The sequence below is a fragment of the Scyliorhinus torazame genome, chromosome 7 (genome assembly GCF_047496885.1).
Source record: "Scyliorhinus torazame isolate Kashiwa2021f chromosome 7, sScyTor2.1, whole genome shotgun sequence".
Taxonomy (NCBI): domain Eukaryota; kingdom Metazoa; phylum Chordata; class Chondrichthyes; order Carcharhiniformes; family Scyliorhinidae; genus Scyliorhinus; species Scyliorhinus torazame.
Window position 1 is genome coordinate 197,911,143 of NC_092713.1, and position 72,089 is coordinate 197,983,231.

A 72,089-nucleotide genomic window follows, 5' to 3' on the forward strand; every position below is an offset into this window, starting at 1 on the left:
CAACAATATGAAGCGGTGATGTTTCCTTGTTGTTTAATGGTTAGTATGATATGTGGAATGTTACGTAGTTAATTTTCAAATCTTTGTTACTGTTGACCTTTTAATAAACAAAAGATTCCCAAGTGGTGCTGCAGGGTGTGTCTGTTGATTGCTGCTGCTTGCAGCTGTAGATGCCTGCAGGCTGTATATTTGCTTGCTGCTGCCTCTTTTGCTTCTGTACCCTGGAGTAAGTAAAGGGAGGATGTATGATGACCTGCTGCCAGCACTGGAGAAGGGGAAGGGGTGCTCTTTCTTTCTTCTGGCGTGCTCTGCGGCGATGTGACTTTCCGTTTTGATTTCCCACTGTTGAGAGTCTACTGCTGGGAGGTGTGGGAGGGGTAGAGAGAAACAGATTGATTCAAATGAGCAAGTTGATTAAGGTGTTGAAGACATGCTCTTGCAGATTGCTGATGGCTTTACTGTACTGTTGACTGTTTAATGTTCAACTTGTGTTTGGTTTTCATTGTATAAATGAACTGTTGTAGCTTTGTGTTTGCACCAATATCCTGTGGTGAAAAGGTGCTTATGTGTATATGGCACTTGTGTGTATATGGCAAGTGCTTTTTCCTTGTCGGTTAACGGCTAATGTGATATATGGACCGTTAAGTAGTTTGTTTTTATCATTTTTGTACAAAGGTATTGTTGACCATTTAATAAACAAAAATATTCTCAAGTGGTGCTGTAGGGTGTGTTCAATGATTGCACCTGCTGGTGACTGCAGATGCCTGAAGGCTCTGTGCTTGTTTGCATCTGCCTCTTCTGCTTCTGTGACCTGGAGTAAGGGAAGGGAGGATGTAAGATGACCTACTATCAATGCTGGAGAAGGGGAATGGGTGCTCTTTCTTCTTCTGGCAGGCTTTATGTCGGTGTGACTTTCCAATGTGATTAATCCCACCTTTGAGGGTCTACTGCTAGGATCTGCAGGAGGGGGAAAGAGAGGTGGAGTGATCTGAATGCTGCTGCAGCTGCCTGGAGGATGTGTTCTTGTTCATTGTCACCTCTTAGACATAGACATAGAAGGAGGCCATTCGGCCCATCGAGTCTGCACCGGCTCTTGGAAAGAGCACCCTACCCAAGGTCCAAACCTCCACCCTATCCCCATAACCCGGTAACCCCACCTAATCCCCATAACCCAGTAACCCACCCTACATGAAGGGCAATGTTGGACACTATGGGCAATTTATCATGGCCAATCCACCTGACCCGCACATCTTTGGACTGTGGGAGGAAACCGGAGCACCCGGAGGAAACCCACGCACACACGGGGAGGACGTGCAGACTCCGCACAGACAGTGACCCAAGCCGGGAATCGAACCTGGGACCCTGGAGCTGTGAAGCAATTATGCTATCCACAATGCTACCGTGCTGCTCTTTTACTTCTGTAGCCTGGAGCAGGGGAAGGGAGGATGTCAGAAGATCTGCTACCAATGCTGGAGAAGGTGAATGGGTGTTCTTTCTTTCTTCTCATGTGCTCTGTGTTGGTCTGACTTTCTGGTGTGGGCACCTTTGAGGGTCTACTGCTAAGAGCTGCAGGAGGGGGAGAGAGAGGTGGACTGATCTGTATGAGTTGCTTAATGTTGGTGTTGATGGAGCACTTTTGTGGATTGCTGGTGACTTTATTGTATTGTTGACTGTTTAATGTTTGCTGCTACCAGCACTAGAGAGGGGAAAGGGTGTTCATTCTCTTTTCTGGTGTGCCCTGTGTCGGTGTAACTTTCCAGTGTGATTATTCACATCTTTGAGGGTCCATTGGTTGAAGCTGCAGGAGCGGGCGAGTGGTTTGACCATAAGACCATAAGACATAGGAGCAGAAGTAAGGCCATTCGGCCCATCGAGTCCACTCCGCCATTCAATCGTGCCTGATTTCAACTCCATTTACCCGCTCTCTCTCCATAGCCCTTAATTCCTCGAGAAATAAAGAATTTATCAACTTCTGTCTTAAAGACACTCAACATCCCGGCCTCCACCGCCTCTGTGGCAATGAATTCCACAGACCCACCACTCTCTGGCTGAAGAAATTTCTCCTCATCTCTGTTCTAAAGTGACTCCCTTTTATTCTAAGGCTGTGCCCCCGGGTCCTAGTCTCCCCTGCTAATGGAAACAACTTCCCTACATCCACCCTATCTAAGCCATTCATTATCTTGTAAGTTTCTATTAGATCTCCCCTCAACCTCCTAAACTCCAATGAATATAATCCCAGGATCCTCAGACGTTCATCGTATGTTAGGCCTACCATTCCTGGGATCATCCGTGTGAATCTCCGCTGGACCCGCTCCAGTGCCAGTATGTCCTTCCTGAGGTGTGGGGCCCAAAATTGCTCACAGTATTCTAAATGGGGCCTAACTAATGCTTTATAAAGCTTCAGAAGTGCATCCCTGCTTTTATATTCCAAGCCTCTTGAGATGAATGACAACATTGCATTTGCTTTCTTAATTACGGACTCAACCTGCAAGTTTACCTTTAGAGAATCCTGGACTAGGACTCCCAAGTCCCTTTGCACTTCAGCATTATGAATTTTGTCACCGTTTAGAAAATAGTCCATGCCTCTATTCTTTTTTCCAAAGTGCAAGACCTCGCACTTGCCCACGTTGAATTTCATCAGCCATTTCTTAGACCACTCTCCTAAACTGTCTAAATCTTTCTGCAGCCTCCCCACCTCCTCCATACTACCTGCCCCTCCACCTATCTTTGTATCATCGGCAAACTTAGCCAGAATACCCCCAGTCCCGTCATCTAGATCGTTAATATATAAAGAGAACAGCTGTGGCCCCAACACTGAACCCTGCGGAACACCACTCGTCACCGGTTGCCATTCCAAAAAGAACTGTTGGACTGCTCTGAACGGGCTGCTTGATGATGGTGTTGAATAAATGTTTTTGCAGATTGTTGGTGACTTTATTGTACTGTTGACTGTTTTCTGCTTCATACCTGGAGGCTGTGTGTTTTCTCCTGCAACTTTTGCATCTGTGGTCTGGAGCGAGGAAAGGAAAGATATAAGATGACCCCGCTACCAGTGCTGGAGAGGGGGAAGAGGTACTCTTTCTCTCTTCTGGTGTGCCTTGCGTCGGTGTGATTTTCCACTGCTGAGGAGCTGCATGAGGGGGACAGCGAGGTGGATAGCGGCGTTTGCTACTTGTTGCAGCTTGCAGCTGCAGCTTCCTGGAGTATGTGTGCTTGTTTGCCGCCGCCTCTTTGCTTTTGTGGTCTGGATTAAGGAAAAGGAGGATGGTAAATTGACCTGCTGCCTGGGCTGGAGAAGTGGTTTTAACCCTTTGTTCTTCCGTGTGAGGGAAGTGAATCTTTAAACTTATTCAAAATAATCGTTTATCTGAGAAGAGAGCTTCATATGTTTGATCTATTTTTAATGTGCTTACTCACCTATCAAATTCTATATTCGTCTGACCTGTTTTTTTCCTTCAATTTCTAAATGTTTGTTTGTAGGTTCCTGGCACCAGTTCATATGCACTTATAATTGTTTTTCTCACCTCATCATAATCCCTAGATACCTCCTCTGACAGTGATGCAAACAGTTCACTAGCTCTACCTACCAGCATTGTTTGAATCAATACTATCCACATGGTCTTTGGCCAGATCAGTTGTTTAGCCACTTTCTCAAATGAGATAAAAAAGGCTTCTAAATATTTCTTGTCAAACCTTGGCAGTGCCTGAATATATTCAAACATATCCCCACTTGACTTCCTCTAGACTTTCCTCAGTGTCTGCTTTTAACTCAAACATTTTAAGTTGATATTCTCTTTTGCTGTGTTGTGATGAATGTAGGAAATTTATATATATATTGCATTATGTGTCTGTTGCAGTCATGTTATTAAAGTAACTTTGCTTAAGGTGTCCAGATTATGGTCTGGATTCTCCATCCCGGGTCTCCTACATTCATCACAACACCTTCTTTCTAAACAAACCATGCCACATGGCTCCGTGGAGACATCCAGGGTCAGAGCATTGATGGCTGATCCGATCATTACCAGACTTGACACTCTAAACAAAATTATCAACACACACAAAGCTATCACAGTGCTCACTATGACACAGATAACACATTGGGTGCACTAGCGTGAGGTTGCAAGCCTAGGCATTTTTTCATTCAAAGCAGAAATACTGGGCTGGATTCTCCATTTCAGCGGCTAAGTGCCGACTGAAAAGGAGAATTCCCGGGCACCAAAATCAGAACCGAACCCTCAAGCCCTTACCGATTTCAGGACCGGTGAGGGGCTAGTGGGTAAAACTCCCGGCTCCCGCGCCAATAACGGCCGGAGAATGGCCAGGTCCATGGCCGTGCATGCGCACGGCAATGGCCTGCAGCAGTCGCGCCACACAACGTGGTGCCCGCAGTGTGGGGACTTGACCTGCCAAATACGACGCTTCAGGCCATCCCCTGGCCACCCCCCACCAGTCCTCCCAGCCCTCGCGGATGTCGCCCCGGCCAGTGGCACGTCTCCCGGCCGAGTGTGGCGGCGCTGGAAACAGGCCGCAGTCACAACGTCCGCTCAGACTACACGTCAACTGTATGCCCAGGAGAGAGGCCTTCCGATGAGGTGCCAATGCCGTGCAGCGCGCGACGCGATGACGCCATTTTGGAGGGGGCAGAGACTCGAAAACAGGTGTCAAACTGGCGCCGCCCAGGTTTGGGTGTCGGAAGGGATTCTCCACCCAATCGCCAATTACGATATCGGCATCGGGCAACGGAGAATCCAGCCCACCGTCTTTATATCAATGCCAGTATTTCCATGACTCAATTGAACAGGAGTTCGCCAGCTTTCTCACACAGAGTGCAGAAGGAAACTAGAACATGCTTCAAAACACCATCCACAATATCACACTCTCGACATATAGAAAGTAAGAGCAGGATAAACGCTAATGGCTCAAGGTTAACATCAATGTGATGGAATCTGTTATTGAAGGTAATAAATAAGTAGTCTGCACCTCAGTAATTGTGAGAGAGATCTATGTGAGAAAAATCTAAATGGACTAAGAGCTGCTTGAGGAAAGATCCAAACGATGTTCTAAATATCTAGCAACTCAAGACTGAGCAACCATGAGGCGCTATATGCCATCAACAGCGCAATTGTACTCAACCATTTTCAGTAAATCCCCCACTCTATCATTACCACCAAGCCTCGGAACCAACCCTGGTTCAATAAAGAGCCCAGGTGAACATGCCAGGAGCTATACCATGCGTACTTAAAAATTAAGGTGTCAACCTGGTGAAGCGACAAAACATGACTATTTTTGTGCCAAACAGAGTTAAACAATCCCACGAAAATGGATAAGATCTAACCTCTGCAGTCCTGCCACATCCAGCCATGAATGGTTGTGGACAATTAAACAAATCACTGGAGGAGTCTCCACAAATAGCCCTGTTCTCATTGATGGGAGAGCCCAGCACATCTGTGCAAAAGATAAGGCTACAATCTGCAGTCAGATGTGCTGTGAAAATAGACCTTGCGGTAGCTTCACCAAATTGACACCTCATTTTTATGTACGCCTGATACTGCCCTTAGCATTCTCTCCTGAACTCTTTATTGAATCCGGATTGGCCTTCTCCTAGAAGGCCAGAACTACAGATACTCTATTGGATGAGCAAATACAGGAAACACCCTTTCTTTGATAATCTGAGATTGACATACAGTTATTTTGAGCACGTTAATTCTAGTGTTAATAAAATTATTTATTTTCTTGCCTGTCTTGTCTTTCTGAAGGTCACTGATGCCTCCGGGTGCTCTGATTTCCTCCCATAGTTCAAAGATGTGCAGGTTAGATGGATTGGCTGAGTGAATGTGCCCCTTTGTGTGCAAAAAAAAAAGGTAAGGTGGGGTTACTGGGTTATGGGTATAGCGTGGGGCCATTGGCCTAGGTAGCGTGTGTTTTCAGAGGGTTGGTGCAGACACGATGGGCCAAATAGCCACTTACTGCACTGTAGTCATTCTATGATTCTATGATCACAGGTTGAAGATACTGGACCAACCAATTTGATGCACATCACGTTAAATCAAGAAACGGCTGAAGATACTGGATACTGCAAAGGCTAAGGGCCCTCACAATATTCCAGTAATAACACTGAAGTCTTGTGTCCAGAACTTGCCGTGCCCCTAGCCAAGCTATTCCAGTGCAGCTACAACACTGATATCTACCCAGCAATGTGGCAAATTGTTCAGGTATGTCCTGTATTCAAGAAACAGGACAAGTCCAATCTACTCCCGGCCATCAGTAAAGTGATGAACAAGACCTGGGCAATATCCAGACTTGGGCTGACAAGTGACAATCAACATTCATGCCACTCAAGTGGCAGGCAATGATCATCTCCAACAAGAGAGAACATAACCACCGTCCCTTGACATTTAATGACATTACCATTGCTGATTCCCCCACTATCAACATTCTGGGGGTTATCATTAACCAGAAACTTAACTGGACTAGTCATATAAATGCTGTGGCTGCAAGAGCAGGTTAGATTTTAGGTATCCTGCAGTGAGTGACTCACCTCCTCAGTCCCCAAAGCCTGTCCACAATCTAAAAGGCACAAATCATGAGTGTGAAGGAATACTCTCCACTTGCCTGGATGAGCACTCGCGGAACTCAATATCCAGGACAAAGCAGCCCGCTTTATTGACACCCCATCCACAAAAATGCACTACCTCCACCACAAATGCACAGTAGCAGCAGTGCTCACCATCTACAAGATGAACTGAAAGAACCTGGAAGTTCTCCTTCTAGCCTCTTACTATGCTAACTTGGGAATATATTGCCATTGCTTCACTGAAGCTGGATCAAAAACCTGGAACTCTCCCCCTAATAGTACAGTAGGTGTACCTACACCACATGGACTGCAGCGGTTCAAGAAGGCAGCTCACCGCCACATTCTCAAGAGCAATTATGAATACTGTCCCAGCCCACATCCCATAATTATTTTTTTAGAAAGCCTTCAGGTTATCTTCAGGGGATATCTACCTACATACCAGAACTGCCAGAAAGTTGTTCACCTTGCTTGTCTGAGATCAAAGACAAAAGTGTAAAACGTCCTCAGCAGGGATTTGTTAATGATGCAAACTCACATTCCATATTGAGGAATATCACTCTCATGGGTAGACTCTGTCACGGCTTTAAAATGTTTGGCTTAACCATTGTAAGGATCCGCTTACTTAAACCTGATTCCCTTTTATATTATCTTGGCTGTTCTAACTTTTGTATCTGGATGATTACAGAACCCCTCCAGCAGATATGCTGTTTGGTTTGGCCTCTGGAGACCCGTGGCACCAATGCTATATGATTTGGCCCAGTGATGATATGTTTGATGGACTTGGCTGGCAGTCAATCGGCTACTTTGATTTCCTCGGACTTGACTAGCTCTCGATGATGGTTGGTGATGATGTTCCGGAATGTTCTGCCTAAGTCAGACAGGCTCCATTTTATAGAGTGAAGCACACTTTTGATTATTATACATTAAGATGCTTTAAGAGCCACAGGTCTCATTTCTCTCTCTCTCTTGAGAACTTCTCTAAGGTCCTGAAGAAAAGGCCTTTCTCTCTCTCTCTCCATAGCCAGTTAAACCTAAAGGAAGATCCAGATCCAGCACTGGACAGGCTGGGTTATTTGAAAACCCCCTTTTAAAATCTGATAATTGAAGAACTCTAATATTATCTCCCATAAGGTTGTTATTTGTAAGTTCTTACTGAATGCACATACCAGAAGATCCAATCCAACTGGTGGTTTTCAACAGTTCACATCCTGAGAAAACAGCTGACTACAAAGACTTCAATATCAGCAATAAGAACACATCTCTCTGACTCCCATATTTTAATTCCTACCATTTGACCCCCTTCCCTTCCTCTGTGTGCCTGTCTTGTGCGTGTTTAGGATTGAGGGTGAAACGGTCAAAGGGGAATGTAACAGATTAGCAGGCTGTTATCTTAGTTTAATTAGTGCATGTTTTAACTCTTTTCTTGTTGTAAACAAACAGTTATTGTGTTTTTACTTACAAATCATGGGTTGGATTCTCCGATTTTGAGGCTATGTCCCCTATGGCTAAGGTTTATTACCATGGCTTGTGTCAAAATTTACAGTAAACCCAAAAGCATGTTAAGGTCAGGTTCAGGCAGATACATGCATATAAATTAAAATTCGGATTCGTTCAGGTTCAGTGCCCGTTATGGAAATAATTGCAATGTCGTGCTTGCTGCGGAGCCCAAACAATATTAACAACAGAATAAGCATGACTCATAATAATTTTCTTCAAGAGAGAAATGCTGTAAGTAACTGTTTGTTTTGGCACTCAATGACAGCTATTCTTCATTGATATCGAATGTGCAATGCACACATCCCATCACTTGGTCATTTTAGCAAGTGCTACAGTCAGTCACTCCATCAATCTGCCCTCACTTGTGTGTTAAACTAGCGGGGCCAACTGTGAACACTCAGTCTTTATCTTGTGTGTTTTCTTTTCAATTGATGGCATGTTAAATTCCTGTAAGACCCTCATTCAGCCATATCATACAATTGATGTATGCTCTGTACGCAATAGAAGGATCAGAAATACCATGCACAGAATTCTTCTTCCAGCCAGAGCATATCATCAACATTGCCATTTTGATTCAGATGATCAGGAAGCAGAATCAGTATGAGTGAAGATTAGAAATAACAAGGGTCAGCAAATGCTGTGGAAGTAATTTATAGGCCTAAGTCATATGAGGCAGCACGGTAGCATTGTGGATAGCACAATTGCTTCACAGCTCCAGGGTCCCAGGTTCGATTCCCGGCTTGGGTCACTGTCTGTGCGGAGTCTGCACGTCCTCCCCGTGTGTGCGTGGGTTTCCTCCGGGTGCTCCGGTTTCCTCCCACAGTCCAAAGATGTGCAGGTTAGGGGATTGGCCATGATAAATTGCCCTTAGTGTCCAAAATTGCCCTTCGTGTTGGATGGGGTTGCTGGATTATGGGGATAGGGTGGGGGTGTTGACCTTGGGTAGGGTGCTCTTTCCAAGAGCCAGTGCAGACTCGATGGGCCGAATTGCCTCCTTCTGCACTGTAAATTCTATGATAATCTATGAGGCCTCTTAACTGTAGCTTTATCATTAGACAGCAGAAAGCACAAAGCAATTGGAGCTTGTAACAAAGGCAATGTGGCAATCATGGCAACTTAATCTTCATAGAGCGGCAAAATCTTCCACCAACCTCCCACATCCCACGGCCTGTTTTCCAGTGGCGGAGGTGGACATTGCCCTTGGTGGTATCTTCCAGTCCCTTTGGTGTTTACAGAGCTTTGGTGGCTCGCCCATCTCGCCGTCAGGGAAACCGGTGCGGAGGGTCGTCTTCAGTGGGTCCAGAAGATACTGCCAGTGGGAAGGGCCAGAAAATCCTTTCCATAGGGTGGCACAGTGGTTAGCACTGCTCCTTCACAGCACCGGGGACCTGGGTTAGATTCGGCCTTGGGTGACTGTCTGTGTGGAGTTTAAACGTTCTCCTTGGATAGGTTCCTTCTGGGTGTGCCAGTTTCCTCCCACAGTCCAAAGATGGTGGATTGGACATGTTAAATTGCCTCTTAGTGTCCAGGGATGTGCAGGTTAGGCTACGGGGTTACGGGGATAGGGAGGGGGAGTGGACCTGGGTAGGGTGCTCTTTTGGTGGGTCAGTGCTGACTCGATGGACCGAATGGCCTCCTTCTGCCATGTAGGGATTCTATGATGGCCTGAACAAATCAAATGACCAAGAGTAGTCTGGAAGATGGATTTGGTGAATGTTTATGTAATAGTTTCCTGGAACAAACATTTCATAACCAACAACAAAAGTTATTTTAGATTGTGCAATGAAGCGGACTTAATTAGTAATCTCAAAGTAAAAGACGCTCTGGAATAAATTAATCATCATAGCTAAATCTATATTAAGTTTGATACTTCAGTCTCAAACAAGAATCTGAATTAAATTATATAGTTCTGTAGAGAAAGATTCATTGGTAAATAGATTGAAAGTAATGCCAGAAAATTAATGGTGGGTACATTTAAGATACAATTCAAAATGCAAGACAAAACTACATTCCATTGAGAAACAAAAACTAAGCAAGAAAATTCATTTGTGGTTTATTAGGGAAGATAAGGATAGTATGAGAGTGAAAGGAAAAGGTTAGAGTGCTGCAACAAATAATATTGAGTCTGAAAATGGGAGTGTTTAGAAACCAGCGATGTGCCAACCAAACAGTTGGTAAAGAGTGAAATAATGTGAGTGAACTAAACAGGAATACAAAAAAATTAATGGAATAGCTTTTACAAGTATATGAAAAGGGAATCCCCACAGGGGCCCCTGTAATAGGGGAGACTTGTAATATGGGGACCCCCCACAGGGGTATATGTAATAGAGAGACCCCTAGAATAATTTCTGTAATAGGGGGAGCCCCCACAAGGATGACCTGCCTAAAAGGAACACCCTCCACAGACCCTCCCCCACACACAGATCAGCCCAACACAGACCCCCCCCACCAGAAAGGGGATCCCTGTCTGGATGTTACACAGCAGTCCAGACAGGGGCAGTGGGAAGCATTGTAGCTTTAATACTTCTCTGGCAGTTCACGTGTCCATTCCTCGAAGGAGAGCAGCTGTGCCTCCCCCTGGTTTCCACAGATCCAGTTCCTGCAAGCCATTCACAGCTTTCAGGTAGTGATCTGTGATTGACAGCCTGTAAAAGCCATCTGCAGCTTTTATCCATTCCTATCCCTTCGCACTTCAGTGGCCTCAGTGGTGAAACTCCAATGTTTACAAACATTGACTACATCAAAGGGAGGTATGTGCAGTGAAATCACATGCTTGAGTGATTGGAATGCACTTGGTGCTTGTAATGCACTTACATGTCTTTGAGGTGGTCAATGTTTACAAACATTGGGGTTTCACCACCTAGACCACTGAAGCAGGGGTCCCCCTGTAACTGAGGGTCGGGGGGCACAGAGGCAATTCGGGGTGGGGGGCTGCTGTGCAATGTGGTGGGGGGCGGGGGAGGAATCGGGGCTGATTTGCGGTGTGGGGGTGGCCAGTCACAGGACTTAGCTATCGGATCGCCTGCACAAGGTGGCATAAATTTGCATGGCGTGGAACACTAAACTGCATTCTGCTTTAGGATCACAAGAGGATCATAAAACGAATGCAATTCTGCTCTGGCTGGAGAATATAGGGATGAGATTCTCTGTACAACGAAACCGCAATCGTGAAACGCGATTGGGCTGAGAATTGGATTTGAGTCGAAAGTCCAGGATGGAGCCAGGCACCTGACAGAATGCCATGCTGTAGTGCCTCAACAGTGGCATCAATGTGTTCTACTGCACATGCATAGAAAATGCCATTGGCAAATCATTAACGACCTGACCCTGTATTCTCCGGGGCACCCACGATGCTCCGCCTCTGTCAGGATTAATTACCGATGGTGAGCTTCACTGGAGTTTTAAAATAGTGAAACAGGCATTCTGGCTGCTGAGGGAGAGAGAGGAGGTAGGACATGTTCCCAAAGGCCTGACCGTGGGCTGCCAGTCCTGCCTCTGGCAGGGTGGTGAGTGACTTACAGGGGAACCTCCAGGTGGTGGGGCTCCCAGGTATCTGCTGCTCTTATCCTTCTAGATGGTAGTGGTTGTGAGTTTGGAAGGTGCTGTCTAAGGGATTTTGGTGAGTTGCTGCAGTACATCATCTAGATGGTACACACGCCTGCCACTGTTTGCCGGATGTGGAGGGTTTGAATGTTTGTGGATGGAAGAGCAATCAAGCGGCTGCTTTGTCCTGGATGGTGTCAATCTTCTTTAGTGTTTTTGGAGCGGCACTCATCCAGGAAAGTGGAGATTATTCCATTATACTCCTGACTTGTGCCTTGTAGATGGTGGTCAGGCTTTGAGGGGTCAGGAGGTGAGTTACCTGCCATAGGATTCCTAGCCTTTGACCTGCCCTGGTAGCCACAGTATTAATATTGCTAGTCCAGTTCAGGTTCTGATCAATGTTCACCCCCAGGGTATTGATTTTGGGGGATTCAGCAATAATAATGCCATTGAATATCAAAGGGTGATGGTTAGACCCTCTCTTGTAGGAGATGGTCATTACCTGACACTTGTGTGGCACAAATGTAACTTGTCACCTGTCAGCCCAAGCCTGGATATTGTTTAGGTCTTGCTGCATTTGGACATGGACTGCTTCATTTTCTGAGGAGTCATGAATGGTGCTGAACAGTTTGCAGTTATCTGCAAAAATCCCTACTTCTGACCTTATGATGGAAGGATTTGCTTTTCAAGTGCATTTACATCTACACCATCAATTCATTACTCCAACAGTGACTTGGAGCATTCAAAATGTAATCAGTTTGAACTTAGCAATAACTTCAAATAGCCCTGATGAGTTTGGGTTTCCTGCCTGTATGAAACACACCTCACCCTTTCTCACTGCCAGCAAATATGGGATCTGCCGAAAATGGGGGTGGCCCATTATTTCTCAACATCCCCAGAATCTTCCTGACTCCCCCCAAAAATCCAAGCTATAGATTGCAGACTGGGACTAGAGGGCAATCAAAGGGTTAATAAGAGTGAGGAACTTAAGGTAATTGCTACCACCAGAAGACTATATTGGGGAAACTTAACAAACTAAAAGTCAACAGTTCCCCAGGACCTAATGGCCTACATAATTGCATTCCAACAGAGGTAGTTGTGGATATAGTAGATGTGTTGGCTATGATTTCCCCAAATTCCCTAGATTCTAGACTTCCAGGATAGGAAGTTCGCAAATTTAACACTCTATTGGGGGAAGGAGGGAGAGCAAAATCAGGAACTATTGGCAAGTAGGTGTGACACCAGTCCTCAGGAAAATAATGCAATTCATTATGAAGGATATATTAACATTGCACTTCTTGAAAAATTTATTGGAAATTTTTAAGGATGCATTTAGTAAAATGGATAAAGGAGAACCAGTCAATGCAATATACTGAGATGTCCAAAGACAACAGTTAATATGCAAGATAATAACTCATGGAATGGGGGTAATACTTGAGCATAAATGGAGGATTGGCTGGTGGAGAAAAATAAGAAAATAGGAATAAATGGGACATTTTCAGTTTTTTAGGTTGTTAATAGTGGTGTTTTGCAGAGATCAACTATTTATAACCTATACTAATGACGTAGACGAGCGCCCAAAATAAGTTATCAAAGTTTGCTGATGATCAAAGTTTGCTGATGATTTAAAACAGAGGTGAGGAGGAATTTCTTCAGCCAGAGGGTGGTGAATCTGTGGAACTCTTTGCCGCAGAAGGCTGTGGAGGCCAATTCACTTTAAGACAGAGAAAGATAGGTTCTTGATTAATAACAGGATCAGGGATTCTGGGGAAAAGGCAGGAGAATGGGGATGAGAAAATATCAGCCATGATTGAATGGCGGAGCAGAATCGATGGGCCGAGTGGCCTAATTCTGCTCCTATGTCTTATGGCCTTATCGTCTTATGCCAAGCAAGGTGGGATAGTAAAGCTGTGAGGAAGACACATTGAGACTGGAAAGAAATATAGACAGATCAAGTGAAAGGCAGAGAGTGGATTATAATATGGGGAAGTGTAAGGTTACATACTTTAGTAATAAGAATAGAAAAGCAGAAGATTTTTTTAAAAGGTGCGAGACTTCAAAATGTTGATGTTCATGGAGACTTGGATGTACACACACACACACAGGGCCAGGGAGAGAAATCTTGAGCCCTTGTGCCTCTCTTGTTTCCGAGTCCCTTATTGCAACCTTCCCCTCTGCTGCCCTTCCCAACTTTAATCTTCCGCCTCAATCATGCATGATGTTTTGTTCCCTTTCAAGATTCACCAATTAATTCACCAAACTATCACAGAAAGATCCTAGGAAAATGATAAAACCCATTGTTGACACTCTGTTACAAATATTGTCTAATTTCTTTACAGCATGGATAATTGATATTAAGATCAGCAACAATATAATGCAGTGTTAATTTGTGAGTGATAGGTGATCCAACCCTGATAATTAAACAAAGCAGAGAGTACAAATTTTACTTGAACAAGGTCGGGCAAAACTGTTAATTTGACAAATAAATTTCCCATTAGCTACTTATAACACTGTGCAGGCAATAACACTGTGTACAGTCTGGGAGGGGGTGGGTGGTAATTTAAACGGCATTAATTCTTCCTCTCATGTCAACAGAAAGGTGTTTTGTTTTCTCTTTGTAAATGACGGCATATTTCCCTAACCCTCAGTTATGTGTGACCAATTTTCAAGTAATAACCCCACAAGAAACATGAGATAGGATGAACTCTGAGGGTTAGTTTATTTCCACACAAGTGTTAGTTTATTTACACACACTCCAAACATAGAAGGGTTTCGATGTCACCTACACACTGACAGTAAAGAGGGGGATAAAGAAAAGGATTTATAGTGCAGAGACAACAGAAGAAATTAATATTGGTTTGCAGGGGGTTTCAGAGTCCAGAATTATAAGTTCAATGAGGCATTCCTTCACAGAGGTTGGTGGGCTGACCAATGCTGTATAATTCATTATTCTGGTGGTGATACCTTCAGATGATGAGATAGGCATGCTGAGCTGTGTCAGTCTTGTAGGCGATGGTGTAGAGGTTTCAGAAAATGGAGTGCAGCAGGTGCCAGGTGTTCAACCTAGGCAGAGCTCCTTTTCTGTGAGGCTGTCAGTCAGATGATAAACAGCAGACTGAGACTTATAGTTCAGTCAGGCAATATTACTGGTTCCACAAGCCAGAGGCCCATGTCACCTACCTCCTACCACTCCAACTGTCTTTGAAAAAAGATGTGTGTCCTTCATCTGGGTACCAGAGTCTCAACTATCAAGAATTGAAAGGAGGGGCAGCATGGTGGTGCAGTGGTTAGCATTGCTGCCTCATGGCGCCGAGGTCCCAGGATCGATCCCGGCTCTGGGTCACTGTCCGTGTGGAGTTTGCACATTCTCCCCGTGTTTGCATGGGTTTCACTCCCACAACCCAAAGATGTGTAGGGTGGGTGGATTGGCCACGCTAAATTGCCTCTTAATTGGAAAAAATTAATTGGGTACATTAAATTTATGAAAGAAACAGAATTGAAAGGAGGATTATGGGGTATTTTGCCTCAGCACAGTCATTTTCAAACTCAGAGTCGCGACCCGTGGATTGGTCATGGGCAGGTGTCGGGAAGGTCATGGAGCAATCGGTCGCAGCGTTACCAATCATGGGGAGAAGTGGTCAATGGCTGCCGCTTATATTTAAATTGCCAGCCGCGCATGCATACCCCCTCAGCCGGGTGTAACAATGCAGACCACCTCCTCAGCACATCAACGCACTGTTCCAGGAGCGGAATGTTTTTTAAACCGATTAGTCCTCCCGCTAGAAGCTGTGGCAGAGATCAGGTCATGCGCCCAGTACACTGATGTCATGTACTCTGGGCTCAAAATTACTGAGGAGAGCTCCTTTCGTTTTGTAGCTGCCAGCAACCAAGCAAAAGGACTGCGTGAAGAACTGAAGAGGGGTCTTTTTGGACAAAATAAGAGAGGGCCAGAGACACAAACAGGCCAAGATCTCAGAACTGAATCTGCTGGAGAGAGCTTCACAGGAGAGTCCACGGCAGGACAAAGCAGTGCTGGTGTGAGCTCCAGGACCGCTGATGAATAACTCATATAGAAATGCAACATTGAATGACAAAGCAAGTGAGATCGAGAGGACCAAGCAGGCTCACCTGTCACACTAAAGGAAAGCGAATATGTTGGGTCGCGAAGTTCGGGCGGTGTGGGTTGCAAAGGTCAACCAGCGTAAGTCCCAAAGATCTGCCGGTTGGTAAAAATGAATCCCTCGGAAGAAAGTTTGCAAAACACTGCCTTGGTTGGCTATCCTAGGTTATTAAATGCAGATGGACTTCAATTTTTAAAAATAAATTTAGAGTACCCAATTTATTTTTTCCAGTTAACCAGCAATTTAGCGTGATCAATCCACCGACCCTGCACATCTTTTTTGGGGCGAAACCCACACGAACACGGAGAGAATGTACAAACTCCACGCGAATAGTGACCCAGAGCCGGGATCGAACCTGGGACCTTGGCACTGTGAGGCAGCAGTGCTAACCACTGTGCCACTGTGCTGCCTGTCGTGTTGGGTGTTCTGCTGCACAAATGATCCAACACGGCTGTAGATGGTACAAGGAAATTAGGAAAATGTGGAGGGGTGGCTCTGTTTGTGAATTGTGGTATTGTCACAATATCGAAAAAACAGTTGGGGCCTCGCACTATATGTAACATCCTGAACAGTCCTCCAATATAGCGCTGGGAGAGTCGCCCACATCAAGGTGGCCTGCTGTGTCCTCAACAACATCGCGCAGCAGAGAGACAACATGCTGTAGGAGAAGGGTGAACATCAGGCCTCGTCTGATGAGGAGGATGAAGACGGGCAGGACATGGGGCCCGGGTAGGCACAGGAGTCCTCACAAATTGAGCGCCAGGCCCAATGTACCACGGGATTCTCTGAACGCCTCCATGTTCATCGACTGGGGTAGGGGAGTGGCTGGCCCGGGGAACGGACACCCCAGCCTGCTCCCACACAGCGCCACTACCCCCCATCCGGCTACTCCCCTCTAGCCCTTATTGCTAAACTGTGCCCTGCACCCGTGCCACCTTAACTGGTGCCTGGCCTCATGGGCCCTAACACTAATTTAGGTGGATCCCCAGACGGTCCATCAGGAGTGGAGGCCGCCTGCTGCCATTCCCGCCCTGCGATCTGAGTCCCCTTTGGCTGGCGTCTTCTCAGGCAACTGGGCCTGGATGGACCCGACTGCTACTCGGGTGGCCCAGGTGGCGTGGTGCTGACCTATTCTGCCCACTGTCCACCAGATATGCCAAGGACAGGACAGGGGGGGTCCGAGGTGCTGTGGTGTTCCGGCACCTCCCCTGTGGGGCTCACAGGCACCGGCCCCATCACCTCTTCCTCCCTCAGGGTGCCCGATGGACCCCCAGGCTACTCCATGGGATGGAGGTGTGAGCGGAGCTATTGCCTGAGGCACCCCAGCCACCTGCTGCTGCCAGTCTTGGAGGCCCTCTGCAGTCTCGACCAGGGTCTACATGCTCACTGCCATGGAGCACAGGGCGTGGACCACGTCTGTCTGGGGCTGCACCACATCACGCTGCAACTGTGCCATCACCTTCTGGGTTTGTGTCACATCAGCCAGTGACTGCGCCATCTCCCTCTGGGATTGCACCACCTCCCTTTCTATCTGCAGCGTGCTCAGCAGCGCTGCTGCAATCTCCATGTGGCTTTGGCAAATGACTGCCTGTGATAGGCACCCCTGTCCTGGGCCTCGGCCACAGAGTGCTCTAGGCCTTGAACATGTTGATCCATAACCGAAACCCTCCCCCCCAGTGCCTCCACTGCGGACGGCACCCGTGCGGTGTTGGCCTCCTGCTCCTACAAGCGGTTGGACTCCTCCACCTGCGCCTGCAGTTGCTGGATGCTCACTGACAACCCCTCTGTGACTGCACCGAACGATTTATGAGACTGTCCGTTCCAGAAGCCTGAAGCCTAATTGGATGCCAGCTAGTTTCTGGGGTCAGCCTGCCCTCCGACAGTCTGCTCCCTTGGGTGTTTCTACCTCCACCTGATGTACTAGGGAATGACTGTGGTGCACACCAGAGAGTGCCCCAGGAGCCTCTTTACTAAAGTGCCCAACCGAAGTTGGTGTCTCCAGGATCTTGGAGGGTGTTGGAGACAGCTGTGATAGGAAATCAGTGTCATCCTCGGACTCGAGCTCCGGGGTGTCCTGGGTCTCGGATTGATGGCTCCCGTCCGTGTCAGTGTCATCGTCGCTGCTCGGCACTTGGGGTTCTGGCTATGCCTGGTGTCAGGGGTCACCAGAAGGTCCCGCCCCATCAACAGCAGCTCCTGCAAGACACAAGACAAGGCGCGTGATTAGACCGCGGGCTGGGGTGGAGTAGGGGTGGTTGGGGGGGGTGTTGGGGAGTGGGAAGTGGGGGGCGTGTTGGGAAGGGGTGTGTGTTTTGGAGACGGGGTAGGGTTGGTGATGGTGGTGAGGGGGGTTGTGGGGGTGGTGTGAGGGTGGGGGTGGTGTGAGGGTGGTGTGAATGTGGTGTGGGGGTGGTGGAATGGGGTGTGAGGGTGGTGTGGGTGTGGTGTGAGGTAGTGTGGGGGTGAAGATGATGTTGGGGGGGTGACACAAGTGCTATGGGGAACCGCAACTCAGTGGGGTCCCACTTCCTTGCCCGACGCCGACCTCCACTCGGGCGAGTGCACTTTCCTCGGGCCCACCGACTACGTCCAGGGCCTGTTGCTCTGCTGGGGCATGGGGCCGCAGATTCGGAGGTGACCCTCCAGTCTTTTCCTAGTCCCGACATTTATGGGCAGCCTTCTATGGGAGGGGAGAGCGGTGGGGAGAGAAACAGGAAACGCACAGTGTTAGACAGTCCGACGCATGCAGCCCAGGAGCTGGGTAGCTGTGGATTCGGTGTGATGAACGTCGTAACGTGCTCCTACAGATTACACAGTTGGTTAATAACATCTAAACTACACTCATCTGCAAATAATCTCACTACTGGTTTAAACTATGATCTGCACTCACTTACATTGTTTAAGTTAAAGCTATATAGACCCCCAAACCTCTGTGGCGAGGTTGGGAATGGCATTAAACAAGAAATTAGAGATGCATGTAGCAAGGGAATATTGGTGATCATGGGTGATTTTAATCTTCCCATAGATTGAGCAAATCAAATTAGCCACAATGCTGTAGAGGAGGAATTCCTGGAGTGTATACGGGATGGTTTTCTTGACCAATATGTGGAGTAACCAAATCGAGGAATGCAGCGAAGGTTTACCGGACTGATTCCAGGAATGGCGTGACTGTCATCTGAGGAGAGATTGACTAGGTTGGGATTGTTCTCGTTGGAGTTCAGAAGAATGAGGAGAGATCTCATAGAGACTTATAAAATTCTAACAGAACTAGAAAAGGTAGACGCAGGGAAAATGTTACCAATGATGGCTGTGTCCAGAACCAGGGGTCTGAGGATTCAGGGTAAACCATTTCGGACAGAGTTAAGGAGACATTCTTCACAAAAAGAGTGGTGAGCCTGTGGAATTCATTACCGCAGGAAGTAGTTGATGCTAAAACATTAAATATATTCAAGAGGCGGCTGGATATAGCACTTGGGGAGAATGGGATCAAAGGCCAAGGGGAGAAAGCAGGATTAGATTATTGAGTTGGATGATCAGCCATGATCGTGGTGAATGGCGGATCAGGCTCGAAGGGCCAAAAGGCCTCCTCCTGCTCCTATCTTCTATGTTTCTATGTATCTTGCACTATCTGCTTTTCTGACCTTCACTAACTCCTGCATACACTCCTCCTCTACGGTTTAGCATCCCTGCCTTATATAGTTGTAACTGTAGCTCCCTCGAGTGGCTACTGTTATGGGCCAGGATTTAGAGAACCCCAAAGTGCACCATGGAGTTGACCTGACCCACAACTTTGAATAGATTGTGGTATGGGGAGCACACGGCCCACTCTACAGGTGTGGGAGAGCAGAAATCAAAAAGTATTTTTTGAAGCAAAACAATGTTTATTCTATGAACTCAAGTTCACCTTTTTAAAACATACAGTGAACATATTAGCAATTATTAATTCAAATACAACCCCCAAAGAATAAAACACTAAGTAATCCTTAATAAATTCCCATACAACATCCAGAAGACAAAAGACCCTTTTAACACAGAGATCAGGTTAAATTCTCTGATGAGAACAGTTATCCCTTTGAAATCACCCAAATGAACACTCTTTAGCTTGTAGAGAGATCCATGCACATCTGCTGGCTTTCACTGCAGCTCTTCTCTCTGAAAACGAAACTAAAACCTCACTCACTAGCAGCCTGCTCAAAAACAAAAGTAAAGCACAGACAGCCCAGCTCCACGCACACTCTGACATCACTGCAGTAATAAACACCCATTTCTTAAAGATACTCTCACATGTCACCTCCTCCCAAGAAAAAAAATCAAGTTCAAGATGGTTTCATTTTTCACCTTTTCACTATCCTTTAAGAAATGCAGACAGTAAATATGCATTTTTGTTTCAAAAAAACAACACACGCAAACAGGTATAATAATATAGTCCATTTTTGTTCTTCTTCCTCCAACTGGAATCCTTCTCGATTGACAGTCTCTTTGGACACGAAGGTTGTTGCACGATCCATCTATTTCTCTTTAAAGTCAGAAACTTTAGCTCAATCTGATCACTGAGTCCCTTGTGTAGCCAGTTCAAATGGCTAACTCCCGATTTAAATTGGCTAACTCCCGATTTAAATTGGCTAACTCCCGATTTAAAATGGCGAACGGCAAAGGCTGATGGGAAAGTCAGCCAACAGGATACAAACGAACAGCTGCAGGTTGAGTGTGCATTTACCTCTGGAAAGGCCAGACAAGATCGATACCAGTAACCATCAGCATAACAAAACACCAGCCAGCTGCATATTAATGAGCAATCCCCAGGAACAATGAGCAACATTTAGACACATAAAGCAACCAGACTCTTTGGCGCCAGCAGAAGCCTACACAAAGGGAGGTGAACAACCACCTCAGGACCGCCCATCGATCAGGGAACCGCTCCAGCATTGGAGAAAATCGAACCAAGTGATTGGGACAAAGTCCAATCACTTGGAACCAGGTATAGGGTCCGCCCCGAAAGGCGGGAAGCCCCTGGGGACTATAAGAATTAAGCCCAAGTTCAAATCGTTCTTCTTGACCGGGTCACTCAGCAACGCGAACCAACCCTTGACAGTGACTGGTTCAGCCTCCGCCGATATCCAGTAAGTCTTACTTCAATGCTCGCTACGAGATAGGCGCTCCTAGCTACCACTCTGTACCAACTTCGAATCCCAGAGGCTCAGAACCCGAATACAAAGGCCATTCGTTTCCCTGACCTGGTGGGCCAATTCCAAGTTAAGTATTGGCCTGTTAGCTGTAGAAGTAGCTTAGACGTAGAATTTGTACATGAGTAGTGATTACTGTGTATAATAAATGTGCTTTGATTTAATTCTTACTAAGCGGTGTATTGGATTATTGATCATTACTCGGACTTGAACCACGTGGCGGTATCATAAAGATGCCTGGCGACTCAAGAGCAAAGGGGATAAAACAGAGCAATTAAACTAAGGCAAAAGTTAGCAACACTTGTAATTCTCCAACACAAGAGCATTGGTTATCACAGCAGTCAGGCAATCAAATGCCTGTTAAAACTCTGCTGTCCACTGACATTTTTGTCGTTTCTTCAGCAAGTCCAACAGTGGAGCAATCATGCTACAAAACCTTTGCACAAATTTTCGATCAAATCCACTCATGCCAAGAAATCGCATTATTTCCTTCGTCTTGAGGGCATTGGAAACTCCTCAATAACAGTTGTCTTAACATCCCGTGTGACCATTCAACCCTGTCCGTTTGTATAGTCAAGGAAAGTGACTTGGGCTTTTCCAAATTCACTTTTGGCTAGGTTTATCACCATACCCACCTCCTGAAGTCGATCGAATAACTCCATCAGATGTTTTAAATGTTCTTTCCATGTCTGGCTGAAAATTACCAGATCGTCGATGTATACCGCATAATTGGGTAATCCTGAAACGACTTTGTTAATTAACCGTTGAAATGTGGCTGGGGAGTTTTTCACACCAAATGGCATAACTTTGAATTGGTATATACCATCTGGAGTCACAAAAGCTGAAATCGCCTTCGTCCTTTTGGATAAAGGTACCTGCCAGTAACCTTTAAGTAAGTCCAGTTTGGAAATAAAAACTGATTGTCCCACTTTCTCAATGCAATCCTCCAAACGTGAGATAGGATAAGAGTCCATTCTTGTAACTGCATTAACCTTTCTAGAGTCACCGTCTGGTTTTGGTACCATCACTATGGGTGAGCTCCATTGGCTGCAACCCACTTCAGTTGTGCCATTTTTAAGCATACTGTCAATCTCTTTGTTAACCTGTGCCAATTTTAAAGGTTTATGTCTGTATGAATGTTGTTTGATTGAAACAGCAATTCCCACATCTACATCATGTATAGCCATTTTTGCACTTCCCAATTTATCTCCACAAACTTGCCCATGTGATATCAATAACTCTTTCAGGTCAGTCCGTTTTTCCTCTGGAAGGTAACTCAACAATTTACCCCAATTTTTAAGAACATCCTCATTTTACAATTTAATTTGAGGTATGTCAAAGTCACAGTCATCTGGATTTGGTTCATCACTTTGAGTTAGAATCATTAAAACCGCCTCCTTTTTTCGCCTTCTATTTCAAAGTACCTTTGAAGCATATTCACATGGCACACTCAGTGATTCTTCCTTCTATCTGGTGTTTTTATCACATAATTCACCTCACTTAATTTCCTTTCAATCTGGTACGGTCCACAAAACCTTGCTTTTAAAGGCTCCCCTACCACTGGTAACAACACTAAAACTCTATCTCCGCTGGCAAAACTAAGAACTTTGGATTTCTTGTCCGCTACCCTTTTCATCACATTTTGGGCAACTTTTAAATGTTGTCTAGCCAATTTATCTGCTCTATTTAATCGTTCCCTAAAATTTGACATGTAATCCAATAATGTAATTTCCGATTTCTCACTCACCAATTTTTGCTTAATCAATTTAAGTGGTCCTCTTACCTCATGACGAGAAATTAGTTCAAAAGAACTGAATTTGGTTGACTCATTAGGTGCATCCCTAATTGCAAACAGTACAAATATAATTCCTTTGTCCCAATCCTCTGGATAATCGTGATAATAAGCCCTCAACATTGTCTTTAATGTCTGATGCCACCTTTCTAATGCCCCCTGCGAGTAAAGATGGAGGGTGAGGAGGTAAAATCAAACACCTGTGTTTTGTGCTAAAACAAAGGAAATTACAATGGGATGAGAGAAGAAATAGCTAAGGTAGACTGGAAGCAAATACTTTATGGTGAAACAGTTGAAGAACAGTGGAGAACCTTCCAAGCGATTTTTCACAGTGCTCAACAAACGTTTATACCAACAAACAGGAAGGACGGTAGAAAGAGGGAAAATCGACCATGGATATCTCAGGAAATAAGGGAGAGTATGAAATTGAAGGAAAAAGCATACAAAGTGGCAAAGATTAGTGGGAGACTAAAGAACTGGGAAATCTTTAGGGGACAACAGAAAGCTACTAAAAAAGCTCTCAAGAAGAGTAAGATACATTATGAGAGTAAACTTGCTCAGAATGTAAAAACAGATAGTAAAGGTTTCCACAAATATATAAAACAAAAAAGAGTGGCTAAGATAAATATTGGTTCTTTAGAGGATGATAAGGGAGATTTAATAATGGGAGATGAGGAAATGGCTGAGAAACTGAACAGGTTTGTTGGGTCGGTCTTCACAGTGGAAGACACAAATAACGTGCCAGTGACTGATGGAAATGATGGAAATAGTGATGGGCAAGCTAATGGGGCTAAAGATAGACAAGTCTCCTGGCCCTGATTGAATGCAACCCAGAGTGCTAAAAGAGATGGCGAGGGAAATTGCAAATGCACTAGTGATAATTTACCAAATTTCACTAGACTCTGGGGTGGTCCCGGCGGATTGGAAATTAGCAAACATGACACCACTGTTTAAAAAAGGAGGTAGGCAGAAAGCAGGTAATTATAGGCTAGCTAGCTTAACTTCGTTAGTAGGGAAGATACTGGAATCTATCATCAAGGAAGAAATAGCGAGGCATCTGGATGGAAATTGTCCCATTGGGCAGATGCAGCATGGGTTCATAAAGGGCAGGTCGTGCCTAACTAATTTAGTGGAATTTTTTGAGGACATTACCATTGCGGTAGATAACAGGGAGCCAATGGATGTGGTATGGCTGGATTTCCAGAAAGCTTTTGACAAGGTGCCACACAAAATGATGCTGCATAAGATAAAGATGCAAGGCATTAAGGGTAAAGTAGTAGCATGGATAGAGGATTGGTTAATTAATAGAAAGCAAAAAGTGGGGATTAATGGGCGTTTCTCTGGTTGGAAATCAGTAGCTAGTGGTGTCCCTCAGGGATCAGTGTTGGGCCCACAATTGTTCATAATTTACATAGATGATTTGGAGTTGAGGACCAAGTGCAATGTGTCCAAGTTTGCAGACGACGCTAAGATGAGTGGTCAAGCAAAAAGTGCAGAGGGTACCGGAAGTCTGCAGAGGGATTTGGATAGGCTAAGTGAATGGGCTTAGATCTGGCAGATGGAATACAATGTTGACAAATGTGAGGTCATCCATTTTGGTAGGAATAACAGCAAAAGGGATTATTATTTAAATGATAAAATATTAAAATATGCTGCTGTGCAGAGAGACCTGGGTGTGCTAGTGCATGAGTCGCAAAACGTTGGTTTACAGGTGCAACAGGTGATTAAGAAGGCAAATGGAGTTCATTGCTAGTGGGATGGAGTTTAAGACTAGGGAGGTTATGCTGCAATTGCATAAGATGTTAGTGAGGCTACACCTGGAGTATTATGTTCAGTTTTGGTCTCCTTTCCTGAGAAAGGACGTACTGGCGCTGGAGGGTATGCAGAGGAGATTCACTAGATTAATCTCAGAGCTGAAGGGGTTGGATTACGAGGAGAGGTTGAGTAGACTGGGACTGTACTCATTGAAATTTAGAAGGATGCGGGGCGATCTTATAGGAACATATAAATTAATGAAGGGAATAGATAGGATAGATGTGGGCAGGTTGTTTCCACTGGCTGGTGAAAGCAGAACCAGGGGGCATAGCCTCAAAATAAGGGGAAGTAGATTTAGGACTGAGCTGAGGAGGAACCTCTTCACCCAAAGAGTTGTGAATCCATGGAATTCCTTACCCAGTGAGGCAGTTGAGGCTCCTTCATTACATGTTTTTAAGATAAAGATAGATAGTTTTTTGAAGAATAAAGGGATTAAGGGTTACGGTGTTCAGGCCGGAAAGTGGAGCTGAGTCCACAAAAGATCAGCCATGATCTCATTGAATGGCGGAGCAGGCTCCAGGGGCAGGTGGCATACCCCTGCTCCTAGTTCTTATGTTCTTATGGATGGTATGCAGTTGATTTAAATTGTTTTATTCCTAAGCTATCCATAACTTCTTTGAATAAACTTGAGGTAAAATCTGATCCTTGATCCGATGGTATTTCTGTGGGTAGTCCATATCTAGTGAAGAATTTAAGTAACTCCTCCACAATCCTTTCAGCTGTAATATTACGTGCTGGAATGGCCTCTAAAAACCTAGTAGACACATCCATTACAGTCAAAAGATATTGATTCCCACTTTTCGTTTTAGGAAGTGGTCCTACGCAATCAATGAGGACCATTGTAAAAGGTTCCTCAAATGCTGGAATGGGTATTAAGGGCGCTGGTTTTATCACTGCTTGAGGTTTCCCTATCACTTGACATGTGTGACATGAACGACAACATTTAACTACAACTTTATGTAATCCAGGCCAATAAAAATGTTTCTGGATTTTATCTTGAGTTTTCCTTATTCCCAAATGACCTCCCACTGGTACCTGATGTGCAACTCGCAACACCTCATTTCTATACCCTACCGGCAATACTACTTGATGAACTTCTGCCCACTTTTCATCCGCCTGCATATGTAAAGGTCTCCATTTTCTCATCAAGACATCACTTTTACGGTAATAACACTCTGGTATACACTCGGATTCCTCGTCCGTATTTGCTTTCTGATATATCCGTTTTATTTCTACATCTTTCTGTTGGAACTCCGCCAATTTTCCTGAACTAAAAATATCCGCCTCATCCTCCACCTGTTCTTGTTCTTTTCCACCATCTGATCAAAAATCGTTTCTGATAATTGCACTTCAACTTCATCTTCACTCTTTGATTTCTCCTCTTGTCTTAACCTGTGACTTTGTGACCTTGTTACTGCACAATCCAGAAAATCCCAGGATTGTCGTCCTTTTTACACTTCAGTTGTCTGATTTTCCACTGGCTTATCAACCACAGTAGGCATCACTCCCACCTGCGATCCAGCTATATCATTGCCCAAGATAAACTGTATTCCTGGACAAGATAGTTTCTCTATTATTCCTACTACCACTTCACCACTCTTCACTAGACTTTCCAACCTTACCTTAGAGAATGGAACACTACTCCTCTCACCCTGAATTCCACATATTACCACCTTTTCTGGCAATATTCTTCCCAAACTACATAACTCATCATCTCTTATCAGTAAAGATTGATGAGCTCCCGTATCTCTTAAAATTCTTTACCTGCCCCTCCTGATACACATGAGTAAACTTTACCCACACGTTAATTCTTTAAAGAGATCTGGTACCTTTGTATCAATCACCTCTTGATCAGGCTGTACAATCTCTTGCACCTCCTTCGCTTCACTTGGGCTTTCCTTTACCACTTTAACAAACCCCACTGTCTTATCCCGTTTTACCACATCAGCCTTCCCAGTGCTTTTCTTCAACCACCAAAACTGTGACTTTACATGGTCTAGTTCATTACAGTGAAAACATTTAAAACTTTTCATTTATTCTCCACCCTCCTGGATTTCTTTTTTAATCTGAGGTACACACTTATTATTAGCTGCCAGCAGATCACCTTTGCCTCTACCACTTGAGTATTTCTCATGTCCCCAGTTTCTAACCCGCACCGGCTGAAACTGATGTCAGAAACCAAACTTTGATTTATGAACTAATTCATGATCATCTGCCATTTCTGCTGCTAACCTTGTCGTTTTAACCCTCTGCTCTTCCACATGAGTTCTCACTACATCAGGAATTGAATTTTTAAACTCCTCCAAAAGTATTATTTCTCTGAGAGCTTCATACGTTTGGTCTATTTTCAAAGCCCTTATCCACCTATCAAAATTACTCTGTTTGAGCCTTTCAAACTCCATGTATGTTTGACCAAATTCTTTCCTTAAATTTCTAAACCTTTGTCTGTAGGCTTCAGTCACTAGTTCATATGCACCTAAGATGGATTTTATCACCTCCTCCTACGTCCCAGATACCTCCTCCGGTAGTGACAAGCCCTACCTACCAGCTTTGTTTGAATCAGTAATGCCCACATGTCCTGTGGCCATTTCATTTGTTTAGCTACCTTCTCAAATGAAATGAAAAAGGCTTCCATTTCCTTCTCATCAAACCTTGGCAATGCTTGAACATATTTAAATAGATTCCCACCAAGCCTTCGACTTTGATGCTCTTTCTCACTGTCCTCATCACTATCATCCAACTGTACGTTTCCCTTTACTTCTGCCAATTTTAACTTACTGTCATGTTTCATGGCAATTTTCTGAAGTTCAAACTGTCTCTCTTTATCTTTTTCCCTGATTTGTATCTCCCATTCTATTTCTTTTTGTTCTGCTAGGGCTATTCTTTATTTTCTCCTTTCTTCTCTCTCCTTTTCTTTGTCCTCTCTACCTCTCTCTCTTTATTTTTCCTCTCTCTCTCTCTTTTTCCTCTCTCTCTCTTTCGTATTCAAGCCGCTTTAATCCTTTCTCATGTTCTATTTGTTTAATTTGCAACTGAATTTTTGCCATTTCCAATGAGTCAAACTGTATCTTAGGCAACTTTAAATGCTTAGCCACCGCCATAATTACCTCATCTTTTTGTATTTTGTCAGGAAATGTTAACTGCAATGATTTTGCCAAATCGAACAGTCTGCTTTTAGTCTCTGTCCGTAAGGTACTGCGTGTGACTGTCTCCACCCCCAAAAATGCCAGAGCCTCTGAAAGAGCCATTGTCCACAACACACTCCCCACTTAAACTGGAATATCACAACTGAAAAGCAACCACAATATGCTCACCTCTCACTGTCTTTAAGTTCACTAAGCCAATCCAATAGATCGGCTTTTATCCCCCTCGAGCCCCCAATTTGTTATGGGCAGGGTTTAGAGAACCCCAAAGTATATCATGGAGTTCACCTGACCCACAACTTTGAATAGATTGTGGTATGGGGAGCACACGGCCCACTCTACAGGTGTGGTACAGCAGAAATCAAAAAGTATTTTTTAAAGCAAAACGATGTTTATTCTATGAACTCAAGTTCACCTTTTTAAAACATACAGTGAACATATTAGCAATTATTAATTCAAATACAACCCCCAAAGAATAAAACACTAAGTAATCCTTAATAAATTCCCATACAACATCCAGAAGACAAAAGACCCTTTTAACACAGAGATCAGGTTTAAATTCTCTAATGAGAATAGTCATCCCTTTGAAATCACCCAAATGAACACTCTTTAGCGTGTTGAGAGATCCATGCACATCTGCTGGCTTTCACTGCAGCTCTTCTCTCTGAAAACGAAACTAAAACCTCACTCTATAGCAGCCTGCTCAAAAACGAAAGTAAAGCAGACAGCCAGCCCAGCTCCACCCACACTCTGCCATCACTGCAGTAATAAACACCCATTTTTTAAAGGTACACCCACTACAGTTATTCTATAAAAACACCCATTTCTTAAAGGTACATGACACTGCTCTCGACACTACATTAACCTTGCAATGCTTTAAAAAAGAAAAAAAATTATTCAAATTTTCACAAAATGTCAACAACAAAATACAGAAAGAAAAGAACAAACCCGCCCCCCCCCCCCCCTGTATACATAAATAATAAATTAACAGCCTTCATCAACACAACAGCAATATACACGCCCACTCAAGAAAAACAAATCAACCCCCCCCCCCCACCCCCCCCGCCGGCCCCCCCCTTCCCCCGGGTTGCTGCTGCTGACCATATACTAACGTTCTGCCAGGAAGCCTAGGAACGGTTGCCACCGCCTGAAGAACCCTTGCACCGATTCCCTTAAGGCAAATTTCACCCATTCCAATTTAATAAACCCCGCCATTTCGTTGATCCAGGATTCCACGCTTGAGGGCCTCGCATCCTTCCACTGAAGAAGAATCCTTCGCCGGGCTACCAGGGACGCAAAGGCCAGAATACCGGCCTTTTTCGCCTCCTGCACTCCCGGCTCCTCTGCCACTCCAAATATTGCGAGCCCCCAGCCCGGCTTGGCCCTGGAACCTACCATCCTCAACACCGTCCTCGCTACACCCTTCCAAAAGTCCTCCAGCGCTGGGCACGCCCAGAACATGTGGGTGTGGTTTGCTGGGCTCCATGAGCACCAAACACACCTGTCCTCACACCCAAAGAACTGGCTTATCCTTGCCCCGGTCATGTGAGCCCTATGCAGCACCTTAAATTGTATGAGGCTGAGCCTCGCACAAGAGGAGGAAGAGTTCACTCTGCCCAAGGAATCTGCTCACGTCCCCTCGTCAATCTCCTCATCCAACTCCTCCTCCCACTTACCCTTTAACTCCTCCACCGAGGCCTCCTCCTCCTCCTGCATCACCTGATACGTGGCCGAGATACTCCCCTCTCCAACCCACACCCCCGACAGCACCCTGTCCTGTACCCCGCGTGGTGGCAAGAGTGGGAACTCCACCACCTGCCGCCGAACAAACGCCCTTACCTGCATATATCTGAAGGTGTTCCCCGGGGGGGAGCCCGAACTTCTCCTCCAGCTCACCAATGCTCGCGACCTTTCCGTCCACAAACAGGTCCCCCATCCTTCTAATACCTGCCCTGTGCCAGCTCAGGAACCCTCTGTCCATCCTCCCCGGGACAAACCGGTGGTTCCCCCGAATCGGGGACCACACCGAGACCCCCACGTCCCCCCCTGTGACATCTCCATTGCCCTCAAACTTTGGCACCAACCCTCCCCTATCCCTGCACCGCTCCAGGAACACCCTTCTCACCCTCGGGGTCTTCTGCGCCCACACAAACCCCATAATACTCCTATTAACCTGCCTGAAGAAGGCCTTAGGGATCAGGAAGGGGAGGCACTGCAACAGGAACAAAAATCTCGGGAGCACCGTCATTTTAACTGACTGCACCCTACCTGCCAGGGAGAGTGGCAGCACGTCCCACCTCTTAAACTCCTCCTCCATTTGCTCCACCAGTCTCGTGAAGTTAAACTTATGCAGGGCCCCCCAACTCCTAGCCACCTGGACCCCCAGGTACCTGAAACCCCTATCCGCCCTTTTTAGTGGGAGCTCACTAATCCCCCGCTCCTGGTCCCCTGGGTGAACAATGAACAACTCGCTCTTCCCCATATTGAGCTTATACCTGGAGAAATCCCAAACTCCCTGAGTATCGTCATCACCTCCGGCATTCCCCCACCGTGTCCGCCACATATAACAGCAAATCGTCCACATAGAGTGACACCCGATGTTCCTCCCCACCCCGCACCTTCCCCCTCCAATTCCTCGACTCCTTCAATGCCATGGCCAGGGGCTCAATCACCAGCGCAAAGAGCAGGGGGGACAGGGGACACCCTGCCTCGTCCCCCGGTGTAACCGAAAATACTCTGACCTCCTTCTGTTCGTGGCCACACTCGCCACCGGGGCCTCATACAGCAACTTAACCCACCTGACAAACCCCTCCCCAAACCCGAACCTTTTCAACACCTCCCACAGGTACCCCCACTCTATCCTATCAAAGGCCTTCTCCGCATCCATCGCCGCCACTATCTCCACCTCCCCTTCCACCGCCGGCATCATTATAACATTCAAGAGCCTCCGGACATTCGTATTCAGCTGTCTCCCTTTCACAAACCCCGTCTGATGCTCATGGATGACCTGCGGCACACAGTCCTCTATCCCAGTGGCTAAAATCTTCACCAACAACTTTGCATCTACATTTAGGAGTGAGATAAGCCTGTATGACCCACATTGGACCTCCCCGGTGTCATTATCCTCCAGGTACCTCTCTATGCACCCTCGGACCGTCCGCTCACCTCCTCATCCGCCAGCAACCCCACCTCTAAGCGCCACAGTGGGCGCTGGTCCCTCTCCTCCCCCAGCTCGAGGTCTACCCAATGCGGAGCATGATCGGAAATGGCTATCGCCAAGTACTCAGTATCTTCCACTCTCGGAATCAGCGCCCTACTCATAACGAAGAAGTCAATCCGGGAATAGGCCTTGTGATTAACCTTGCAATGCTGGTAGTTACGACTATATCACAGTTGTGCCGCTGGCCAGGGGGCTTCAGCCAGGGCTGGGGGAGTGTAGTGGGGGACGGCCAGGAGGTGGGCTGTGGGGTCAGGGTGGATGGGTACGGATCACCATTGCCGCAGCCAGCAAGGCAGCCATGTAGCTGTGCACACCGCTAACAACCCACTTTGAACCTGGTACCACAAGTCTTATAGGTATCCCCCAGGTGTCCCTCTGGCCCCAGATGACCCATCAGCTGTATGGGTGTGCACCAGCACAACCAGTGCTATCTTTTTGGCTTGGATAAGTGTGTGTAGGGAGTGGAATGTATGTGTGCTGCTGCAGCTTGTCAGCCTCATGAGTGTCAATCATGGGCCGGCGAATCCCACACCATTTTTCAGGCCTCAACACTTTGGGCTGGATTCTCCGCCGCCGGGATGCACCATTTTGCCAGCAGCCCAGGGGTTTCCCGATGGCATGGGGCTGCGCCACAATGGGAAACCCCATTGACCAGCCGGCGAAGCGGAGCATCCTGCCGGCGTGCTAAACCAGAAATCTGGCGCGGCGGGACAGAGAATCCAGCATTTAGTCTCAGAAACCGAGGATCCCGCCCATTGGCCTCTATCTGAAAGGATTTTGAGTATAGGAATAAGGAAATCTTGCTTTAATTGCATAAGGGTTTGGTGAGAACATACCCAGAATAAAACGCTCAGTTATGGTCTCTATATTTATGGAAGGATAGAATTGCTTTGGGAGCAGCATAGTAAAGGTTTACTGGATATGTCCGTGAGATGAGTGGGTTGTCCTATGTTGTGAGGATTTCACAGGACATGGGACGCAGGCAGGAAAGTAGAGTTGCGGGAGAATATCGATACATTGGCACAGTGGTTAGCACTGCTCCCCCACAGTGGTAGGGACTCTGGCGAAGGAGGGCGTTGGTCTCGTTTTGCCGCAGGCCGGACACCATATGCACAATGCGCTGGATCGGGCGGCGTGTATCAAGAACGAGACTGGCGCTTCCGCGATGAACATTGTAATGGCTGTACATCCACGGGGTGTGAGACCGAAGACTTCCGCTCGGAGGCATCCTGTATCTCCATCTCGGAGCCGGAGTCCACTAATTTGCCTAATGGATCATTTAAATATGCAGATCTGTATCAAGCCCAGTGAGGGATAGATCCATAATACGACATCTTGCAAATTTTTGTTAAATCACGCGAGGCATTTTGAGCATTGCAAATCCTCTCACGAGATTCAACGGACACATCCCGACACCAAGTTGAATCATGCCCTTTATATTTGTTGTGGAAATATTATCAAAAAACCTGGTGTAGGAAATGTACAGTCAGTACGTCTGCTAATGTTGTGATTAAGGGCTCGTAAAAGCGAGGTAGTCATTGATGTCAACTATTTCCTCTGGTTTCCTCCGGGTGCCCTGGTTTCCTCCCACAGTCCGAAGATGTGCAAGTTAGGTGGATTGGCCATGCTAAATTGCCCCTTAGTTTCCAAAATGCTTAGGTGGGGTTACTGGGTTACGGGAATAGGGTGGAGGAGTCGGGTATTCTTTCCAAGGGAAGATGCAGATCCAATGGACTGAATGTCCTCACTCTGCACTGTAAATTCTATGATACTGTGATTTACTTGTTTACAGATAGATGGTGAATGGGACATTGGTTTGATTTTGGAGGATTTCTGGGTGTAGATAATTTATGAAGGATGGTGCTTAGTCTTGCATAAACAGGTCATGGGACATCTCAGTGGGAGAAGAGCAAAGAATGCCTTATATTGGAATTAAGGGGTGGAGCCAGGTTTGTGGCAGTTTTTAGTTTGCCGTGGGATTTTGAGTCTAACAAGACAGGTCTTCAGCTGGCTCCTGAAAGGTTCTCCCCAAGGTCTATGCACTGAGAAAAGCAAGTAAACCTGATAGTTAACTTTATTTATAAGTAGTCTTTGAACTATATTGGTTTACTTAATTGGAATGTATTGTGGCAGCTGTAGGGAGTAAGTTAAAGTTTTTCCTTTTTGATTTTAAAATATTTTTATTGCAAACATTTGTTTCCACTATTACAAAATAAATCCACACTAAACAACAAATACATAACGGTACAATGTATGAACAACACAATCAAGAATTATCAACCCCACTAAATTTAACCCTTCAACAGATAACTAAAAATGACTAATAACCGCCGAACAGCTGATGGTGACTAACTCTCTGAAAAAGGAAATTGATGGCTGCCATCTCAAGTAGATCACTTCTACCGACCCTCTAATGGTGTACTTGACCTTCTCTAGAGATAAGAACTCCATCAGATAACCCAACCAGGCCGAGACACTGGGCTGAATAGAAGATCTCCGCCCCAGCAGAACTCGCCTCGGCCGTCAACGAGGCAAAAGCGACGACATTCCGGCAAAAAATGATTTGGAGAGGAAAATGGGGAGTCGCTGAAAAGGAAATAATAACCTTGGAAGGGCATTCATTTTAATCATCTTAACCCTGCCCGCCAAGGATTAGGGGAGGTTATCCCGCTTTTCAAACAGTTCTAAACAACTCACCACATTAGCATAATTTAATATATAAAGCGAGGCCCAATCATGGGCCACCTAGATACCCAGAAACCGGAAGCTAGATTTGGCAAGGTGAAAAGGCAACATCTCCAGGTTGGCTCCCCTTCCTGGGGGATTCAGCGGTAAATATTTGCTCTTATCCAAATTCAACTTATACCCTGAGAAGGAGCTGAAACTCCTAAGTAGCTTCATTATCTCATCTATTGTGGAGACTGGATCTGTGTGATGAAGAGGCAGATCATCTGCGTACAATGACACACTTGCTCCTTTCCTGCTTTATCCCCATCACTCTGTGGAAGATCTTAAAGCTATAGCCAGTGCTTTGATTGCCAAACAAAAGTGGAGACAATGGACAACCCTACTGAACTAAAAGTAATCCGAGCTCAAGTCGTTGTGTGACCATCAGTGGTAGGAGCCCTATACAACAAACAAATCCAAGATATAAGCTTAGGCCCGAAACCGAACCTCCCAAGAATCTCAAATAGATACCTCACTCGACCCTATCAAATGCTTTATCAGCGTCCATTGAAACAATCACCTCCGGCTCCGTGCTGGAGAGGGTGATAGGACGATAGTTAATAATTGATGTACATTGGTCGACAGCTTCCGACACTTGACAAAACACCTCTGCTCTTCCAAAATCACCCCTGGAAGGCAGGGCTCCAATCGCATTGCCAACACTTCAGCCAGCAATTTAGCAATGCCATTCAACAATGAGATAGGCCAATACGACCAACACTCTGTAAGGACCTTATCCTTCTTCAACATCAGGCAAACAGAGGCCTGTGCCAATGTAATCAGCAATACTCCCCGTGACAAGGAATCATTAAACATGTCCAATATCATTAGGTTCAACTGCCCTGCAAATTTCTTATAGAACTCAACAGGAACGGGGTTTTAACGCCCGGTCCCGGGCAACAGAGGCTGAATAAGCTGGAAGAAGGCACAGGGAGGGGAAATGTCCAAGTTTGGAAAAAAAGCAGCCGTGAAAAAGGGGGTTAATCAAAGTCCACCGGTGAGTGGAAAAGTTGGCGCGGGAACTGTAAGGAAAGCGGAGGCTGGAGCACCAGGGGAGGCCGCATTGCTCACGGCAGAAGAAATGACCAAGGTGATGGCTGTGGAACTTGAAAAGCAGTTCACAAAGCACATGGAAGCGATGAAGAAGGAGATGGGGGCGCTACTGAAAGTGCTGGTGTTGGAGGCGATTGCCCCGGTGAGGGCGGCGGTATCAAACGCAGCGGCGGAGGTGCGGGAGCAAGGCGAGACACTGAAGGAAGCGGAAGAGACATTATTGCAGCACAGTGATCAACTCACCTCGATGGGGAAGGAGTTGCAGAAGGTGATAGAGACCAACAAGAGTCTGCGAGCCAAAATGGAAGACCTGGAAAACAGATCCAGGTGGCAGAATCTGAGGATCGTGGGTCTGCCAGAAGGGGTGGAAGGCCCGAGGCCGACGGAGTATTTTGCCACGATGTTGGCGAAGCTATTGGGGGAGGGGGACAATCCGCTCGATATGAACTGGATCGGGTTAATCAGTCGTGGAGGCCTATACCAAAGGCGAGTGAGCTGCCAAGAGTAGTAACTGTGTGTTTCCGCAGGTATAGTGTGAAGGAGAAGGTCCTGTGCTGGGCAAAGCAGAAGCGGGTGGTGCAGTGGGCTGGAGCTGGTATACGCATATACCAGGACTTTCCGGTGGAGTTGGCGAGGAGGCGGGCTGCCTTCAGCTGGGTGAAGAAGGCACTGTCCATTAGCAAGTTGCAGTGTGGCATAGTATATCCAGCTAAGTTGAGGGTAACCTACAAATCTAAGGACTTTTATTTTTGGACGGTGGAAGCAGCGGAGGAGTTTGCGAAGGCAGAAGGACTGTGGCAGAATTGAGAAATGGTCGTGCACTGATGTAGCCTCATGTAACTTTATTTTTTCGCTGCATGTTGGTATATGTACTAAATGAGTCACCGCTGTATATTTGGACAAGGGAAGAGCTGGGACTTTTATTTGCAATGATGTTTATAGAACATAGAACATAGAACAATACAGCGCAGTACAGGCCCTTCGGCCCACGATGTTGCACCGAAACAAAAGCCATCTAACCTACACTATGCCATTATCATCCATATGTTTATCCAATAAACTTTTAAATGCCCTCAATGTTGGCGAGTTCACTACTGTAGCAGGTAGGGCATTCCACGGCCTCACTACTCTTTGCGTTTTTTGGGGCTTGGGTATGTATGTTGGAGTTGTGTGCTAAAGGGGATTTCTTGGTTTTCCTGGGACCGGGCAAGGGGGAAGGAGACCTAGGTGGGGGCCTCCACGCTGGCCGGTTTAAGCTGGCCAGTGAACGGGAGTGAGGCGGAGGGAGCGGTTGCGGTCATTGGAGCCTGGTAGAACAGGTTTCGGTGAGTCTAGCCGGGGTGAAAGGTTGGGGGAAGGAAACGAGGTTGGGGGGAGGAGTTTACAAGAAGTGGAGGGGAGGAGTCTGGGAGGAGGAGTGGGGGGCTGTCTACAATTCATGGGTGTCATTTACGGTACTCTTTCGGGGATTGGGTGGCGGTGAATATTAGGGGGGGTTGGGGAGGTGGACTATATATGTCAATGGTGACCATAGGCGATTCCTGATTCCTTTTTCTTTTTTCCTTTTTTTCCTCCTTGGGAGGTTTCATCTTATTTGATGCTTATATTGTCAGGTGGGCCGTTGTTTGGGGGATGGTGGAGAATGGGATCGCTGTTCTTAATAAGGGGATTGACATTGTATTCGTTACCGTTTACTGTTTGTTGGTGGGGTATAAAGTCTGAAGAAAATTTGAAAATGGAGAATAAAAATATTTTTTAAAAAAGAACTCAACAGGAAAACCATCTGGGCCCAGAGCTTTGCTCGACTGTGTTAAACCAATATATTCCATAACCACCTCAAAGCCCAATTGGGATTCCAACTTCTCCCATCCCTCCCTTCCTGCCAGGAAGGACAACCCTTCCAAAAACTGCATCATCGGCGATCTCCTCTACGGGTTCAGATCTGTACAGACTTCGATAAAAGGCTTCAAACACTGCATTAACCTTCGGTGGGGTGGAAGCCAACCTGCCAACTGAGTTCCTTACCTGCATAATCTCCTGGGATGCAGCCTACCACCTCAGCCGGTGCGCTAAAAGGCAACTGGCCTTCTCCCAGTGTCCATAGAATGTTCCCCTCAAGAGCCGCAACTAACTCACTGCTTTACCAGTTGAGAATAGATCAAATTGCATCTGCTACTTTTTCCTACTCGCCGGCAACTCCGATGTAGGGGCAAGTGAGTATTGGCGATCCACCGATGAGATGGAATCCATCAGCCTCTTGCTGCTGCACCCTCCCAGTCCTGCCCTTGTGCAATTTGTAAGAAATTATCTTCCCCCGAATGACCACCATGAGAGCCTCTGACAATGTGGAAGGTGAGAAAGACTCACTCTTGTTAAACGTAATGTACTCCCCAATGGCGGAGGATTTGCGCTCACAAAATCCTTTGTCTGCCAACTGCGGTGATATGCATATGCATAGCAATGTATTTAGTTGCATGTATGACCTCCGACCAGCAGGTGGGGGACAAGATCAACCAAGTGACTCCACAGATCGGCAGTTGATCGAAAGTTGCACTAGAGGACATCACATTAGAAGTAGCTCCAGGAGAATTCACTTATTCGTTACCATTTGTATTATAGTTAGTTATCTTTCCACATGTTCATTTTGTTAATAAACTATCCTACTAGTCAAAGAACTAGATGATCCGTGTGCATCTTTATCACGGCCACAACACAGAACATAACAAGGTACCAAGAGTGTTGAACAATTGAAGATAGTTACAGAGAAGACGGGACAAAACAGATCGATAAAGAAAATTCTTCCACCAATCTGGTAAACTATGGGCAACTGGAACGCAACACATGGAAAGACTGAAGTTAGAGATGGAAGGTCTGAAGGCAACTCACCAGCTTCAAGTCACAGGTAATGTAGATGAGAAATGCTGTGTTTTTAAGCAGCAATTCAAGATCTATGGTACAGCCCTTGGCAAGCAGGCACAGTCTGACGAGAGACATATTGCGTTGCTGCTCATGGTAGCAGGTCCTCAAGCCTTTGAAATTTACAATACCTTCACGTTCAACAGCGAAGCAGAAAGCAAAATGTTGGAAATAAAATACTTTGATCGACAAAGACGAGATTGCAACAATACTGTCTCCTTAAAAAGAAATGAAACATTCAAGTGGTATATCTTTCGCACGCATACTCAGAAGATGGGTGAATCTTTCGACAGTTTTCGAACCAACTTGCAGTTGAAGGTGCATTCGTGAAATTTTAGTACATTAAAGTCATCGATGATCCGCAATCAGATAGTGTTCAGGCTATCGAACGTGAGTGCGAAAGGCTATAGAAGGAAGAAGAGCTTCAATTAGAAAATGCTATCACGATTTGCCATGCAAGTGAGCCAGCTGCACAGCAGATTAGTACGCTCATCCTGAAACATTTTGGGGCCAATGTGTACGAAGGCGCCAGCACCATAAGCTTAGTGACGCATTCCAATAAGAAACGTAGTCCCAGTGCAGGCGGCCATTTTTAATGGCCGACTAGATCCGCCATTTTGTGCCAGCGATGTGGCAATCGACATGGGCCACGACAATGTCCAACATTTGGGAAGGTGTGTTCCAAGTGTGGCAGATCAAATCACTTTGCGAGGCAGTGTTTTTCACATCCAACAGTGCAGTAAATAGGATCAGTCAATGTGATTGATGAGATGTGCATTGAAGAACTGTTTTTCATTGATCTGATTTTGACTGAGGACACGATGTATCCGAATATGCAAAGTAAAGAAGTTTTGCCTACCATTGCGGCAATAGTGATGGTGTTGCTGATACCATGAAAGACAGATGGACAACTCCATTAATGCTGAATGGCACTTTAAGTAAATGCAAACTCAACACAGGAGCGAGGGCCAACCTTATCTGTTGGGTCAGATTTGAATAGGCTGACAGTCGTCAATCAACCAAATCTGCTGAGAGAATACAATGGGAAGGAGACTGCAATGTTAAGCACCTGTGAGCTCAAAGCATGGATACACAACAGAAGTCACACCACAACATTTTCCATTGTAGACATGGAATGGGAGTTCATAGTAGGAGTGGAAGAGTGTGAGGCACTGAACCTAGTTGAGCGGCTGTAATTCCAGACAGCGCTGTGACAGAGGATGATTACAAATGGCAATGAGATGAAGAGGCACAGTTATCCGATTAGATAAAAGCAAAAGTCAAGGTGGAGGAAGATAAACCAGATGAAGAGATGGAGGAGTCAAAAGGAATTCCAGAATTCTGGTTAACAGTCTTCAAAAATGTGGATTTTCTCAGTAAGAAGTCTTACAACACCAGGTTAAAGTCCAACAGGTTTGTTTCGATGTCACTAGCTTTCGGAGCGCTGCTCCTTCCTCAGGTGAATGAAGAGGTATGCTCCAGAAACATATATATAGACAGATTCAAAGATGCCAGACAATGCTTGGAATGCGAGCATTAGCAGGTGATTAAATCTTTACAGATCCAGAGATGGGGTAACCCCAGGTTAAAGAGGTGTGAATTGTGTCAAGCCAGGACAGTTGGTAGGATTTCGCAGGCCAGATGGTGGGGGATGAATGTAATGCGACATGAATCCCAGGTCCCGGCTGAGGCCGCACTCATGTGTGCGGAACTTGGCTATAAGCTTCTGCTCGGCGATTCTGCGTTGTTGCGCGACCTGAAGGCCGCCTTGGAGAACGCTTACCCGGAGATCAGAGGCTGAATGCCCTTGACTGCTGAAGTGTTCCCCGACTGGAAGGGAACATTCCTGCCTGGTGATTGTCGCGCGATGTCCGTTCATTCGTTGTCGCAGCGTCTGCATGGTCTCGCCAATGTACCACGCTTCGGGACATCCTTTCCTGCAGCGTATGAGGTAGACAACGTTGGCCGAGTCGCACGAGTATGTACCACGTACCTGGTGGGTGGTGTTCTCACGTGTAATGGTGGTATCCATGTCGATGATCTGGCACGTCTTGCAGAGATTGCCATGGCAGGGTTGTGTGGTGTCGTGGTCACTGTTCTGAAGGCTGGGTAATTTGCTGCAAACAATGGTTTGTTTGAGGTTGCGCGGTTGTTTGAAGGCAAGTAGTGGGGGTGTGGGGATGACCTTGGCAATATGTTCATCTTCATCGATGACGTGTTGAAGGCTGTGAAGAAGATGTCGTAGTTTCTCCGCTCCGGGAAAGTACTGGACGACGAAGGGTATTCTGTAGGTTGTGTCCCATGTTTGTCTTCTGAGGAGGTCGTTGCGGTTTTTTGCTGTGGCGCGTTGGAACTGTCGATCGATGAGTCGAGCGCCATATCCTGTTCGTACGAGGGCATCTTTCAACGTCTGTAGATGTCTGTTACGCTCCTCCTCGTCTAAGCAGATCCTGTGTATGCGGAGAGCTTGTCCATAGGGGATGGCTTCTTTAATGTGTTTAGGGTTTAGGATTTTCTCAGTGACATGATACAGGAGCATGATGTGATGAGCCGATCTTAAATCATTTACAAGATTTGAAGGTGACATTTTCAGGTCCTGGACAGCCAATCAGTTTTACTCCGGAGGTTAAGTTTGAGCCAAATGAGTATTTCACAAATGAAGCAGCGACAAAAACATACCAGATGGAGTCGCAACCTGATGAGTCAGACTTTTTCTTCTTTGATGAACCAGACATCACGGGATGCACAGGGTGCCAGATCGACTGGAAGAAAGGAAAAAATGTCACACTGAAAACCATTAAAATGAAGCAGAAGCATAAGGGTCGGGGCACTGGTAGAACAGTTACGAAAACTGTACCAAATGACTCCTTCCGTGATTTCTTTAGTCCTCCTGACGTTCCAGAGCATGGAGAGCTGGATGAGGGTTCTGCAGCAAGACTCGCTGTTGACTTTGAAATTGGTTACTTCTTGCATGAACACATTATTCCACAAGCAGTGTTACACTTCACAGGAGAAGCTATTGCAGGCGATGTGATGATTACGATGCTGGTGATTATGACAATGATGATGATTATGATGATTACGATGATGACGATCACGATGATGATAATTACGATAATGATGATTACAATGAGGAAGGTGAAGAATCAGTTGATGAGCTAGAAGAGGAAGACTTTGAAAGTTTATTTAGTGTGTTTGGCATTAGTGACGAGGTGATAACAAGTAGCATCCAATCTATGCAGGACAACGATGAGTGTGAAAGTTCTAAGATGGAGTGTGCAGAGGCTAAAGGCGAGATTGCAACAGCAGACAAATTAGCTGAGAGCAAATGAACTGCGAACAGCCAACTGGTAACTGAAGAAAAAATCTCCATTTTGGAGAAATTGGCTCCAGAGAAGTATGATGAATTATTCTAAGACCACGGAATAGTTCCTGCAGTGTATTCCCAATTGCTCGAGGCCAATCCAGCAAAACACTTGCAGCAAGAACAGATGGATACATTTTCGTGCAGTTCTACAACAGACAAAGCATGTTTCATCATATCAGATGAGGTGCGCCACTAATGGAGACTAAAATACAAAATGAAGAAGTAATGCCTAATGTTGAAGACATTGATCCAGCTAAGATACTGCAATGCGAGGGTTGGCAAGTCATTCCTGAAGTCGCAAACTTGCCTACAACTGCAAAAGCATTCAAAAGCATGCTGACATTAGATGCCTCACCAGTTGATGGGCATATAGTACAGCGTCCGTGCGCAAGCACCATAGATCAACCAAAATTCCTCAATCCAACAAAGGCTCCAGAATCAGCCATTATAGCAGAACAGCCAGAAACAGCTTTCATATCAGACGATCCAGAGGCAGCTATTAGAGCAGACAATCCAAAAGCAGTCATTGCAGCAGCAGATCCAGAAGCAGCTATTACACCAAGGGATCCAGAAACAGCTAATCCCTTGGCCGAGACCAGTAGCAAGAATGATGCTCGAGGTGCACAGGTAGACGTGAGTGTGAACCGCATCAACTTCACGGATGATGTGCCACTAAAGCTAAGAAGAAAAGGAGAAGGAAAGAGCTGATTATAATAAAAGAGAAGGAATGGTAAAAGAGTCGAGGACACAGTTGGTCGACCGGGTAGCAGCCGTGACAGTGAAGACATAAGCGTCGGCAATAAGGCCTCCCCCCACAAGGAGTAGGAAGCATCGCTTCAAAAGGCTGAAAGAGTTGGTGTCTCAAAGACCAGCCACAAAACTGGTTTTTCAGAAGGTGAAAGAAGATCACGCATTCGGTCAAGGTTCAGGAGGCCAACAAGAAAATGTTGTTAACCTGAATGACTGAACGTGTAATGAACTGTGTACAAGGGACACATTTGAAATTGTTATGCATATCATGTTTTGTAAAAAAAAGCCAGTAACTTTCTAATAAAAGCTGTATCATCTCAATTAGGAACATACACATACACTCATGAACTAGGACTACCGAGGTGTCCGCCAAGGACCCACTGATAATCACGTGTCTCCTGTTCCGGTCCGCCAGGATCTGAGCAGCCGAAAAATGAACCCTTTTATTGATTGAAACTGCAGTCCCCCGGACCCTACCATAGAGACCTGAGTGGAATGCGAGTCCCACCCAACCCCTCCTAAACCCTGTCTGGTCCCTGACCTGCAAAATGTGTCTCCTGCAGAAACACCACATCAGCATTCAAACTTTTCAGGTGAGAAAATATCCTTGAGCTTTTTACTGGGCCGTTCAACCCTCTTATGGAACCAGTACACTCAACGGATGCGTTACTATTTCCGGGCAAACAATATCACTGAAAACGAGCGCCAGGTGGTCATATTGCTCACCGCCTGCGGGCCGCATACGTTTGGGGTGATTAAGAGCCTTACGTACCCAGCTGCGCCGGACACCAAAACGTTTGACGAACTTGTGAATATAGTGGGGCAACACTTTAACCCAACCCCGTCCACGATAGTCCAGCGTTACTGGTTTGATACCGCTGAGAGGACCCCTGGAGAATCCCTTGCCAATTTTTTATCCAGGCTACGCAGGATTGCGGAATACTGTGACTATGGTGAGACCTTGTCAGAAATGTTACGCGACCGTTTGGTTTGCGGTATTAACAATGCAGCAACCCAGAGAAAGTTGTTAGCGGAGCCAACATTGACTTTTCAACAGGCAATACAAATAGTCTTGTCCCGAGAGAGCGCAGAGCGAGGAGTACAGGAGCTACAGGGAATGGAAGTGCATGCCTTGGGGCGCAACCCTTTCCGCCCAAAAACGTCCCCCCCGCACTCCTGCGGTACCTTGGGCGAGGCAACGACCGGACCAACGCCAGTGGCCATCGGACATTCCTCCCCGAAGGGAGCCTCCTCCAGAGCCAATGGATGAGGAGCCATGTCCATGTCAGACTTGTAGGCGCCTACCCCGTCGCGGACGGCGGTCCTGGGGACGCCAGAGGCGCTGTCGTTCCGACCGAAACTGGGACCAGCCCAGGGGCCGTAACTGGGACCAGCCCAGAGGCCGTACCTTCCATGTGGATGAACCTGCGGCGACCACTCCTGAGGACGTGGAGACGGAGGACGATTGCCTGCAGCTGCATTGTGTAGCAGCTCCCCGTGTGGCCCCCATTAAGGTGACAGTACGGGTCAATGGCCACCCGCTGGAGATGGAGTTGGATACTGGCGCAGCGGTCTCCGTGATCGCCCAGAGGACATTTGACCGCATCAAGCAGGGTATACAGACCCTTACATTAACTGACTCACAGGCCAGGTTGGCCACCTACACGGGGGAACCACTGGACATTGCAGGAACTACAATGACCCCTGTTGTCTATGGACGCCAGGAGGGGCGTTTCCCACTTATCGTAGTGCGTGGCCATGGGCCCAGCCTGTTGGGTCGGGACTGGTTGCGCCATTTGCGGTTGCAATGGCAGCACATCCTCCAAACAGTTTCTGGAGGGTTGACTGAGGTGCTAGGACGATACCCAGAGGTATTCCAGCCTGGTTTTGGGAAAATAAAAGGGGCCGTAGCCCGTATCCAAGTTGAACCAGGAGCCACGCCGCGCTATTTCCGGGCGCGCCCAGTGCCTTACGCTTTGCTCGAGAAGGTAGAAGGGGAGCTCACTCGTTTGGAGAGTTTGGGTATTATCAGGCCCGTCCGTTTTGCTGACTGGGCAGCACCAATTGTACCAGTAATGAAGCCAGATGCCACAGTTCGCTTGTGTGGCGACTATAAACTTACAGTGAATACAGTTTCCCGACTCGACCGATACCCAATGCCTCGCATAGAGGATCTCTACGCGAAACTTGCAGGTGGACTCTCATTCACAAAATTAGATATGAGTCACGCCTACCTGCAGTTGGAGCTGGACCCTGCCTCCCGACCATATGTAACAATTAACACACACCGGGGCCTGTATGAATATACACGGTTGCCCTTTGGAGTATCCTCTGCCTGCGCAATTTTTCAACGTGTTATGGAGGGCATTTTGAGAGGTTTACCACGTGTGGCTGTCTACCTAGATGACGTGTTGATTACAGGGACGTCGGAGCAAGAGCATTTGGAAAATCTGGAGGCTGTCCTTAAGACGCCTTTCGGAGGCTGGAGTCCGTTTACGTCACACAAAGTACCTATTTCAGGCAAAGGAAGTAGTCTACCTAGGTTATCGGGTGGACTGCAAGGGTCTGCACCCCGTTGCAGAGAAGGTGGGTGCAATTCAACATGCCTCCACCCCGACTGACACTTCACATCTTTGTTCTTTTCTCGGTCTCGTAAACTATTACGGGAAGTTCCTCCCCAATCTGGCAACTACGCTGGCCCCCTTGCACCTGCTGCTAAAGAAAAATCACACCCGGGTTTGGGGTCAGCCGCAAGAAACCGCTTTCCGGCGGGTAAAGCAACAATTGTCGTCGTCTGGGTTACTATCCCACTATGATCCGGGAAAGCCTTTGCTCGTCACATGTGATGCATCCCCGTATGGTATTGGGGCTGTCCTGTCCCACAAGATGGAGAACGGGGCCGAGCGACCGATAGCTTTCGCCTCCCGCACATTGACTGCAGCGGAGAAAAAGTACGCGCAGGTCGAGAAGGAGGGCCTGGCAGTGGTTTTCGCGGTGAAACGCTTCCACCAGTATGTGTACGGCCGCCATTTCACTATCGTGACTGATCATAAGCCCCTGCTGGAACTCTCCAGAGAGGATAAGCCAATACCGCCCATTGCTTCTGCACGGATCCAGCGCTGGGCTTTGTTGCTTGCTGCATATGAGTATTCTCTGGAGCACAAACCAGATAGCAAATGCCGACGCACTGAGCCGATTGCCTTTATCGACCGGCCCCATGTCGACGCCCACGACCGGTGAGGTGGTTGCAACCCTAAATTTTATGGACACCTTGCCTGTCACGGCATCACAGATCCGTGAGTGGACCCAGACGGAGCCAGTCTTGTCAAAGGTTCGGCACGTAGTCCTGTATGGTGGGCAGCATAGACAGCTCCCAGGCGAATTGCGGGCATTTTCCTCCAAGCTGTCAGAGTTCAGCGTGGAAGACGGCATCCTCTTGTGGGGGACGCGTGTGATTGTCCCGGAAAAAGGCCAGGAGCTGATATTATCAGACTTGCACAATGGGCATCCAGGCGTGACCAAGATGAAAATGTTGGCCCGGAGTTATGTCTGGTGGCCAGGCCTCGACACCGACATTGAGAAGGTGGCCCAAAACTGCTCCATTTGCCAGGAGCATCAGAAGCTTCCGCCGGCCGCGCCCCTACATCACTGGGAATGGCCAGGGCGGCCTTGGGCACGCTTAAAAGCAGATTTCGCTGGCCCTTTTCAGGGATCCATGTTCCTTCTACTAATTGACGCCCAGTCCAAATGGCTGGAGGTGCATAAGATGCAGGGGACAACGTCCTGCGCAACAATTGAAAAGATGAGTTTATCATTTAGTACGCATGGCCTCCCCGAGGTGCTGGTCACGGATAATGGCACTCCATTCATGAGTGAGGAGTTTGCTAGGTTTACAAAGATGAACGGCATCCGCCATATCCGCACTGCCCCTTACCACCCGGCTTCAAATGGGTTGGCAGAGCGTGCAGTGCAAACATTCAAAAGAGGCCTAAAGAAGCAGTCTTCCGGATCAATGGACACGAGACTGGCTCGCTTTTTGTTTACGTACAGGACCACCCCCCATGCAGTGACTGGGGTAGCTCCCGCAGAACTCCTAATGGGCCGAAGACTTCGCACCCACCTTAGTATGGTCTTCCCGGACATTGGCGCAAAAGTACGCCGCACACAAGAACGGCAGGGACAGGGATTGTCTTGGCATCGTCCGATTCGGCAGTTTGTGCCCGGTGACCCAGTATTCGTGCGGAATTTTGCTGGTGGTGCCCAATGGGTTCCTGGTGTAATCTTTCGCCAAACGGGCCCTATATTTTACCAAGTGCAAGCCCAGGGTCGTCTCCAGCGAAAACATGTAGACCACGTCCGGTTCAGAAGATCATCCCCTCAAAAGATTCCCCGCCCCCGGAGCTCAGTTCAACAGCCGCAAAGACCAGAGACAAGGGAAGGTAGTCCTCAAAATCTTCCGCTGGTGCCTCACTCGAAGCCTGCGCAGGTCGTTACGGGACCGAAGGGAGACAGAGACGCTGACATGACGGAGGCAGCAGACTCTGACTCCGAGATGGAGACACAGGATGAATCAGAGGTTGGAATCCTCGGGTCCACAGGCCATGGATGTACAACCGTGCCGTTCATCACGGAAGCGCCGGTCTCCATCTCGTTATACGCCGCCTGATCCAGCGCCGCGTGCAAATGGCATCCGGCCTGCGGCCAAACTAGTTTGACTCCTTCCTTCACCAGGGTCTTCGGTGGATTCCTTGGACTTTGGGGGGGAGGAATGTTATAACCTGCCTACTTACGATTGGCTGGGGACTAATGACTATCCCACAATCCTATGGGAGTATGAACTTCCCCAATGAGGGGGGCGGAGAAACTCCTAGTATAAATAAGCTGGCCAGTTCAGGAACCAGCAGGAAGGAGAAGGTAGCAAGGGAAGTTACTGCTACTGTTATGTATATATTGTTAGAGTAAATAAACGTTATTATTTTGTATCCTTAAAACTCGTGCTGGATTCTTCGTGGCCCTTACAAAAGCCCCCAAATCCTCCATCAAAGCAGAACACGGAACAAGCTGTAGTCACCGCCAGCAAACCCTCCATGCCCCCACTTCCCCATCTCCCAACACCATCGCACCCAAATTCACAAACAACCAAAAGGTGAACAAAACTCCTTAATCCCTACCTCAACTGCCCCTAACCCCAAACAAAACAAACATTCAAAGCTCATTATCAAAAACGACATTAAAATAATGAGTTGCCGTTAACCCTTCCACTTCGCTCCCTTTAGCTAACTTCTTCATCTCGGAAGGCAGCATCTGCCCAAAATAAGATAAATAAATAAATAGCCATGACAACCAGTTCATATCCAACTTCACGAAACAAAGAAAAAACACCAATCCCACACAAGAACAAGTCCCCATAATCGCATGTCCTCCCCAAAAATACAAAGATCCCATACAAATTACAATTAACTCGCCCCCAAACTATGCTTCCTCCATCAGTTTCCTCCGGCTCATCAAAATAATAGTCTTTCAAGTATAGGTCACTCGGAGGTGTGCAGGATATATCACCCCAAACCAAATCCACTCTTACATAACACGGCCTTGTTAAATGCTACCCCTCTTTTAGCCAGCTCGGCTCCCACACCCTGAATGAGCCTGCTGGCGTGGCCCTCTCATTTGTACTTTTGGTGACCCTTTACCCACTTCAGGACACGTTTCTGTTCCTGGTAGCTGTGGAACCTTATGATGAATACTTGTGGTGGCTCACCAGATAGGGACTTCTGCCAAAGTGACCGGTGGGCTCGATCCAGGTCGGGAGGGGATGCTCATCCACCCTCCCCCCACCAGCTTCGCAAACATCTTGAAGATGTAATCAATCAGATTTGAGCCCTCCATTCCCTCCGGCAGCTCCACGATTCTAAGGCTCTGCCTCCTGGATTGATTCTCCAGATCATCCACCTTGGCACACAGTGCTTTATTATAACCGACCAGCATTGCCATCTCAGTCTCCAAGGAGACAATCTGATCAGTCTGCTTCGAAAAAGCCATGTCCACCCCCGGTAATGCCGCGCCACACCGTTTCATTCTTCTTCGCCAGCGCTGTTTGAATGGGAGTCAGGATCTCTTCTATTGCTTTGCGGAGGTCCTCGGAGACAGCCTTCCGCTGTTTCTTAAAGTCCGCTGCCAAGGTGCCTGGAAACATCTTGGCTGTCAATGAAGCGGCTAGAGTCTCGGTAGTGGCCTCCTCCGTTTTCTCTGCAGCCGAGCCTCGAGACGCATCCGAGTGTGTCGCTGACTCTGTATTTATTGACTTCTACGACCTGGAGCTTCTGTGCATTGCTCTTGTGTGGGAACATTATCTCATTAAATTATTTAAGTTTTAACCCAAACACCTCCCAAAAACAAGGCGAAAAGGGCTAAAAGTAACAGACCCGGGCAGGAGGCCATCTCGTGAGCAACTATTCCCTGCATACCGCCACCGACAGTCTCAAAGTTTTTACTTTTATTTAAGAACTTTTTCCACAGTAAAGCTAATACTTTGTTGTTAATGTGATTATTTTGTGTTTTAATTAAAGTTTATTTTAACACAAATGATACCTATTTGTCGGTGTTGCCACTCCTGTGGTGCAGTCATCTTTTCTCACAGTTATACAAATTGCAAATAGTAGGATTCTCATCCGGGACCATAACAATGGATGACACAGTGGCACAGTGGTTAGCACTGCTGCCTCACAGCGCCAGGGACCCGGGTTCAATTCCAGCCTCAGGTGACTGTCTGTATGGGGTTTGCACGTTCTCCCAGTGTCTGTGTGGGTTCTCTGTGGGTGCTCCGGTTTCCTCCCACATTCCAAAGGCGTGCAGGTTAGGTGGATTGAAAATGCTAAGTTGCCTCCAAGTGTCTAACGATGTAGGGGTAGGTCTTGCCTTACAAATCTTATTGAATTCTTTGAGGAGGTGACCAAGCATGTGGATGAAGGTAAAGCAGTGGATGTAGTGTACATGGATTTTAGTAAGGCATTTGATAAAGTTCCCCATGGTAGGCTTCTGCACAAAGTAAGGAGGCATGGGATAGTGGGAAATTTGGCCAGTTGGATAACGAACTGGCTAACCGATAGAAGTCAGAGAGTGGTGGTGGATGGCAAATATTCAGCCTGGATCCCCGTTACCAGTGGTGTACCGCAGGGATCAGTTCTGGGTCCTCTGCTGTTTGTGATTTTCATTAATGACTTGGATGAGGGAGTTGAAGGGTGGGTCAGTAAATTTGCAGACGATACGAAGATTGGTGGAGTTGTGGATAGTAAGGAGGGCTGTTGTCGGCTGCAAAGAGACATAGATAGGATGCAGAGCTGGGCTGAGAAGTGGCAGATGGAGTTTAACCCTGAAAAGTGTGAGGTTGTCCATTTTGGAAGGACAAATATGAATGCGGAATACAGGGTTAACGGTAGAGTTCTTGGCATTGTGGAGGAGCAGAGAGACCTTGGAGTCTATGTTCATACATCTTTGAAAGTTGCCACTCAAGTGGATAGAGCTGTGAAGAAGGCCTATGGTGTGCTCGCGTTCATTAACAGAGGGATTGAATTTAAGAGCCGTGAGGTGATGATGCAGCTGTACAAAACTTTGGTAAGGCCACATTTGGAGTACTGTGTACAGTTCTGGTCGCCTCATTTTAGGAAGGATGTGGAAGCTCTGGAAAAGGTGCAAAGAAGATTTACCAGGATGTTGCCTGGAATGGAGAGTAGGTCTTACGAGGAAAGGTTGAGGGTGCTAGGCCTTTTCTCATTAGAGCGGAGAAGGATGAGGGGCGACTTGATAGAGGTTTATAAGATGATCAGGGGAATAGATAGAGTAGACAGTCAGAGACTTTTTCCCCGGGTGGAACACACCATTACAAGGGGACATAAATTTAAGGTGAAAGGTGCAAGATATAGGAGGGATATCAGAGGTAGGTTCTTTACCCAGAGAGTAGTGGGGGCATGGAATGCACTGCCTGTGGAAGTAGTTGAGTCGGAAACATTAGGGACCTTCAAGCAGCTGTTGGATAGGTACATGGATTACGGGAAAATTATATAGTGTAGATTTATTTGTTCTTAAGGGCAGCACGTTAGCATTGTGGATAGCACAATTGCTTCACAGATCCATGGTCCCAGGTTCGATTCCGGCTTGGGTCATTGTCTGTGCGGAGTCTGCACGTCCTCCCCGTGTCTGCGTGGGTTTCCTCCGGGTGCTCCGGTTTCCTCCCACAGTCCAAAGATGTGCGGGTTAGGTGAATTGGCCAATGATAAATTGCCCTTAATGTCCAAATTGCCCTTGGTGTTGGGTGGAGGTGTTGAGTTTGGGTAGGGTGCTCTTTCCAAGAGCTGGTGCGGACTCGAGGGGCCGAATGGCCTCCTTCTGCACTGTAAATTCAATGATAATCTATGATTAATCTAGGACAAAGGTTCGGCACAACATCGTGGGCCGAAGGGCCTGTTCTGTGCTGTATTTTCTATGTTCTATGTTCTATGATGTGCAGGTTAACTGGGGAAGCAGCGATAGGGTGGGGGAGTGGGCCTAGGTATGGTGCTCTTTCGGAGAGTTGGTGTAGACTCGAAGGGACAAATAGCCTCTGTGGTAGTAGAGGTATTATGGTACCTGGTAATGCTGGAGCACCATTGGTAAAAACTGAATGCCTCCTATTGGTCAAGATGTATGGTAGCTCCACCCTGCTAGGCGGGGTATAAGAGCCCATGCCGCCCCAGCAGCCTTCATTCTGTACCTGGGCTGCTGGGGGAAACATCTAGCTTATTAAAACTTTCAGTTGGACTACAACCTCGCTTTAGTAGTCATTGATCGTGCATCAATTTAATAAGCTAGTTTTTAAAAGGATGGAGCTCCGAATCAAGCCGGAGTGTCTGCAACTCAGCCCCCACGCGGCAAACTCAGCGGCAATCTTCAAGCACTGGCTGGCGAGCTTTAAAGGATATTTAGGGACGGCCGAAAACACACCCACGGGAGAACAGAAAATGCAAGTCCTGCACTCAAGGGTGAGCCCGGAGATTTACACCCTCATCGAGGAAGCGGAAGACTTTGATGCAGCAATAGAGTTGCTAAAAGGACATTATATTCGCCCGGCAAACCAGGTCTACGCCCGGCATCTGCTAGCAACGATACGACAAACCCCAGGGGAATCGCTGGAAGAATTCTACCGTGCATTCCTGGTGTTGGGGAGAAATTGTAGCTGCCCGCAAGTTTCGGCGAGCGAACACACTGAACTCTTGGTCCGGGACGCTTTCGTGGCAGGTATGCTATCCTCCCAAATCCGCCAGTGATTGCTAGAAAAAGACACTCTAGGTCTCAAGGAGGCACAGGCCCTTGCAGGCTCCCTGGATGTGGCCTCCAGAAACGCCTGCGTTTATGGTCCCGACCGCGCGGTAGCCCCCTGGGCAGCATGTAACACCTCCGCAGCCGACCCCGAGACATCCCCCATCCCCCCACAAGCTTGTGCTGCAAGGCGACTTGGCAACCCCAGGGGGCCCCGCTGCTACTTTTGCGGGCAGGCCAAGCACCCCCGCCAGCAAGGGATGCGGTAAAAAGGGCCATTTCGTGGTGGTATGCCAGGCCCGTGCGGTTGCCGCGGTCTCCGGCGGCGAATGCGGACCGCCACCGCAAATCTCTCCACAGTCCCTGTGCGGCCAGCGGGCGCCGCCATCTTCCTACTCCAGTGCCACGTGCGGCCCCCGGGCCATTTTGTGCACCCCCAGCCATGTGCGACCAATGGGAACCACCACCTTGGATGAACTCCCAGGACCCCAGCTTGGCTGACCACACACTGCCCGAAGAGAACACTTAACTGCTGCGATGAGCCTTGGTGACCCTGGATCAGTCCCGGCCTCGAACACTCTCAACTGCTACAACGACTGTATTTATCAACGGGCACGATATGTCCTGCCTAATCGACTCTGGGAGCACGGAGAGCTTCATACACCCCAACACGGTAAGGCGCTGTTCTCTCCTAATCCACCCCGTTAATTAAAAAATCTCCCTGGCCTCCGGTTCCCACTCAGTGGAGATAAAGGGGTTTTGGGTAGCAAACCTCACAGTCCAGGGAAGGGAGTTCAAAAATTACAGGCTCTACGTCCTTCCCCACCTCTGCGCGACCACACTCCTAGGTTTAGACTTCCAGTGTAACCTCCAAAGTCTCACCTTCAAATTCAGCGGCCCTATACCCCCCCCTCACTGTCTGCGGCCTCACGACCCTTAAGGTCGATCTGCCTTCCCTGTTTGCGAATCTCACACCGGATTGCAAACCCGTCGCCACCAGGAGCAGACGGTACAGTGCCCAGGACCGGATCTTAATTAGGTCAGAGGTCCAAAGGCTACTGAGGGAAGGAGTCATTGAAGCGAGCAACAGTCCCTGGAGAGCTCAAGTAGTGGTGGTAAAGACCTGGGAGAAGCATAGGATGGTCATCGACTACAGTCAGACCATCAGCAGGTTTACGCAGCTGGACGCGTACCCTCTCCCCCGCATATCCGACCTGGTAAACAGGATCATGCATTACAAGGTCTTCTCCACGGTGGACCTCAAGTCCGCCTACCACCAGCTCCCCATCCGCACTACTGACCACAAATACACTGCCTTCGAGGCAGATGGGTGGCTCTACCACTTCTTAAGGATTCCCTTCGGTGTCACCAACGGGGTCTCGGTCTTCCAGCGTGAGATGGACCGAATGGTTGACCAGTACGGTTCACGGGCAACATTCCCATATCTCGATAATGTCACCATCTACAGCCACGACCAGCAGCACCACGACGCCAACGTCCGAAAATTCCTCCAGACCGCAAAGATCCTTAACCTTACATACAACAAGGATAAATGTGTGTTTAGCACCGACCGCCTAGCCATCCTCGGCTACGTAGTGCGAAATAGAGTTATAGGCCCCGACCCTGAACGCATTCGCCCCCTTATGGAGTTCCACCTCCCTCACTGCCCCAAGGCCCTGAAGCGCTGCTAGGGTTTTTCAGTTACTACGCCCAGTGGATCCCCAACTATGCGGACAAGGCCCGTCCCCTGATCCAATCCACAGCTTTTCCCCTGTCGATAGAGGCTCGCCAGGCCTTCAGCCGCATCAAAGCAGACATTGCAAAAGCCATGATGCACGCCATTGACGAGTCCTTCCCCTTCCAGGTCGAGCGCGACGCGTCTGACGTAGCTCTTGCGGCCACCCTCAACCAAGCGGGTAGGCCCATGGCCTTCTTCTCACGTACCCTCCATGCTTCCGAAATCCGCCACTCCTCAGTCGAAAAGGAGGCCCAGGCCATAGTAGAAGCTGTGCGACATTGGAGGCATTACCTGGCCGGCAGGAGATTCACTCTCCTCACTGACCAACGGTCGGTTGCTTTCATGTTCGATAATGTACAGCCGGGCAAGATAAAAAACGATAAGATCTTGCGGTGGAGGATCGAACTCTCCACCTACAACTACGAGATCTTGTATCGTCCCGGGAAGCTAAACAAGCCTCCTGACGCCCTGTTCCACGGCACATGTGCCACCGCACAAGTGGACCGCCTCCGAGCCCTCCACGAGGACCTCTGCCACCCGGGGGTCACTCGCTTTTTCCATTTTATCAAGACCCGCAACCAGCCCTACTCCATCGAGGAGGTCAGGACAGCCACCAGGGACTGCCAAATCTGCGCTGAGTGCAAACCGCACTTCTACCGGCCAGAGAAAGCGCACCTGATACAGGCTTCCCGTTCCTTTGAATGCCTCAGCATGGGCTTCAAAGGCCCCTCCCCTCACCGACTGCAACACGTACTTCCTGAACGTGATTGATGAGTACTCCTGGTTCCCATTCGCCATCCCCTGCCCCGACATGACCGCAACCATCGTCATCAAGGCCCTCCATAGCATCTTTGCACTGGTCGCGTTTCCCGCCTACATACATAGTGATAGGGGGTCCTCCTTTATGAGCGACGAACTGCGTCAATTCCTGCTCAGCAAGGGCATCGCCTCGAGCAGGACGACCAGTTACAACCCCCCAGGGTAACGGACAGGTAGAGAGGGAGAACGGAATGGTCTGGAAGACGATCCTACTGGCCCTACGGTCCAGGAATCTCCCAGTCTCCCGCTGGCAGGAAGTCCTCCCGGATGCCCTCCACTCCATCCGTTCACTGCTTTGTACCACAACCAACCAGACACCTCACAAACGTCTCCTTGTCTTCCCCAGGACGTCCTCCTCTGGGACCTCGCTCCCGACCTGGCTGGCAGCACTCGGACCCATCCTGCTCCGAAAACACGTGCGGGCACACAAGTCGGACCCGTTGGTTGAGAGGATCCCATCTTCTCCACACTAACCCCCAGTACGCCTACGTGGCGTACCCCGACGGTCGATAAGATACGGTCTCCCTATGAGACCTGGCACCCGCCGGAGGCCCACGCACACCCCAGCCACCAGTCCCACCCTCCCCTCCACCAGGGCACCTTACAGGAGGATTGGTCCTTCCACCGGCCCCGTCTAGGCCCTCCCACCCACCGACGCACCCCACAGGCGCTCCCTTCCCAGGTCAACCATTTTTCTCATCAGCGCCGTCTCGGGGTGTCGAAGCTGCCATGGAGATCGAAGCCACGCTCCCGGAGTCACAGGCACCTGAGCCTCCACCAGAGTCACCACCGAAGCTCCGACGATCACAGAGGACGACCAGGGCCCCCGATCGACTGATTGCTTCATTTTAAATTGTAAACTGTAAATTAAAATCATTAATTTTAAATAGTTATTAGAATTGTAAATAGTTACAAAACGCTGTACGGAGGTATTACGGTACCTCCATAACTAATTCTACCATGTTGCCATGTTTGTAGTATCAGGCCACCACCCCCGCCGAACTCTTTTTTAACAGGGGGTGAATGAGGTAGTAGAGGTATTACAGTACCTGGTAATTCTGGAGCACCATTGGTCGAAACTGTATGCTTCCTATTGGTCAAGATGTATGGTAGCTCCGCCCTGCTAGGCGGGGTATAAGAGTCCGCGTCGCCCCAGCAGCCTTCATTCTGTACCTGAGCTGCTGGGGGAAACATCTAGCTTATTGAAGCCTTCAGTTGGACTACAACCTCGCTTTAGTGGTCATTGATCGTGCATCAGCCTCCTCAGCACTGAAGGGATTTTATGCAGTATGTTGCTCCATAATGTACATCCATGAAATTTTAGGTCCTGCTTCTGACTGGAGCTGTGTACCCTGACTTAATTAGAGACAGCTTCAATTCTGCTCCTTTGCCCCAGCTACACTAAGGACTAATAAACAAGAGGTTGGATTCTCCGTCAGCTGATGCCAGCATCGGGAAACGCGATTGGGCGGAGAATTGGTTTTGATGTTGAAATTGTGGCGGGTGTCGATTTCACGCCAAATCCCAATTCTCCGGTGCCTCGACAGCTGCATCAATGCGTTCCAGTCCGCACATACAGTAAACACCATTGGTATATCATTAGCGGGTCTGATCCGGTATTCCCCGGGGCTTCCGCTAATCTTCGCCTCCACTGGGGAAAGTTCCTGACAGCAGAGGAGCGACCATGGGCGGCCGGTCCTGACCGGGCTCGCTGGGGTGGTGGATGCCTGACAGGGCCAGGGGTGTGACGGGGTCGAAGAGCCTTGGGGCCGGGATGATCTCCCCACAGCACTGGGGTGGTATCCGTAGCCAACTTGCTGCACACCCCTCTGATCACCCACCTTAGCCCTGGTTCTGGAGAGGTGACCGGCCGTATGGGTGCTTCCAGTGCTTGGTGCATAGGTGGCCCTATATATCCAGTCAGCCCAATACATTCACTTCAATGTGGACCAAGCCCACCAGGCTGCTCGGGCAGCAGGGTTCTCCCCCATTGCCGAGATGCCCTGGGTCCAGGGTGAAAGTGAAGTGAAAGTGAAAATCGCTTATTGTCACAAGTAGGCTTCAAATTAAGTTACTGTGAAAAGCCCCTAGTCGCCATATTCCGGCGCCTGTTCAGGGAGGCTGGTACGGGAATTGAACCGTGCTGCTGGCCTGCCTTGGTCTGCTTTAAAAGCCAGCTCTTTAGCCCTGTGCTAAACCAGTTCGGGTGTGATTGATGGGATCCAAGAGCACTTACAGACGACAGGCCACGCTACACAAACCGAAAGGGGTTCCACTCGAAAAACGTGCATCATATACGTCTGCCCTCGATACCCGGGCACTGCGCATGAGGCCTTCATCCTGGCACACTCAATGATTCCTGGCTGGGGGGGTTGACTCCTGGAAGACAGGGATTACCCACTGCGATTGTGGCTGATGACACAACGCGGAGACGTGTTACAACGACGTCCATGCTGCGACCAGGTGCGTGATCGAGTGGTGCTTCAGTCTCCTGAAGATGCGGTTCAGATCCCAGACCGCTCTGAAGAACCCTCCAGTATGACGTTGGGAGGATAGCCCGCAATGTGGTAGCCTGCTGCGTCCTCCATAACATCGCGCAATAGAGGGGTGACATGCTAGATGAAGAGGATGAATGCCAAGCCTCATCCTACGAGAGTGTGTGGGGGCGGGCGGACAGGACATGGGGCCCCAGCATGCACGAGAGGCCGCAGGGTTAACAAACACGGGACGCTCTGATTGCCTCCAGGTTCACCGACTTTGGGGGGTGGGGGTGGGGGGACGACTCAGTCTCCTGGGACTCAGTCACCGCCTGCACAGAATGCTCCAGGCCTTGGACATGCTGATCGATAGCTGCAAACCTCGCCCCCAAGGCCTCCACAATGGTGCCACCCATGTGGCGTTGGCCTTGATGGCAAGCATGACTGGCATGACCTCCTGCTCCTGCAAGTGGTTGTACTCCTTCACCTGCGCCTGTAGGTGCTGGATGCTCGCCAACAACCCCTGTTGTAGTCCCTGGCTCTGCGACTGCATCTCTAGTCAATGGGACTGCCCGTTCCAGAAGCTCGAAACCCATCTGGACGGCAGCTATTTTCTGGGGTCGACCAAATCTCTGACTGCCCACCCCCTCGGGAGTTCCTATCTCCACCTGCTTTATCAGAGCATCTGTGGGGTGTGCACCAGTGGGTGTCCCAGTAGCCGCTTCACTAAATTGCCCAACCGAGGTGAGTGTCTCTGGAATGGTGGAGGGTGTTGGAGACAGCTGTGATGGGAAATCTGTGTCAACATCGGACTCAAGCTCCGGAGTGTCCTGGCTTTTGAGCATATGAGTCAACTTCGTGTCAGTGCTGTCGCCGCTGCTCGGCTGCTGAGGTTCGGGCTTTGGCTGTGGCTGGGGGTGGGAGACACCAGATGGACTCGCCACATCACCAGCTGGTCCTGCAAAACACAAGACAAGACGCATGATTAGACTGTGGGTCGGGGATATTGGGGGTGTGGGGATGGTGTGAGGGTATTGGAGGTGAGGGTGCTATGCAGGTGAGGGTGGGGTGTGGGGCTGAGTGTGTGGGTGAAGGTGGTGCGAGGGTAAGGGTAGTGTGGGGGTGGTGTTAGGGGGTTGACACAGGTGGCACAGGGAAACGCGACTCAGCTGGGTCTCACTTCCTCACCCGAGGCCAATCTCCACCCCGGCGACTGCCCTTTCCTGGGGCCCAGCAACCACGGTGAGGGGCTGCAGATCCGGCGGTCCCCACTCTTTTTCTCCCGCTCTTTGAGGTTATGAGTGGCCTTCTCCTGGTGGGGGGAGAGGGGGGGGTGGGAGATGGGGGTTGGTGCTCGGGGCACAGTGCGGCCTACTGACTGTGGCCGCCCTGAGGAGGCCGTGCAGTTTTGTACGGCACTGCAGGCCGGTCCGGATACTGTTGTTGGTGGCGCTGACCTGCCATGGCGAACGGCGGCAGCTGGCAGCTTCCTTCCCGGGCCGGAGTACAGGGTGGCCCGCCTCTCCTGCACGCCATCCAGGAGGGTCTCAAGCTTGGCGTCAGCAAATCGTGGGGCCACATGTCTTGTTGACATCTTGTTGGATGCGATGGTGTGTGTGGGGAGTGAAGTGTGTATATGCACCTGCAGCTTGTCAGCCTCCTGAGTGACAATCGCGAATCCACCACAGTTTCTCATTGGAATTGATTACGTTCCACCTGACGCTAGCCCTTTAACAGTCGCTTAATCGGTCCAGGTGAGGTGCCAGTTTTGCTGTCGTGGAACGCTATGCATCCTGCCCCCGTATCAACACTTAGGGTGGGATTCTCCGATTGCCGACGGAAAATCGCATTCGGCAATTGGGGGGAGAATCCCTTTTGACGCCGAAATCGGGGGCGGCGCTTTTTTTTGGATGCTCCAAAACGGCGTCATCAGTGAGTACGCCACATGCCATTAGGACGGCCTCAGGACATCACCTGAGGGCCGTACCCTAATGCTCCGCCCTGACGGCGTGACCACTTCTGGTCTGAGGTTTCGTCATACCTCGCATGGCGGCTGTGGACTGTGACTGTGTCCAGTGCCGCCACAGTCGGGGGGAGCTGTTTCGCTGGCCGGGGGGGCTTCGGCAGGAGCTTGGGGGATTGGTGGGGGGTGGCCCGTGGGTAGTGAGGAGTGGTAAAGGCGGCACTATCTGGCAGGCCGGGTCCGCGTACGGCCGGCGTCATATTGTGTGGCGGCGACTGCTACAGGTTGCTGCCGTGCGCATTCATGGCCACGGACCCAGCAATTTTCTAGCCATCTCTGCAGGGCATGCCAGGGGTTTTACGTGGCGCAGTTGCTAGCCCCCCATCGGGTGGATCAACGGGGCGGACGCGGCACCGACGTTTCCGTCGTAAGACTAGACACATGCTTCGGACATAGCCTCAGAATCGGAGAATCCAGCCCTAAGTCTCAGGAACGGAGAAGCCCTCCGTATTGTTAACCTTGGCTTCATGGTTCGACTTCTGGGGTGAGACTTGAACACAAGAGCACTAACACTAAGCTACAGCAAGTAATCTAAAAAAATTCCTCTAAACCATGACTTTCACGCTGATTCTGCATTGATGCTGTCATAGGGTATAAACTGGAATGCGATATGAACAGATTTGGTCGCCTGTGAACCTACAATGAGAAAGCTCCGTGTGCCAGTGCAAAAATGGCTCAAGCCACTATTCCAGCATTTGTTTAAGAAGTTTACAGCACTGTAACATATTTCTGCAGTATTTACAGAACCTATAAGAGGCACTTACAACAGAATTGTTACACAGAGGCCAAAACCAATAAAAGATTCAAATTTCCGAGCTCATCTGAGCTCATTATAAACAGCATTAAAATTTAGTGGAGTACAATTTCAGTGAAAAAAATGTAATTTAAGAAAAATGTTTTTCTTCCCCCATAAACCAAAACGAACTTGTAGCCTCCAAGCAGTCATGGAGCAAAGCACAAACATTTTGGACCTCATGGCGCGCCAGCCTCCTAATTACATAAAAGTACTGGTGCATCTGCATTTAATAGACGTTTGCTGCAATGCCAAACAGTGACTCATGTAGATACTTCTTGATAACCATGTTGCTACAATACAGTCATTAGTACCTAAGGGGCCCTTCTCCCATGTGGGGGAGGTCAACAGTTGCTGGCTGCTGTCATTTTGTTTCTCAGGGTCTTAGTGAATGCAAGATGTTCTGAACTGAACTGTGATATATAGGAAGCATTTTAAACATTTCCCTCCACTGTGCCGTGCCCCACTGTCAACCTTCTGAGAAAATCAGGCATGTGCTTTACAAATTCTCTCCCCCCCCCCCCCCCACCCCACACCCCCCACACCTCCCCCACCCCCCCAGCCTTCGATAACATCACCTTCGCCAACTCTGAAAGTCCTGGGGGAGCTGCCAGAGTGCCCATTCCTGAAGTTACTTCACTAAACTAGCACTCTCAATGTTTGTATCTGCACAGAGAACATTGGTAAGCTGTCCCAGTACTTGGAGTGTCGCAGCCCAGCCAGTAGTTGGCATCACTCAAATTCAAAATTGAGTCTCGTTCACTTCACCAACTCAGATCCCCTAACATGACACAAGTAAGGAACTGAGCCCGAGACCAATTGGTCTCTATGATATTTGATGGTGCCATAAAAATAATGTCATGCTAATCGATGTCGATAGTAATTCGAACAATTTATTTTGGTTGCCCAATGCAGCATCTAGCACTTTTGAGGTATGCACATGATGAATTAGATGCAGAGCGTTCTACTTCAGCTCCAGCACAGCACCCACAGCCCACCACCTGCACCTCCCACAGCATTTTCTGTTCCACATAATAACTAATGTTCTCTGAGTCAGTGATGCGACCATCAATTCACACAAGACGATTAGTAGAAGTGAACAGTGGTTTTAATAAGCTAGATCTGTGCCTGCCTGCGACTGCTATGTACTGAGTGCCGCCTACAGGCAGCAGATCTACATACTACCCCTGAGGGGGCGGGGCCATAGGCGGAGCCCACAAGGGCATCAACATAATACAATACAATACAGTGGTGAATTGTAGCAGCAATACGTTCACCACAGTCAGGTAAAGTATCAGAACGATTGACATGTCTAGTCCTGACTGCTCTGAGCCAGCTATGGGACAATTCAGCTCCAACCCCATACCAGAAAGTGGGACTTCAACAGATTATTCAAACTTCAAAGGAAATTGTAAAAACATTTGCATTTTATCTGCTCAAATGTGGTATACTTACAAAAACAACAGCAAGATAGCGAAGTGAGAAGAAACAAGCAAGGAAAGTGAAGAGCATGAGTGATAAAAATGAAGTAGAGTGTTAAAAATACGCTGTTGGCTGTAATTTAGCAGTATTGTTTCAACATTACATTCTGATAGTTGAGCACCTCACTTCATTAATGATAGATCCTGTGCCAGATTCTCCAATCCTGACACTAAGTGTTGAAACCGGGGCACGATTCGTGGACTTCTATGCAGCAAAACTGGCGCCGCACCTGGGCCAATTCTTTGACCGTTAAGGGGCTAGCACCGGTGCCACGTGGAACACGATTTATTCCAATGAGAAATGGTTCAGGCTTTGCTGGATTTGGGATTGGCACTCAGGAGGCTGACAAACTGCAGCCGCATATACACACTTCACTCCCCACACACACTATCCCAGTCAGCAAGACGACCAGCATCAAGAATTACTGATGCCGAACTGGAGACCTTGCTGGACGCCATAGAGGAAAGGCGGGTGACCCTGTACCCCAGAGTGTGAAGGAGGCTACCAGCCGCTGCCATTCTTTGGTCTTGGACGCAGGTGGCAGAGGTAATCAGTGCCGTGGGCAACACCACAAGGACCGTCCATCAGTGCAGATAAAAACAGCACGGCCTCCTCAGGGTGGTCAGGGTGAGCAGGCAGCCCCAAACCCCGTCCTACACACCCATTACCCCACCCGAAGGACGGCCAAACCGCAACCCGCATCACATGCTGGCACCCATATCGACTGCATTTGTTGGGTGCCCTGGTCACTGAAACCACCATCCACCCACCCCCTGGGTTGCATGCATCGGACTGTCTAACACTGTGCATTTTCTGTCTCCCCAAACACCCCCCAGTGGAAGGCCGCCCACAATCACTGAGAGAGTGAGCAGACTGGAGGGGGACCACCGGACCTGCAGTCCCTCGCTGCAGCAGAACAGAGGACACTGGACGTGGTTGGAGGCCTGAAGAAAGGGCAGTCTCCAGGGCGGAGTTCGGCATCGGGTGAAGAAGTGAGACCCCACTGAGTTGCATTCCCCATGGCATGTGTGTCACCACCCCCGGACACCACACCCACTCCCACACCCATCACCACCCACCACTACCGCCACACCCCGTTCCATCACCACCTCCCTCAAACCCTGCCTGCAGGACTGGCAGCATCGGGTGGCATGGGAGCCTCAGGGGTTGGCTCCGCTCGCACCCCCGTCCCATGGAGTAGCCCGGGGGCCATCGGGCACACGAGGGAGGAGGAGGTAATGGGGTCCATGCCAGTAACTCCCGCAGGTGAGGTGCATTAACACCGCAGTGCCTCAGAACACCCCCCCCCCCCGCCCCCCTCCAGTCTCTGGTACATTTCATGGACAGCAAACAGAATAGTGCAGAACCACACCACCTGGGACACCCGAACAGCATGCAAGCCCGGTCGTCCCAGGAGACGCCGCCTGGAACTATCTCGTGGCGTAAATGTTCACCTTGACGGCCGCCGGAAGTGGGTGCCCTCCCCCACGGTGCAAGGTGTGCCATCATCTGGCAGATATGTCGCACTGCCCCCCTCCTCAGCCGGAGTTTTCAATGGCATGCCCGGTCCAACAGATCCTCAAATGACAGGCGGTGCCAGTGCACGCAAGGCCTCAGGCAGCACCTCCTTGGCACCTCCGCCTTCTCGGCCTGTTGGGCGCCGGTTCTCCATCCTCAGCGGCTACCTCCTGTTCCTCAACAGCAGGCTCTGCTGCTGCATGCTTCGCTGTTGCATGCTCCTCCTCCTCGACCATCTCCAGCTTGTACAGCCACAGGGCATCCTCAGGGTTGCGGCGATTAGTAGGAAAGTCACGATTGTTGGTTGAATTTGAATATCCATTGTCTGCAGGGGATGAAAGGCCGACATATTAGCATGGTGCGTACCCCCGTGCCCAATGGGCTACATGGTGGCCCCGGTTGGCACTGCGGACCCTGCCCCACATGTCTATATTCTCTCCTCCTCCCCCATCTTCGCACCCCAAGCCGCATCGGTGCCCGACACCATGAGGGCTTCTGGCCCTGACACCCGTCCCTACCGCTAGGGGCACCGTTGGCTAACAACAGCAATGGCAGGAGTTTCTGGGAGTAATTGAGGACACAGTACAGAGATTCATCCCAAAGAAAAGAAAGGTTATCAGAGGGGGGATTAGGTAGCCAAGCTGACAAAGGAAGTTAGGGTATGCATCAAAGCAAAAGAGAAAGCCTATAATGTGGCAAAGAGTAGTGGGAAGTCAGAAGATTGGGAAGGCTACAAAAACAAACAGAGGATAACAAAGAGAGAAATAAGGAAAGAGAGGATCAAATATGAAGGTAGGCTAGCCATACCATTAGGAATGATAGTAAAAGTTTCTTTAAATACATTAAAACAAACGGGAGGCAAAAGTAGACATTGGTCTGCTCCAAAATGACGCTGGTAATCTAGTGATGGGAGACAAGGAAATAGCTGAGGAACTAAATAAGTACTTTGCGTCAGTCTTCACAGTAGAAGACATGAGTAATATCCCAACAATTCAGGAGAGTCAGGGGGTAGAGTTGAATATGGTAGCCATCACAAAGGAGAAAGTGCCAGAGAACCTAAGAGGTCTAGAAATTGATAAATCTCCGGGCCCAGATGGGCTACATCCTAGCGTTCTAAAGGAGATAGCTGAGGAAATAGTGGAGGCGTTAGTTATGATCTTTCAAAAGTCACTGGAGTCAGGGAAAGTCCCAGAGGATTGGAAAATCACTGTTGTAACCCCCCTGTTCAAGAAGGGAACAAGGAAAAAGATGGGAAATTATAGGCCAATTAGCCTAACCTCGGTTGTTGGCAAGATTCTAGAATCCATTGTTATGGATGAGATTTCTAAATTCTTGGAAGTGCCGGGTCGGATTAGGACAAGTCAGCATCGATTTAGTAAGGGGAGGTCGTGCCTGACAAACCTGTTGGAGTTCTTTGAAGAGATAACAAATAGGTTAGACCAAGGAGAGCCAATGGATGTTATCTATCTTGACTTCCAAAAGGCCTTTGATAAGGTGCCTCACGGGGGACTGCTGAGTAAAATAAGGGCCCATGGTATTCGAGGCAAGGTACTAACATGGATTGACGATTGGCTGTCAGGCAGAAGGCAGAGAGTTGGGATAAAAGGTTCTTTTTCGGAATGGCAACCGGTGACGAATGGTGCCCCGCAGGGTTCAGTGTTGGGGCCACAGCTGTTCTCTTTATAGATTAACGATCTAGATGACGGGACTGGGGGCATTCTGGCTAAGTTTGCCGATGATACAAAGATAGGTGGAAGGGCAGGTAGTATTGTGGAGGTGGGGAGGCTGCAGAAAGATTTAGACAGTTTAGGAGAGTGGTCCAAGAAATGGCTGATGAAATTCAACGTGGGCAAGTGCGAGGTCTTGCACTTTGGAAAAAAGAATAGAGGCATGGACTATTTTCTAAACGGTGACAAAATTCATAATGCTGAAGTTCAAAGGGACTTGGGAGTCCGAGTCCAGGATTCTCTGAAGGTAAACTTGCAGTTTGAGTCCGTAATTAAGAAAGCAAATGCAATGTTGTCATTCATCTCAAGAGGCTTGGAATATAAAAGCAGGGATGTACTTCTGAAGCTTTATAAAGCATTAGTTAGGCCCCATTTAGAATACTGTGAGCAATTTTGGGCCCCACACCTCAGGAAGAACATACTGGCACTGGAGCGGGTCCAGCGGAGATTCACACGGATGATCCCAGGAATGGTAGGCCTAACATACGATGAACGTCTAAGAATCCTGGGATTATATTCATTGGAGTTTAGGAGGTTGAGGGGAGATCTAATAGAAACTTACAAGATAATGAATGGCTTAGATAGGGTGGACATAGGGAAGTTGTTTCTATTAGCAGGGAAGACTAGGACCCGGGGCACAGCCTTAGAATAAAAGGGAGTCACTTTAGAACAGAGATGAGGAGAAATTTCTTCAGCCAGAGAGTGGTGGGTCTGTGGAATTCATTACCACAGAGGGCGGTGGAGGACGGGACGTTGAGTGTCTTTAAGACAGAAGTTGATAAATTCTTGATTTCGCGAGGAATTAAGGGCTATGGAGAGAGAGCGGGTAAACGGAGTTGAAGTCAGCCATGATTGAATGGTGGAGTGGACTCGATGGGCCGAATGGCCTTACTTCCGCTCCTATGTCTCATGGTCTTAAAGCACATGGCAGCGGTACGCTCCACGGTCCTCATCCAGCACCCCATATAAGGACTACTGTGGCCGATGCCCTTGGGGGGGCCGTTTGATGCCCCGCTGATGAGTGGCGACCGATTCGGGTGAGTGGTATGGTGGAGTGTGGGGTGCGGGGGGTGGTGGGGTGTGGGCTTGGATGCGGAGGGGGTAGGGAGGTTGGGGCACCCATTTCGCCGGTGTCACTCTGCAGAACTATGGGCCAAGTTGGGTGATCAGTGGAATGTGCAGCAGGGTAGCTGCCTTGAAGGCTACGGCAGTGGCGGTCTGTGCCTGGACACCCTGGTCGTGTGGGGGGTCACCCCAGTGCCACCGCCCATTCCCTGGTCACCCCCCCCCTCACCCCCCATCACACAGCCCACTGGCAGTCCACAGTCGCAAATCTATGTGTCCTACCTCCTCTCTTTCCCTCATCAGCCATTGTGCTGTTAAAAGCACAAGTGAAGCTCACCATCAGGAATTTCCCTTGGCGGAGGCAGAGGATCGCAGAGACCCCGGAGAATACTGGGTCAGGCCTGCTAATGAAATGCAAACGGTGTTTACTGTACATGCGAGTAGAACGCATTGGTGCCGCTGTCGAGGCACCGGAGAATTGCGATTTGGCGTGAAATCAGCGACCACCGATTTTGGTGTCTGGACCGAATTCTCTGCTCAATCGCCTTTCCTGATTTCAGCACCGGCCGACACAGATTCCCGCCCCCGAGATTAGTGGTCCAAGAGTTGACATAAAACTGTGCCAGCTAGGCAGGCTGGCATTTCTAAGAGTTTCTCATAGTCCAAGGGTTAAGCAAGGGAAGGGGTTAAAGTACGGGAAGAAAACAGGTGGATGAGGGTAAAGCAGTTGATGTGGTGTATATGGATTTCAGTAAAGCATTTGATAAGGTTCCCCACGGTAGGCTATTGCAGAAAATACGGAGGCATGGGATTCAGGGTGATTTTGCAGTTTGGATCAGACGTTGGCTGGCTGGAAGAAGACAAAGGGTGGTGGTTGATGGGAAATGTTCGGATTGGAGTCCAGTTACTAGTGGTGTACCATAAGGATCTGTTTTGTGGCCACTGCTGTTTGTCATTTTTATAAATGACCTGGAGGAGGGCGTAGAAGGATGAGTGAGTAAATTTGCAGATGACACTAAAGTCGGTGGAGTTGTGAACAGCGCGGAAGAATGTTACAAGTTACAGAGGGACATAGATAAGCTGCAGCGCTGGGCTGAGAGGTGGCAAATGGGGTTTAATGCAGAAAAGTGTGAGGTGATTCATTTTGGAAGGAATAACAGGAAGACAGAGTCCTGGGCTAATGGTAAGATTCTTGGCAGTGTGGATGAGCAGAGAGATCTCGGTGTCCATGTACATAGATCCCTGAAAGTTGCCACCCAGGATGAGAGGGTTGTTAAGAAGGCGTATGGTGTGTTAGCTTTTATTGGTAGAGGGATTGCGTTTCGGAGCCATGAGGTCATGTTGCAGCTGTACAAAACTCTGGTGCAGCCTCATTTGGAGTATTGCGTGCAATTCTGGTTGCCGCATTATAGGAAGGATATGGAAGCATTTGAAAGGGTGCAGAGGAGATTTACCAGAATGTTGCCTAGTATGGAGCGAAGATCTTATGAGGAAAAGCTGAGGGACTTGAGGCTGTTTTCGTTAGAGAGAAGAAGGTTAAGAGGTGACTTAATTGTGACATACAAGATGATCAGAGGATTGGATAGGGTGGACAGTGAGAGCCTTTTTCCTTGGATGGTGATGTCTAGCACGAGGGGACATAGCTTTAGATTGAGGGGAGATAGATGTAAGACAGATGTCAGAGGTAGGTTCTTTACTCAGAGAGTAGAAAGGGGGTGGAATGCCCTGCCTGCAACAGTAGTGGACTCGCCAACACTAAGGGCATTCAAATGGTCATTGGATAGACATTTGGACGATAAGGGAATAGTGTAGATGGGCTTTAGAGTGGTTTCACAGGTCGGCGCAACATCAATAGCCAAAGGGCCTGTACTGCGCTGTAATGTTCTATGTTCTATATCCAAAACTACATTCCTACTTTCACATCTGAAAAGGTCCCTGTCAGAAAACATTGAGGTTGAAATAGCCACAGAAACTTAAACAAGCATAATCCACCTACATCATAAATTTACTATGAAAAGCTACATTTTATGATGCGAGACGAGTTGCTCAGATAGCTGTGTATTTTTTTAAAAATCCTGTATCATATTATAGCAATGCCATTTCCTTGCAGCCAAAAAGCAGCTGGGGTTCTGCAAATCAACTGTAGAAAAATGTTGGTCATGGCTTGTCATCAATTTTAGATTTGTTTAAGATATACTGCCTGATCCACAAGAGGCCAATGTTATGAATGTGTCATGCCAAAGAGCAGTCTTCCTCTCACCTCCAAATACACATTCCGAAAAACTGTCCTAATGCAGCAAAAACACTACATTCGTAGAATTCTATACAGTTAGAAAGACTTAGATTGAGCCCCTTTCCTGACTCGGGGGATGAATGCACCATGTAATCCGATACTGGTTCATACGGTCAATGAGGTTAGACCAAAAGGCGTAGGAGCAGAAGTTGGCCATTGAGGCAGCTCCGCCATTCAATGATGACTGATCTGATACGATAATCCGGTCATGGGCTATGTTCACGAAGTTCAGGCAGAGGCAGCTTTGGAGCATGACAACTGGCATCCAAGTCTTTGACAGGGGAATGAAAAAATTCCCGATGATTGTTGAATGCATGTGTAGAATTCGCTAAAGCAGCACACAATGACCAGACAGGTAGAAAATAAAGAGTATATATATTTATTACACTCTCCACTCCCCAAAGGGTTTCCCTCCTTGACCTGCTCCCAGGTTGGGGTTTTACACTGAGGTCTGATCTCCCAGTTAAGGAGGAAACCCCACCCCCGTTACCAGGCGAAGCTCATATTCAGAGGAGGTCACCTGTAATCTAATTGTTCTGATCATGTGATCTCCTTGAGGATTATAACATCATCCTTGGAAAACTGCATGTGTACTTCAAAGGGAAATATTCACAGGACTATTGGAAAAGATCGGTGTGCTGCAAATCAGTGAGTTTTTTTAAAGTGACAGCTAAGCATGAAACACATCCTTCTGTGTTGTAAGATTCTATCATTTTTTGTTACTGTTTTTGTAGAATATGATGGGTTCTACAAATCCCCGACATAAAGGTCTTCAAACAAAAGTAGTTTATTCCTGAGCTCAAAAGCTATATCCAGTATTTATGCTCTGCCCAAGATCCCAGAGACAATTCCCACGCTGTGACCACTTATTCTCATATGACCAACTAGTCTACCTCTTCCCCATCTAGTTGGGACAGGGGCTGGTTTAGCACAGTGTGCTAAACATAAGAACATAAAAACTAGGAGCAGGAGTAGGCCATCTGGCCCCTCGAGCCTGCTCCACCATTCAATGAGATCATGGCTGATCTTTTGTGGACTCAGCTCCACTTTCCGGCCCGAACACCGTAACCCTTAATCCCTTTATTCTTCAAAAAACTATCTATCTTTATCTTAAAAACATTTAATGAAGGAGCCTCTACTGCTTCACTGGGCAAGGAATTCCATAGATTCACAACCCTTTGGGTGAAGAAGGTCCTCCTAAACTCAGTCCTAAATCTACTTCCCCTTATTTTGAGGCTATGCCCCCTAGTTCTGCTTTCACCCGCCAGTGGAAACAACCTGCCCGCATCTATCCTATCTATTTCCTTCATAATTTTATATGTTTCTATAAGATCCCCCCTCATCCTTCTAAATTCCAACGAGTACAGTCCCAGTCTACTCAACCTCTCCTCGTAATCCAACCCCTTCAGCTCTGGGGTTAACCAAGTGAATCTCCTCTGCACACCCTCCAGTGTCAGTATGTCCTTACTCAAGTAAGGAGACCAAAACTGAACACAATACTCCAAGTGTGGCCTCACTAACAACTTATACAATTGCAGCAGAACCTCCCTAGTCTTAAACTCCATCCCTCTAGCAATGAAGGACAAAATTCCATTTGCCTTCTTAATCACCTGTTGCACCTGTAAACCAACTTTTTGCGACTCATGCACTAGCACACCCAGGTCTCTCTGCACAGCAGCATGTTTTAATATTTTATCATTTAAATAATAATCCCTTTTGCTGTTAGTCTTACCAAAATGGATAACCTCACATTTGTCAACATTGTATTCCATCTGCCAGACCCTAGCCCATTCACTTAGCCTATCCAAATCCCTCTGCAGACTTCCAGTATCCTCTGCACTTTTTGCTTTACCACTTATCTTAGTGTCGTCTGCAAACTTGGACACATTGCCCTTGGTCCCCAACTCAAAATCATCGATGTAAATTGTGAACAGTTGTGGGCCCAACACTGATCCCGGAGGGACACCACTAGCTACTGATTGCCAACCAGAGAAACACCCATTAATCCCCACTCTTTGCTTTCTATTAATTAACCAATCCTCTATCCGTGCTACTACTTTCCCCTTAATGGCATGCATCTTTATCTTATGCAACAACCTTTTGTGTGGCACCTTGTCAAAGGCTTTCTGGAAATCCAGATATACCACATCCATTGGCTCCCCGTTATCTACCGCACTGTTAATGTCCTCAAAAAATTCCACTAAATTAGTTAGGCACGACCTGCCCTTTATGAACCCATGCTGCATCTGCCCAATGGGACAATTTCCATCCAGATGCCTCGCTATTTCTTGCTTGATGATAGATTCCAGCATCTTCCCTACTACCAAAGTTAAGCTCACTGGCCTATAATTACCCGCTTTCTGCCTACCTCCTTTTTTAAACAGTGGTATCATGTTTGCTAATTTCCAATCCGCCGGGACCACCCAGAGTCTAGTGAATTTTGGTAAATGATCACTAGTGCATTTGCAATTTCCCTAGCCATCTCTTTTAGCACTTTGGGATGCATTCCATCAGGTCCAGGAGACTTGTCTACCTTTAGCCCCATTAACTTGCCCATCACTACCTCCTTGGTGATAACAATCCTCTCAAGGTCCTCATCTGTCATAGCCTCATTTCCATCAGTCACTGGCATGTTATTTGTGTCTTCCACTGTGAAGACCGACCCAAAAAACCTGTTCAGTTCCTCAGCCATTTCCTCATCTCCCATTATTAAATCTCCTTTCTCATCCTCTAAAGGACCAATATTTACCTTAGCCACTCTTTTTTGTTTTATGTATTTGTAGAAACTTTTACTATCTGTTTTTATATTCTGAGCAAGTTTACTCTCATAATCTATCTTTCTCTTCTTTATAGCTTTTTTTAGTAGCTTTCTGTTGCCCCCTAAAGATTTCACAGTCCTCTAGTTTCCCACTGATCTTTGCTACTTTGTATGTTTTTTCCTTCAATTTGATACTCTCCCTTATTTCCTTAGATATCCATGGCCGATTTTCCCTCTTTTTACCGTCCTTTCTTTTTGTTGGTACAAACGTTTGTTGAGCACTGTGAAAAATCACTTGGAAGGTTCTCCACTGTTCCTCAACTGTTTCACTATAAAGTCTTTGCTCCCAGTCTACCTTAGCTAGTTCTTCTCTCATTCCATTGTAATCTCCTTTGTTTAAGCACAAAACACGAGTGCTTGATTTTACCTTCTCACCCTCCATCTGTATTTTAAATTCCACCATATTGTGATCGCTCCTTCCGAGAGGATCTCTAACTATGAGATCCTGAATCAATCCTGTCTCATTACACAGGACCAGATCTAGGACCGCTTGTTCCCTTGTAGGTTCCATTACATACTGTTCTAGGAAACTATCGAGGATACATACTATAAACTCCTCCTCAAGGCTGCCTTGACCGACCTGGTTAAACCAATCGACATGTAGATTAAAATCCCCCTGATAACTGCTGTACCATTTCTACATGCATCTGTTATTTCTTTGTTTATTGCCTGCCCCACCATAATGTTACTATTTGGTGGCCTATCGATTACTCCTATCAGTGACTTTTTCGCCATACTATTCCTGATTTCCACCCAAATGGATTCAACCTTATCCTCCATAGCACCGATGTCATCCTTGACTGTTGCCCGGATGTCATCCTTAAATAACAGAGCTACACCACCTCCCTTACCATCCACTCTGTCCTTCCGAAAAGTTTGATACCCTTGGATATTTAACTCCCAGTCGTGACCATCCTTTAACCATGTTTCAGTAATGGCCACTAAATCATAGTCATTCACAATGATTTGCGGCATCAACTCATTTACCTTATTCCGAATACTACGAGCATTCAGGTAAAGTACACTTATGTTGGCTTTTTTACCTCTGTTCTGAATCTTAACACCTCGATCAGTAACCTCTCCTAAGTTATATTTCCTCTTAACCTTTCTTCTAATTTTCCTTGTCGTTGAACCCATACCTTCATGTAACAACCTGCCGCGTCGCTTACCATTAATGTTTTCACTTCCCGTTTTATTTCTTTTAGTATTCCTGGTCCTTTTCACTGAGCTCCCCTCAGTCACTGTACCTTGTACTGTCGCCATTTTTGATTTTTGACTATGGCTTCTCTGCCTTACACTTTCCCCCTTACTGCCTTTTATTTCTGTCCCTGTTTTACTACCTTCCAACTTCCTGCATCGGTTCCCATCCCCCTGCCACATTAGTTTAAACTCTCCCCAACAGCGCTAGCAAATACCCCCCCTAGGACATCGGTTCCAGTCCTGCCCAGATACAGACCGTCCGGTTTGTGCTGGTCTCACCTCCCACAGAACCGGTTCCAATGTCCCAGGAATTTGAATCCCTCCCTCTTGCACCATCTCTCAAGCCACGCATTCATCCTCTCTATCCTGACATTCCTACTCTGACTAGCTCGTGGCACTGGTAGCAATCCTGAGATTACTACCTTTGAGGTCCTACTTTTTAGTTTAACTCCTAGCTCCCTAAATTCAGCTTGTAGGACCTCATCCCGTTTTTTACCTATATCGTTGGTGCCTATGTGCACCACGACAGCTGGCTGTTCACCCTCCCCCCCCCCAGAATGTCCTGCAGCCGCTCCGAGACATCCTTGACCCTTGCACCAGGGAGGCAAAATACCATCCTGGAGTCTCGATTACGTCCGCAGAACCGCCTGTCTATTCCCCTTACAATTGAGTCCCCTGTCACTATAGCCCTGCCATTCTTCTTCCTGCCCAGCTGCGCAGCAGAGCCAGCCACGGTGCCATGAACCTGGCTGCTGCTGCCTTCCCCTGGTGAGCCATCTCCCTCAACAGTATCCAAAGTGGTATATCTGTTTTGCAGGGAGATGATCGCAGAGGACACCTGCACTGCCTTCCTACTCTTGCTCTGTCTTTTGGTCACCCATTTTCTATCTCCCTCAGTACCTTTCACCTGCGGTGTGACCAACTCGCTAAACATGCTCTCCACGACGTCCTCAGCATCGCGGATGCTCCAAAGTGAGTCCATCCGCAGCTCCAGAGCCGTTAAGCGGTCTAACAGGAGCTGCAACTGGACACACTTCTTGCACGTGAAGGAGCCAGGGACAGTGGACGTGTCCCTGAGCTCCCACATCGCACACGAGGAGCATGACACGGGTCTGAGATCTCCTGCCATGTCTTAAACCTTCGG

The 72,089-nt window shown here is 47.9% G+C and overlaps 1 pseudogene; it reads left to right on the top strand.

The window, feature by feature from the left end:
- Positions 1-38,354: 38,354 nt before the first annotated feature.
- On the top strand, positions 38,355-46,851 carry LOC140427382 (nucleosome assembly protein 1-like 1; annotated as a pseudogene).
- Positions 46,852-72,089: the final 25,238 nt, after the last annotated feature.